The sequence below is a fragment of the Perissodus microlepis genome, chromosome 6, assembly GCF_051167445.1.
Source record: "Perissodus microlepis isolate ML-2025 ecotype Zambia chromosome 6, ASM5116744v1, whole genome shotgun sequence".
NCBI classification, from domain to species: Eukaryota; Metazoa; Chordata; class Actinopteri; order Cichliformes; family Cichlidae; genus Perissodus; species Perissodus microlepis.
Genome location: NC_140466.1, coordinates 21089528 through 21161616, shown reverse-complemented (window position 1 = coordinate 21161616; position 72089 = coordinate 21089528). Strand labels below are relative to the sequence as shown.

At 39.6% G+C, this 72089-nt stretch overlaps 5 protein-coding genes and 1 pseudogene across 5 annotated transcripts; 4 read left to right on the top strand and 2 right to left on the bottom strand.

Annotated features, from left to right (window-relative positions):
- The first annotated feature begins 35178 nt into the window (after positions 1–35178).
- Positions 35179–36240, top strand: LOC146385583 (uncharacterized). Its single transcript, XM_084931408.1, has 2 exons — positions 35179–35195; positions 35431–36240. The coding sequence occupies exon 2, from the start codon at positions 35437–35439 to the stop codon at positions 36142–36144; it is 708 nt and encodes a 235-aa protein (XP_084787534.1). The 5' UTR covers positions 35179–35195; positions 35431–35436; the 3' UTR covers positions 36145–36240.
- A 1550-nt stretch (positions 36241–37790) lies between these two features.
- LOC146385580 (G2/M phase-specific E3 ubiquitin-protein ligase-like) lies at positions 37791–51178 on the top strand (annotated as a pseudogene).
- LOC146385582 (uncharacterized) lies at positions 41393–44559 on the top strand. Its single transcript, XM_084929993.1, has 2 exons — positions 41393–41519; positions 41833–44559. The coding sequence occupies exon 2, from the start codon at positions 42213–42215 to the stop codon at positions 43764–43766; it is 1554 nt and encodes a 517-aa protein (XP_084786119.1). The 5' UTR covers positions 41393–41519; positions 41833–42212; the 3' UTR covers positions 43767–44559.
- Positions 45386–47228, bottom strand: LOC146385581 (uncharacterized). The gene is made up of 2 exons (XM_084929891.1): positions 46482–47228; positions 45386–45721 (listed from the first exon to the last, which is right to left on the bottom strand). The coding sequence occupies exons 1-2, from the start codon at positions 47226–47228 to the stop codon at positions 45386–45388; spliced, it is 1083 nt and encodes a 360-aa protein (XP_084786017.1).
- Positions 51179–52834: 1656 nt separating the features above from the next.
- Positions 52835–64681, top strand: LOC146385579 (uncharacterized). The gene is made up of 6 exons (XM_084929942.1): positions 52835–52897; positions 61497–61562; positions 62783–62869; positions 63177–64010; positions 64120–64327; positions 64437–64681. Exons 1-6 carry the CDS (start codon positions 52835–52837, stop codon positions 64679–64681), a joined length of 1503 nt encoding a protein of 500 aa, XP_084786068.1.
- Positions 64682–64837: 156 nt separating this feature from the next.
- Positions 64838–67290, bottom strand: LOC146385578 (uncharacterized). The gene is made up of 4 exons (XM_084929941.1): positions 67230–67290; positions 65567–65660; positions 65333–65420; positions 64838–65215 (listed from the first exon to the last, which is right to left on the bottom strand). The coding sequence occupies exons 1-4, from the start codon at positions 67288–67290 to the stop codon at positions 64838–64840; spliced, it is 621 nt and encodes a 206-aa protein (XP_084786067.1).
- Between the last annotated feature and the right edge of the window lie 4799 nt (positions 67291–72089).

Here is a 72089-nt window from a genome sequence, read left to right as displayed (position 1 = left end):
GACTGAAATTCCCTGACGCCTCACTCTTCACTGGAAGCATTTAAGAAAACTGATGAACAGACGTAACCATAATATTTTTGTTGTTATTATTATTTGTTTTTACTCTAACAAAGTCTTGTCTTTCTTTCTTTTTAGTGTACAGGGAGTGCAGAATTATTAGGCAAATGAGTATTTTGTCCACATCATCCTCTTCATGCATGTTGTCTTACTCCAACCTGTATAGGCTCGAAAGCCTACTACCAATTAAGCATATTAGGTGATGTGCATCTCTGTAATGAGAAGGGGTGTGGTCTAATGACATCAACACCCTATATCAGGTGTGCATAATTATTAGGCAACGTCCTTTCCTTTGGCAAAATGGGTCAAAAGAAGGACTTGACAGGCTCAGAAAAGTCAAAAATAGTGAGATATCTTGCAGAGGGATGCAGCAGTCTCAAAATTGCAAAGCTTCTGAAGCGTGATCATCGAACAATCAAGCGTTTCATTCAAAATAGTCAACAGGGTCGCAAGAAGCGTGTGGAAAAACCAAGGCGCAAAATAACTGCCCATGAACTGACAAAAGTCAAGCGTGCAGCTGCCAAGATGCCACTTGCCACCAGTTTGGCCATATTTCAGAGCTGCAACATCACTGGAGTGCCCAAAAGCACAAGGTGTGCAATACTCAGAGACATGGCCAAGGTAAGAAAGGCTGAAAGACGACCACCACTGAACAAGACACACAAGCTGAAACGTCAAGACTGGGCCAAGAAATATCTCAAGACTGATTTTTCTAAGGTTTTATGGACTGATGAAATGAGAGTGAGTCTTGATGGGCCAGATGGATGGGCCCGTGGCTGGATTGGTAAAGGGCAGAGGGCTCCAGTCCGACTCAGACGCCAGCAAGGTGGAGGTGGAGTGCTGGTTTGGGCTGGTATCATCAAAGATGAGCTTGTGGGGCCTTTTCGGGTTGAGGATGGAGTCAAGCTCAACTCCCAGTCCTACTGCCAGTTTCTGGAAGACACCTTCTTCAAGCAGTGGTACAGGAAGAAGTCTGCATCCTTCAAGAAAAACATGATTTACATGCAGGACAATGCTCCATCACACGCATCCAAGTACTCCACAGCGTGGCTGGCAAGAAAGGGTATAAAAGAAGAAAAACTAATGACATGGCCTCCTTGTTCACCTGATCTGAACCCCATTGAGAACCTGTGGTCCATCATCAAATGTGAGATTTACAAGGAGGGAAAACAGTACACCTCTCTGAACCGTGTCTGGGAGGCTGTGGTTGCTGCTGCATGCAATGTTGATGGTGAACAGATCAAAACACTGACAGAATCCATGGATGGCAGGCTTTTGAGTGTCCTTGCAAAGAAAGGTGGCTATATTGGTCGCTGATTTGTTTTTGTTTTGTTTTTGAATGTCAGAAATGTATATTTGTGAATGTGGAGATGTTATATTGGTTTCACTGGTAAAAATAAATAATTGAAATGGGTATATATTTGTTTTTTGTTAAGTTGCCTAATAATTATGCACAGTAATAGTCACCTGCACACACAGATATCCCCCTAAAATAGCTAAAACTAAAAACAAACTAAAAACTACTTCCAAAAACATTCAGCTTTGATATTAATGAGTTTTTTGGGTTCATTGAGAACATGGTTGTTGTTCAATAATAAAATTATTCCTCAAAAATACAACTTGCCTAATAATTCTGCACTCCCTGTACATACCTAGCTAAATAGTAAGTGAAAACAGAAGCTAATGGCTAAGGAAGTGTGTTAAAAAATTAGGACATGACACTGAAATTAGTCGTGAAAGTAGTAGTAGTGAAAGACAAATTAGATGTGCTGCTACTGCCTCTTAATTTGGTATTTGGTGCTCTATCAACTTAGAAGCACTATGATTCAGGTTCAAGAGAATGATTGGTCAGAATTTCTTGACTGTGACAAAGAAATAAAGATAAAGGATTGTTTATCTTGGAATAAGAAGACACGTCTAATGTTGGAAATAGTCCATGTTCACAGATGGCTGATTGTGATGTTGGAGAAATATTTAGGGTATTTAAAATTGGTGTCTGAAAACATTGAAAGGTTTCCAGTCAGACAAAAGCCTGTCAAATTCATCCTACTTTCATGAGATAACCGGCTTAACCTACATTTATATTCAGACTGCTACTGAACATTCAGACTGCAAGCTGTCTAAAAAGGTTACATACCTTTATACAGTATCTACAGGACTGTACTGTTTATTAAGATAAAATGGGCTTTCTACAGCTGATATAGTTTTTTTTAAGCCACTATTGATCAAAAAAAGGACTCTGCAACCTAATTTATAGCAACCCATTAATGCCATCTTTTCCATCTGCCAATCCCAATAAATTAACTGCACGGTAAGCCAAAAGCCCGTATCTTCATTCTCCATTTATCTGCTTCTAATCCTTGATTGTTTCTTAGTGTCTGAGTAAGCATATGTATCCATGGCCACCAGATTTGTCTCCCATTTACTTCAGTATCTTATCTTGACATGTGGGGGTCTACTGATCCTAGGGCTGAATGTCTGACTGAAGTATGCAATTTACTTTTTATTTGTCATTTGCTTTGTTGTGACATATATCCAGTGGAGAACTAGTTTTTAGTGTAGCTTCTCTGTCAAAATTCCCCCCAAAACAAGTTGTTTTGGTAGTATAAAACTAAATCAAACGTCATTTAGTTGTATGGCATCTAAATTCTTTTAGTTTACAATAGTTTAGATTTAGTCCACTGGATATCATAAAATTATTGTAGATTAATTCTGAAGTCGATTCAGTCGATTAAAATACAAAATGTAAAGTTTCTTTCAAAGTTTCTTTGTGTTTTTACATGAATTGCTCCGCATGGTTTCCAAACCGTCATATTTCCTTGCCTTCAAATGCAAAATGTGTCCATGTGTCTGCTCTTCTCATCCCCCACAAGGGCTGACATTTTGTCGCTTTTTCACTGTTTTAACACTGAGCATCCAACTTAACCCTTCCCACCCAGAGATGCTGAGATAAATCAAAACGTCCAATTAAAAAGCAAGAATAAGTTATGTATGATAAATTGTTGACTGATATGAGTTAATATGTAAATGGCCTGTAATTGTATAGCGCTTTACTTAGTCCCTATGGACCCCAAAGTGCTTTACACTACATTCAGTCATCCACCCATTCACACACACATTCACACACTGGTGATGGCAAGCTACATTGTAGCCACAGCTGCCCTGGGGCTCATTGACAGAGGCGAGGCTGCCGGACACTGGCGCCACCGGGCCCTCTGACCACCACCAGTAGGCAACAGGTGAATATGTAGGTAGGCAGTCTATATGATATGCAACAGCATACAAGTCTCACAAGTCTCATCTCCACTGTCTCCTGACAAAAATTTACAGCTCTTAAGGTGTTTTTAATTTTCACCAGCTGGTATCTTTCTGTCTGCTGCTGCTTGTTTTACATCCAAAAACACTATAAAAGTGTTAAGAGTGAACTGATAAAGACAGCCAGAGAATGAGCTATGTGAGTTGCATTATCACACTGCTTTTACTCTGTCACTTAGATGTATTTTTACAGTTTTAAATCAATTTTAGATACTTTCTTTATTACCTTTGTCCTTGCATTCAGCAAATATTGAAGTGTAACTATCATCCTGTTATTAACAATATATTCTCAAGTCATGAAAATCCTTGAAATAATCTCCAGTTGTTTCATACCGTGGCTTGTTCCCAGAAAAAAGAAAACATAAATAATCTAAATAGTCAGCTCCTCAAACAGACAAACCACAAGCCAGAATAGCGAAGTATTGTTTAAGTACTGACTGTGTGCTCTTTCATAAAGATCTAAAGCCTCTGTTTAAATGTTTTTAGTATCTGACAGCAGTGTTTTGTGTGTCCAGATTCACCAGCGTCAAACTGAAAAACATCAGTAAATCATTTAGCATTAGCTCATATTCTATTTGCTGTGAGACACATTTTGAAATATGTGCACTGATACTGTACGTTACCATGTCCAGACTCGGTAGACTCTCAGCATAAATTTGATCCTGGGATATTGTACTAGTGAAATGTTGATTATGCAAAAAGCATGTTAAGATCCTATTATGTTAGCATGACCTCTACTCTGGCATAGGTCTGTGCAAAGGTTATAGTTATAGGTTATAGCATTTCCACTGCCTTATTGATGACGCCGCTGTGAATAACCTCTACCAGACTGTGCATCACAAAAATTCTAAGTGAGCCACTGGCATACATATTGCACACAACAGCAATCATTCTGAGTGTCTGTCTCTGTGGCTATTGTGTAGTGTCATTTGCTTCATTTCAGAGAAAATGACCAGTTGTAATTTGTTTTGTGCAGGGTTTCATCATATCATTCTGGGTTAATGGCATATGGCAAGTGGTATGAGATGAGATTGATACTTCTGCAGAAAGAGGTCATACTGATTGAAAAAGGTCAACCTTAGTTTTGGCTTGGCTGTTTCATTCTGAGTTTTGTAATATGATAGTAACAGCTAACAGTAACAGTAGTCATTCTGTTATTTAATTCACTTTGTAGCGTCTGTGTGCTCCAGAAACGCACTAGTGTGGAAACTTTCAAATAGCGTTGCCATGTAACAAAATCTATTGTGTGTGAGTGAAATTTTTTAAGTCTTTAAAAGCAAGTGCTTTCTTAAATATTTTTTAAATTACTACGAAAGATTGAGCCACTGAATTCATTTTATGCAAACATTGTGTTAAGATTGTTTGATATAAGCTTTAACAGCTATTAAATTGACACATTTAGTTTGAACATTTACAGCCTGTTGCTACTGTTTTGTCAAACAGTGCTACAGTCACACTAGGAACACCGCAGTTGAGGGCTCTGGCACAAGGAAACTGCAGGAAGCAAATTATTTTGCAGCTTGCTGAATTTGAAATGATTGTCTTGAAGAGGGGGGGATCTGGTGTGGGACCATATTCAGGCGCTGTCTTTAAACTGACTTTGGTGCGTTGGAGATTAATTCAGTCTGTTATCAGTTTGCAGTTAAATCTTTCAAGTTGGCAATTATGTGCAATCAGTTTGTGATAATATGGCAAATAACTCCATAAAGTATGGATTTGTAAAACTAACTTGCAAATCTGATGCTGCTGTCTATATACGTAAAAATTCACATTAACTCTTGTATGGCCTTCGCTCTTAACCAACTCTAATATGTTCTGCTTCAAATTGATCTAGGACATATTTGGGGTTTAAATAACAAGTCTGACATTACTTCATAAACCATTAAAATATATTGTCTTTAGCTTTAGCTTCAAACAGTGGGGGAAACATATATGTTTAATGACTGAAACTGATCTATACCAGAACACAATTAACAATAGAAGTGTGATTCATTTTTTGTCATTAGGTTATGACTGTTTTCAGAAGCTACTGCCCCAAGGTGTATGACGTGAAAAAAACTGAAGGAATTGCCACTGAGGGGGCAGCGGGCTCTAAACCCCACAAGCCATTCGTCCACAGTTACACTAGGCCCAGTGTCACAAAGACAGGGAAGCTGTTCCACCAACTTGTCCCAAACAGTGCAGACTGCCCCTGCCTTCTAACAGGTCTTGATTCCCGATCATCAAATCTGACCCTGGAGACTACATGAAAGCTCTTCAGAGACTTTGTAGCTCTATGAATTTCTCTCATAGATGCCACAGACTTTCTGCCAACATCCCTCTTGACCTGTAAACACCAATAAGGATGAGGATGGCAAAGTAGGTGTGCAGACACATGATGTCCACATCATTCTACTCGTCACTGAAAATACTTCTACCCTCAAGATTGGTCATATCCAGAATAATTTTGTCACGGCCTGGGGGTTCAGCTGGTCGCTGATCAACTGTCTCTCCCTCTTTCTCTCTAGTCCTCTCTCTCTCTCTCTCTCCCTCTCTCTCGCCAGGGCTGAACTCATTATGGGTTCACGCCCTTGGCCCACGCCCTCGGAGGAAGAAACACCTGTGCCTCATCAGTGTGGTATTTAAAACAGGAAGCAACGGCTGTTCTTCGCTGGATCGTTGTGAGAATCGCGTCAGTGAAAGTCGAGCGTCCCAGCAAGTATTTTCCTGTGCAGTGTGTGTTTAGCATCTAACAAGCGTTTCTTTGTGTACAGATTCCCTGGACTGTTTCCCTGGTGTGCGAGTGGATTCATGTTTGGATTGTGTGGAGAGAGACGAGCGTGTTCCCCTGGATTTTCCCCGGAGCCCTGCCCACCTCACCTTTTGTACATAGCACTGCCCCGCACCCTTGTAAATAGCACTGCCCCGTATCTGTGTATATACACTCATTGGACATTGTTCTTTAATAAATTCTCTTGTGTGCATCATCCCCAGAGTCCAGCGCGTGAGTCCACCTTGTACATCGTGACAATAACGATCCAGCCACATCATGGACTCAACGGACTCAGCCCCCACCCAGCAGCCGGTCATCTCCACGGAAGCTATCTTGGACCGCCACGAACAAATGTTACTGCACATTAATCAGCAGCTGACAGCACTAACTCAAGTCATCGCTCAACGGATACCACTGGTAAGCCCGCCCACTACATCTCCATCTGTCGCTCCACAGTTACCGGCTCATGAGCCCTCTGCGCTCGGGTCCTCCGCTCCTCTCCCGCCGGCCCATGCCGAGCCTCCGGAGCGGTCGCTGCCCGTACCGGAGCCATTCTCTGGTGAGTTCCGCAAGACTGTGGGTTTTTTAACACAAGTGACATTGCAGTTCAAACAGCTACGGAGGACTTATGAGACCGATGCAGCTAAGATCGCTTTTTTCGTTCAGTTGCTACGTGGTCAAGCATTAAATTGGGCGCAGGCTGTATTAAGAACGGATCCTGAAATAACCTATGCTGATTTTCTTGCTAAGTTTAAGAATGTCTTTGAGAGAGGCACCGGGGCCGAAGCGGCGGCTCACCAACTGCTTAATTTGAAGCAGGGAAGACAGAGCATGGCCGACTACTCAATTGAGTTTTGGACTCTGGCAGAGGAGACCGGGTGGGGGCAGTCGGCACTAATAAGTACTCTGTTGAATAACCTGTGTGACGAGCTAAAAAGGGAGCTAGTTATGAGGGAATTACCTGTTACTGTTTCTGATGTTATGACCCTGTGTGTGAAGGTGGATGAAAACATGCGAGCGCGGCGCTGCGCTAGAGACTACAACTCCCAGAAGCCTCTAGGACGAGAGGAGATGGCCTCCGGCGGAGGTACGGCAAGTGGAATGGGAGGATGGGACAGGAACTGTGAAGACGAGGGTGAGCAACCCATGCAGATAGGGCGCTCCAGACTAACGCCGGAAGAGCGACAACGGCGTTGGAGAGCTGGTGAGTGCTTCTACTGCGGCCGTAATGCCCATATGGCCGTTTCCTGTCCTTACCAGCCAAAAGACCGCGCCCGCCAGTAGAGGGGAGAGTACGGGTGGGCGAGGTTTCCTGTTCACAATCCCCTCCTCGCTTGATGCTTGCGGCTAAGCTAATGGTTCGTTCGGTTTCTCATCCACTCCACGCACTAATCGATTCAGGCGCCGAGCAGAATTTCATTGACGAGTCCCTTGCTCGAGAATTAAAACTAAACACTGAACCGCTGCCTCACTCACTCCAAGTTACCGCCCTCAGTGGGCAGCGTCTCCCGGATATCACCCATATTACGGAGCCAATATCATTAACCCTCTCTGGTAATCATTCTGAGACGTTGCAGTTGTTTGTGTTTAAGGCTCCTCTTACACCACTGGTCTTAGGGTTCCCCTGGTTACTTCTACACAACCCAGTCCTGGATTGGAGGAAGGAAAGCATTCTGGGGTGGGGAGAGGAATGTCATACGTCTTGTCTAAAAGCCGCAACTCTACCCGCGAACCCTCTGAGTAACCCCCCACCATCTGAGCCGCCCGATCTCTTGTCTGTACCCTCAGTCTATCACGATCTTAAGCAGGTTTTTTGTAAAGATAGAGCACATTCTCTTCCCCCTCACCGGCCGTACGACTGCGGAATTGATCTCCTCCCAGGCGCCCCACTTCCTACCAGCTGCTTATACAGTCTCTCTCAGCCTGAACGGAACAGCATGGAGAAGTACATTAACGTGTCACTCGCCGCAGGTCTGATCCGCCCGTCATCATCCCCTGTTGCGGCGGGGTTCTTTTTTGTTGCTAAGAAGGACAAGAGCCTACGGCCGTGTATTGATTATCGAGGTCTCAACAATATCACCATCAAGAATAAATACCCACTACCACTACTAACATCAGCCTATGACCTGCTCCACGGGGCCACAGTTTTTACAAAGCTGGATCTGCGTAACGCGTACCATCTGGTTAGGATACGAGAGGGGGACGAATGGAAGACGGCTTTTAACACACACTTAGGCCATTTCGAATACCTCGTCATGCCGTTTGGTCTAACCAATGCCCCAGCCGTGTTCCAGGCCTTTGTCGACGACGTGCTTCGAGACTTCCTTAACCACTTTGTGTTCGTCTACCTTGACGACATCCTCACCTTTTCACGCTCCGTCTCTGAACATGAACGCCACGTCCGGCTGGTTTTGCAACGTCTTCTCGAGAACCGTCTCTTCGTGAAGGGCGAGAAGTGTGAATTTCATGTGACCACTGTTTCATTTTTGGGCTACATCAGGGTAACCTCAGGCCCGACCCAGCTAAGGTCCAAGCGGTCATTGATTGGCCCGTCCGACAAATCGTAAGCAACTCCAAAGTTTCCTGGGCTTTGCTAATTTCTACAGACGCTTCATCCGTGACTACAGTAAGCTTGCTCTCCCACTAACTCGTCTCACATCTCCTAAGGTTCCCTTCTGCTGGGAGGAGTCAGCACGAAAGGCTTTCAGTCTCCTGAAGGATCGGTTCACCTCCGCACCCATCCTGGTTCAACCTGACCTCGGCCTGCAGTTTGTCGTGGAGGTGGATGCCTTGGACACAGGGGTGGGGGCCATTCTATCCCAGGAACAGAAGGGCAAGCTCCATCCCTGTGCCTTCTACTCTTGCCGTCTCTCGTCTGCTGAACAAAATTATGACGTTGGGGACAGGGAACTGTTAGCTATTAAGCTCGCCCTAGAAGAATGGCGTCACTGGCTGGAGGGCGCTGCCCAGCTGTTTGTAGTTTGGACAGACCATAAAAATTCAGAATATATCCGGTCAGCAAAGCGGCTTAATGCCCGCCAGGCTAGGTGGGCCCTGTTTTTCACAAGGTTTCAGTTTACCATAACCTACAGGCCAGGTTCCCCCAACACCAAACCCGACGCTCTCTCTCGTCAGTTCACTGCCTCCAAGGAGACTGCTCGAGACTCTCCCATCATTCCCCCATCATGTGTCATTGGGGCCCTGACGTGGGAGGATGAATCAGCCATTAGGAATGCCCAACGAACAGAACCAGACCCAGGAACGGGTCCCCCTGGACTACTCTTTGTGCCCTCCTCTGTCCGGTCACAGGTGATACATTGGGCACACACAGCAAAATTCACCTGCCACCCGGGGATCGACCGCACCGTTTCATTCCTTCAGCGCTTTGCTTCAGCCCCTGCCTACGCCTAGCCGCCCCTGATCCCACATAGCTGTCGATTTCGTCACGGGTTTGCCATGTTCGTCAGGTAACTCTGTCATTCTGACTATCATTGACCGTTTTTCTAAAGCAGCTCACTTTGTTGCCCTTTCCAAGCTTCCCACGGCCCTGGAAACCGCCCAGCTCCTGACGAACCACGTCTTCCGTCTCCATGGCATTCCGGCGGACATAGTCTCGGACAGGGGTCCGCAATTCGCATCTCGCGTATGGAAGGAGTTCTGTTCCTCCCTGGGAGCTCAGGTCAGTCTATCTTCTGGCTTTCACCCGCAGACAAACGGCCAAACGGAGCGAGCCAATCAGGAGCTTGAGGCAGCCCTCCGATGCGTGGCGTCCACCCATCAGACCACCTGGAGCGAGCAGCTCCCTTGGATTGAGTACGCCCACAATAGCCTCACCTCCTCGGCCACTGGAGTGTCCCCTTTTGAGGCGTCTCTGGGTTTCCAACCACCTCTGTTTCCGGCTGTTGAGGGTGAGCATTTCGTACCTTCTGTCCAGCAGCACGTCCGGAGGTGTCGGCGCGCTTGGAGGGCCACACGGGCTGCCCTTCTCCGCATGGCTGAGCGGAACAAGCGCCTGGCGGATCGTCATAGGACCCCGGCGCCTGTTTATGCGCCCGGACAAAAGGTTTGGCTGTCGACCCGATTCATTCCGCTTAGAGCAGAGTCTAAGAAACTGTCTCCTACCTTTATCGGTCCCTTTGTGATTGACTCTCTGGTGAACCCGGTGTCAGTCCGCCTTAAGCTGCCCCGGAACATGCGGATCCACAATGTCTTTCACGTCTCTCAGGTGAAGCCCTGTCTTTCCAGCCCTCTGTTATTTAGCAGGAAAAATGATGACTTGATATCTTTAACACAACTCACTGCAATTTGTGTGGATGCTGGTACCATTCAAATTATGTAAACAGTTGACCCTCTCTTACTTGGGTATTCCAATTTAAGGGGCCATCTTGAGATGCATTTCCAGAATCAGAGTAATTCTGGGCATTGGTTTCCTAACTGATTGATTTCTAAATGATCTAATTGTCTAAATGTCTAATTCTGAGACATTTTCCTCTTTAAAATATGAGCTCTAAAGCCCTCTGACAGCCAAATCGTTTCATCATATTCAGAGAGGAAGACTGTAATGTGATGTAGAAGTATTAATTCTTGTGTCCTGCCCCTTTGATGTTCAGGTGCAACCTTTTTAATTTTTTACTTTAAGCTGAAACTGTAAATGGATCCCATCACTTTAATCATGCACCATGTATGTGCATCCTCCCCTGTGCATAGCATGACTAAATCATTGTTTATTCAGCATGTCAGGTTGGTGGGGGAGACTAACTCACCCTATAAAACCTTGGAACCTCTAGAAAGTGTCATGCTATCTGTGTGTAATAATGAATTCCCACCCTCACTTGCCCTAATACAAGAATGACAGAAACTAAATATTCAGGGCTGTTTACTGTTCCCAGACTATTAATTAAAGATAATATTGATTTTGCCATTTCAGCACACTTGACTAGCGTCTCTTAGCACCAGTAACAGACTCTTATCTATAATGCAGTGTAGTGTGAGAAAGAGAATGATGCAACATGGACCTGCTTTTTGGCATCTTAACAAGGCTTAACAGAGTGTAGTCCTTTTTCCTGATCTGGTAGATCAGGTTAAATGATGACACAAAACAGCTCTGCTGCAATACATCATGCCGTGGTGAGGCTGTAATAAGCCAAATAAATGTCCAACATAGTGTGTCATGCTGCTTTGAACAGCTCAGTTTTTCTTTTCATTTTACAATATAGGAAATTGAAATGTGCTCAGTAGTTCTAGAGGTACCAGGTAAAAAAAAAAAAAAAAGAATCAGTGAATATGTTAAATATATCTTCTGGCTGTCATATCTACTTTATATATTTTTCAAATATCTTTTCCTATGAAAATTATTTTGTGAAATATCTCAAAACTGTTGTTTTGCTGTTTCAAGCTACACTATTTATTGTATTGAATATGCTGTTCAGTAACCTAACTGAGACAGGTCATAGTTGACAAGCATTTATGTCTTCTGAATCTCTTAAATTTATGTGTAATTTGTCCTTATTTTCATTCTTATATATTACTTTCTCCTAGAGCATCATTAAAATCAAGATTTGACTGAATATACCCATTTGTTGAATATTCAATATGAATGATTCCAGCTTTTGACAGTGACACATCAGGATCAGGTGATAATTTGACTCTTTGCTTTCAGGTTTTGGGTGTTATAATCTTTGACCTCACTGACACTGAGACTGTGCAAGCAACAAATGTTTCAGGGTTTTGTTTTCTTTTTTTCACTTTTCTTGCCCCATTACTCTCACAGTGTGAAGGGCTGACATGGCAGCAGTTACAGAGGATGTATTTAATAACCAGCTAGGGCTTAGGTGTTCTGCAGCATCTGGGATAAATCAGATTTCACTGAAATATGAATTTGTCTGAGATGAGCTTGTGTGAGTCTGAAAGTAAGGTGATGTGTACCTCCACTAGACAGATAATCTCAGTAATATCCTGGAGTCTGTGATGTACTGTTGTTTTCTAATCTTGCAGTGTGAGTGAAATTTGTAATTCATCAGTAGATAATCTATCACATTCATCTTAGTACGGGATGCCAGTTTTTTATTATTGTGTATATTGTTGAATTCAAATAATCAGAGCAAGGTTTGTGTGAACCACAAGTACTACTTTGATCAAAATACCAGTTTGGCTGATTGAGGTAATTGTGGAGGTGCATAACATTGAGCTGAATAAAGGAGTTGTACTTTGACAGGCAGCTAAAACCATACATGCAATCAACTCGGTCTTTGTAAACAGAGGGCATTCTGGGACTTACATGTAATGCAACACACCTTCTCAAACTTTAATAATTATAAGTTAAGATGAGACACTCTTCTAAGATTTTGTCAGGGTTATAATGGTTGTGTTGTGTCCAGTATAACTTTACTGCATACATCACTTTCCTAGAATTATTTCTTTTCACTGTTTCTATTGTTTTTACTTTGTAAAGAAAAAATATGTATAATTTTTATATCTACAAATAAGTCCATAATTTTTTGGACAGAAAAACACAAATTGTGGTTTGTAGCTCTACCTTGATACACCACTATGTTGGAATTTGATTAAATCAATAAATAATTAAACTTTTAAAATTTTGCATTAGCACTTAGGGAGTTGCAGCCATTTTTATACACAGTCCCTCATTTTTAGAGCTATAAATTAAGTGGACAGATTAACATATTTTTAGATTTAGGCATGAGATTGTTTTTAATATTTTGATGAAAACCCTTTGAAGTCCCAAACACATGGGCATCACCAAATACTGTTTCCTCTCTTTCAAGGTTTTGCTAAGCCATTACTGCAGCTGCATGTTTGTGGGTCATTCTGCAGTCTGGTGACTGGCTCGGCCATTGAAGAATATCCCATTTCTTTGCCTTAAGAAACTCTTGGGTTGCTTTTGCGCTATGCTTTTGGTCATTATCCATTTGCACTGGGAAGCAATCCAATCCATGTTGCACTATTTGGCTGTATCTGAGCAGAGAGTATAACCCTGAATTCATCCTGTGCTTCTATCGGCAGTCACATCATCAATGAACATTAGTAACTCGGTTCCACTGGCAGCCAAACATGCCCATCCATAACATTGACTCCATCATTTTTGACAGATAATGTGGTATGCTCTGGATCATGAGCTGTTTCTCTCTTTCACCATATTTTTTTCTTCCCGTCTTTCTGCTACAAGTCTTGGGTTCATCTGTTGTTGTTTTTTTTTTTTTTTTTTTACCCCTCAGCAATAACAGGTCACAGATACCTAAGATTGTTAATGCGATAACTCGAGAACTAGATGATGTAGGATTTTCAAAATGATGTCATAGGTGCATCTACTAAAAGTCTCGGAAAAAATCTGAATCTCATTGACCTCGACCACAAGAAAATGTGATAGTTGTTACCGGCCAAGTTTAATCTGCCCCTCTTGTTCATGCGTGTAACCCGTGTTTTACACCTTGTTGTAAACTCACTTTATTTCCATTTGTGAAGACATCTCTTGATTATAGGGCTTGATAATTATATGTCTACTTTCTTGAGAGTGTTCTAATTTTTGGTGTTGCTGACCAGTGCATTCATTCTTTTTAAGAATATACCAAACTACTGATTTGGCCACACCTAAATTTTTCGCTCTCTCATTGGTTTGATTTTTCAGTCTAATGATGGCTTTTCTCCTTTGCACTGATGTCTCTTTGGTCCTCATATTTAAAAGCTACAAAGCTATAAAATATAAATTCAATGCTTTGAATCAACTTAAGATATTATATCTGCTTCATTTTTCATGAAATCACAAGGGAACAGACCTTAACTAGCCAAACTGCTTGTCAGTCAACTGTCCAATTAAATTGATCCTCTGAAAATGGGGAACTCTGAGTAAAAAGGGCTGTAATTCCTAAAATGTTCATGCAATACTTGTTAAACCCTTTGAATTAAAAGCTGGTAGTCTGCTCTTCAATCACATCATATCCACAGTGCACAGAGCTAAAACTACAAAAGAATGTCTATTTTTTTTTCCCGATGAATTGACCTGATTGTATAAGTGTGATAGTTTTTGTTACTTCTGTTTATATTATTTTAAAAATGTATTAATTAAGAAAAAAAAACATATGAGTTTCAAAAGACATCTCAAATGATTTGAAGTCAGCTAGGCCAACTATTGTGTAGCTAACATAATTACATAATTATCTTTGCACAGTACTGCCATTTATGATAGCAAGATTGTATAAAGTAATGTAAATTACAATGACACATAAGTAGAACCCAATTAAGGTGCCCAGTGTAACTGTGCAGAAGCAACAAGTGCTTTTGACAAAGACCACGTTCCTGCCTTTGTTTACTTGTTTTAATGGGACCGGCTAATGTTACATGATCATCACAACGTTTTGATTAAAACCCAAACTAGTGTCACTATGGTGATGGCAGAATATTGCTCTTATCATTGCAGAGGATTTGCCACCTCTGTGTTGGCACAGAGAACAAAGGCATTGTGTTATGATTGTATTAATATTTCATCAAAGCTCTTCACGCAATCTGTTATAAGCACTGCAATCATGTGTCAGGCTTACCAGCAAGTATTTTAATCACTGTATGAGGAATGGCGTCTTAGTTTTATTGATTTGTATCATATTTTTTTCTCAGTTAAATCATGACAAGGTGAAATCCTCATGGTATACAGCCACCTCTGTAGGAAAAGATGCTCAATACACAAAAACCAGGAAGGGATTTAATGCACTATTAAGTAAAATTCAAAGGGGATCTATTCTGTTCATTTCCAACTCTATGTTGTTGTTTTTTTTTCTTGAAAACGTTTACATCTTATGCTGGACCGCAGTTCTTCAGTATTCTGAAAAAAAGTGTTATATCCTTGTCCCTTTAAGTCCCCAAACTCCAATTACTTCTGACTAGCTTCATTTCACCTTGCTTCCTGAAAAGTCTTTTGTCAGAAAATAGTGAAGATAACATACGAAATAAGATGTTATTTTTACTGTTACAGAGAAACTATGGGCTTTGTCTGAACCACTTATACAAATGTAATGCACATTACAAGTGTTATTATAGTTTTATTATAACTGCCTTCACCTGAATTCACCTAAAGTGCATTTGCTGTTTTGAAACCATGGCACGGCCATTGCCTTAGAAATGGTTGCTTGACCAGATCTGCAACAACTCACGGTGAGGTGCCGACTTCTGTGACTGAAGGGGATCAAGTTGGGAATTACAGGCAATTTGTTTGTAAAACTAAAGTCAGTAACTATCATAAATTGTCAAAAAGCCTAAATCTTTTGTAATATCTATTGTATATTCTACCAACACAGAAATTCACATTAATAATGACTTACATTTAGTCTAGTATATATCCAGAATAAAACCAGTGGAACTCAGCTAAGTATAGTTCTCTGTTAGACAGACATATCAAAGGTGAGTTGTGCTCATTGGTCTCATTGGTGCTATTGGCACTGTGTTAATACAAACCTGTCCCAAAAAACACATAATTTATTCTTCTTTTTTTTTTTGCTCAATCTATGAAAATTGCTAAATATAACAACGTATGAGAGACACAAAATACTATTTTTGCACAAACAATGTGCTTCCCAAAGCGCTACTAGATAAAAGCCTGGCATATCTCAACATGGTGTGCAGTGTGTCCTTAAAGAAAACTGTGGAAACTCAATAAATGGAGAGAAAAAAAAGGGAAAATGGCCTAATAAATATGGACAGTAGGTAAATGGCATCTAAAAGGCATGTCCCTAAGAAATAATAGTAATAATAATAAATAAAATTAATAAAGACCTAATACAGGACCTGAGATTTGGTATTTGGCTCTTTAGTTGAGTCTTCTACTGATCACTGAAGCTTTATCACTGGACTGGATTAGGAACAGTTTCAGTTTTCAGCATGGCAGTGATTGTAGACTGATAAGAAATAAAGGCAACATTTCAGACAAGCACAGTGGCAAAGGGCAGGACTTTCAGGTGAGGGACGGTATTATTTCTTTGTAGGAGGTGACCAACTTGGAGTAATCGGGTTAGTTTTCTTTACAGAAATAAAAACAAACAAACAGCCTTTTTTTGAAGGTTCATTTTGAGCTAAAAAGAACAAATCATAACACATAAAATTAACCACTCCGACTTGTTCTTTAGAACTGCCAAACAAGTGAACTGTCTCCTTCACAACTGCTAACCAATCTTTTGGGAGTACTCCTAATCACAGCAACAAAAACAAAAGTCAGATGGAGAAGGTAGGTAGTTTTTTGGTTTTTCTTTTAGCTGCAGCTCTACATAAAATAATAATGGAAGTAAATTCATTCATCACTCATGACCAGACCCAACAGCAAAAAAATTATATTGAACCCCAGCTATAAGATAAGATAAGATAACTCTTTATTGTCATTGCACAGTCATACATAGTACAGTAGTACAATGAAATTGGAAAAACTGTCCTACGTCGGCACTACATATAACACAACACGACACGATATGACACATCACAACGCAACAAACAACACAACACAGTATAGTTTTTAACTTAGTATAAAAAAGAAGAATAAGTGTATGTGTTATGCACACTGTTATTATTGCACATTAATTATTATTGCACCTTGTTATAAATATAAATATTATTGTTATTGTTTTAAACATTGTTACCTCCCCCCTAAAAAAGTCCAGGGAGGTATCCAGTCAGGTCAGCTATTTACATTGATCAGGGCTATTGCCCTGTTGTAAAAGCTGTCCTTGAGTCTATTTGTTCGGGACCTCAGCAGCCTGAACCTCCTGCCAGACGGCAGCAGCTTAAACACCCGGTGTCCTGGGTGTGTGCAGTCCCGTAGGATGCTGCGTGCCCTCTTGAGACAGCGAGTGCTGTACAGGTCCTTCAGGGAGGGAAGAGGATGTCCAATGATTTTTTGGGCCATGTTGATGACCCTCTGGAGTGCCTTTCTGTGTGCTGTGGTGCAGCTGGAGAACCACACACCGATGCAATATGTCAGCACACTTTCAATGGAGCAGCGGTAGAAGACGGTCAGCAGCTCCTTCTTCAGGTCCATTTTTCTGAGGATTCTCAGAAAGTGGAGACGCTGTTGGGCCTTCTTTAAGACCGCAGAGGTGTTAGAGCTCCATTGGAGGTCTGTGTCTATGTGCACACCCAGAAACTTGAAACTGGAGACCCTATAGTCATCTTTAAAAATGTGATCAGGGTCCCCGTTTTGTGGATGAGCTATTGTAGTATACATATGTAGATTATATACAGGACTTAAAACTCATTAGAGCACTACTCGATTTAAGAAGTAAGGTTTATGCCACAGATGTCTTCAATTAACGGTATTATTAATGATCAAAATTGTTTTTGATGTTTCTGTAAAAATAAAATCCACCAGTGTGTGCACAAGCTCTTTATTCAAAAAGATATTTAAATGCTAAAATATAATTATTGTTGTAGCCAAGAATTTTCACATTTACTGTTTCACAAAAGAGCAGAAATAAATACTAAGGTGCATTATTAGGGTTTTGTTTTTTTATTAAGATGCCAAATTACAATTATTTACTTCCTGAATTCCTGAACAGAATAATTAGTTTTAGTGGTTGAGTGTAATGCTTGATTTATTGCTGACTTCTGAGAACTATTGTTCCACCTAGAATCTGGGTAAAACCATGTGAATTTAATTTGTTTTTTACCTGATAAATAACAATATAATTTTTGTTTAAAACAAGTTTTTGACAATTTATAAATTATATGTGTTTTTGACAGGTGGTCTAATATTATAATAATAATAATATAACATTTGTTATATTAAAATATTGTTTATAATGGATGATCATTTGTTTTCTACGTCTGGGAATCTGATCTGAAACTCCAAAACACTGTGTTTGTGTAAATATAGGCAGACAAGAAAAAGAGGAACAAACACAGCACTTTTGGAGTACCATATCTTCACAGCAAATATCTATTGCATGGTGCAGCCTACTAAAGGCTTGCAATGCTGTGTATGTGCATGGAAGTGGTGAAGCAGTATGAGCTCTCTACACAAAACACATCAAAGTGAAGCAGAGGCAATGGTAAGTTCTCTGCATCATGCCTGATAAGAGGAAGTTTCTATTAAGTTGCTTTGCCTCACAGGGATTAAAGAAAAATCTCTCTTCCTCTTCCTAAAGTGGTTTCTGGACGCTTACCTTTTCATCATTCTTCTGCTTTTGTGCTGGTGCAGCGCATTTAACATCTTTTATTGGTGTGGTAACCTCTTGTCATCTGTAATTCTGTCTTTTAACTCAACTTCTTTATTTACTTTTGGCAACAATTTGTGGCATGAAGCAGCTGGCTGAATGTCACATGTCACATATATGTATGGGTTTGAGATGTTAATTAATATTTAACAGACCTACTCAGGATCCTAAAGATCAACTAAACAAACACTACTTGAGAGAATTTAAAGGATAAATGTGTTTAAGCCATTATACCATTAAGCATATTTGTATCTTATGTGAAAGTCCTTTGTATCTTGCTGAGGAGCTCTGCTTGACTAAATCACCCATTACCCTGTTCCCCACATGCAGTCAACACACTGATGTTGTAATTATTCATTAGAATTGTAGGCACTCATAAGGTGATCTTGGTATATTTCAGATTTTACCTATGCAGATTTTCTCACAGTGCCACTGATTATGGCCCCATTTGTAAAATGACCAACCCTTTGATCTCCAGCATCTATCTGACATGATCCCATCACTTTGACAGTGCAGGCCATCTGCCATCTGCACACCTATTGTTAAGTTGCATTGTCAGGGAAAAGAGAAGGTCATAGTGAAGCTGGAACATAAAATACCCTGGATCTTTAATTTTACATTTAGTTGTCCGCCACAATCATACTGCTCAATCCACATAACAAATAAATAAACAATAACCTATATATATTAATTCTTCTGTCAGGTTTACATTTCCCAAACCAGCAGGATCTGGATCTGAAATGTCAGTATTGGCAGATTTGCCATCTGATACCTTGGAACACCTTAAAACAGTTGTTGCTTTCCTTTTTCAACTGTTAAAAAAAGAACCTCCTCGTGGTGTAAAAATGCAGTAAGTACTGCCATCAGCTAGTGCTTAATTTCCAAGTGAGCAGCTGCCTTGCAGTCCATCAGTTTAATATATGCACTTCTGCTGTTTCTGCTAACTCTAAAATGTCTCAGTCAAGCCAAATGTTCTGTTTTTTGGCTGTAAGAGCAAGTGTTTTCAACTGTAGACCCAGTGGATTATGTTTTATTTGCAGGAAACACTACTCTTGTTGGTTCTTTTGTTAATTTTGTAAATCTGTCCCTGCTCTAAGCACTCTGAAAATTAAACTGAACAGAACAGTTTAAAATTTTACTATTTGAGATGATGCTCTAACACCAAGGGGTGTCAAAAATATGTCCTGTGGACTAAAACTGGCACGCCAACAGATCAAATCCAGCTTAATGGGCTGTGCAACATTTGAAAAGTTTTTTTTATGTGTATTTTTTGTGTGACTAGTGAATCACTCACTGAAGTGAGACGGTTAAGGTATGCAGCCATGCGAAAGTATTTTTTGTGGAGTCAGCAGACTGAATGAAGGTAAAGAAACTAGAGATGGACCGATCCGATATTACGTATCGGTATCGGTCCGATACTGACGTAAATTACTGGATCGGATATCGGAGAAAAATAAAAAAATTTATTCCGATCCATTAAATATCAAAAAAGCACCTAGCAAAACTTGCGACATGGCGTAACTCGGCCCATAACTGTAGCACATGCAGCAGTACGGGTCACGTGATAGAGCGGTTGTGTGTATTTGTAGCCTTGCTAGCAATCCGGCATTTCATCTCCAAGGAAGTTATCCCAGAGAGAAGTAAAGCAAGTGTGCAAGTTCATCTCTGAATGTTTGTAAAGCATTCCCGCGTTAAGCTTAACAACCGATATATGGAGCGGCTGCCTCTTCTCTCTCCTTCTCCTGCTGCTACTTCAATCGTGAAACTGATCAATGATCAGCTGATCTGCTTTTTTGTCACCAGTCCGTCTCTCTTGTTTGTTTATTGCTCACTTCGCACCAGAAAGAGGAAACCAGCGGCTGAACAACAGCAGCACGTTTAAGCTTGATAAGCTGTTGTTAGAATTTATTTAATATTACTTTCTACAACAGGATCTTTTTCTACGCAGATGACGGCCGGTAACTGTGCAGGGGTGGATCTAGCAAAGTTTAGCCAGGGGGGCCGATAGGGCATGAACAGGGAAAAGGGGGCACAAAGACATACTTTTCTTTCTTATTCTCATTTAAAATGTCTAGCTTTTAATAAATAATTATCCGAATCTTACACCCAAAGTTTTAATCTGATGTAAAATGTATAGAAGTCCATTACTGTATATAGTAACTATTAAGTCTAATATACCCTAGTAAGCTATAGTACTTTTTCCATTGGGAAGGTACCATCTGTGCAGTCTGCAATTCTGTTGAAGAAAGATGTTGAATCTATTTAATTATTCTTGAAAAATAACTGATTTCTGTGTATTTTTTTTTTTCACACTGCATCAAATTATAGTTGATTATGTCAATTAAGCATCATGAGGTGGAGGGTGGGGGGGTTGTTCCCTATTTTATTTTTATTTATTTTTTGCTGGGAGTTTTAGAACCCTATTAGTTAGGTTGCTTAATATTTCTGCTAAGTACTCTTTAAAATACCAGAATAGGGAGGATGGAGTAGGTTTAAGTTTATTAGATTGATCAGTATTGTTGAACTATGAAATATTTTGGGTGCAGTGCATTTTTTGTATACAGGTATAACAGAATAGCTTTAGTGTTTGTTTGTTTTTTAACTTGAGTATGAACTTATACAAAAAGCAGCAAGATATTAAAAAAATAGTTTTATTGATTAAAAAACACACTATATCGGATTCATATCGGTATCGGCAGATATCCAAATTTATGATATCGGTATCGGTATCGGACATAAAAAAGTGGTATCGTGCCATCTCTAAAAGAAACCAAGAAATACTGTTGATGGTGCATTGATTTTCTTAAGAATTCAAAATCATAATTTATTTGTATTTCTTTACATCTATATTTGCTGGGGGGATTTCCTCTCCAAAGGTTATTGTGCAGTGATTTTACTGGTCTGGTCCCTGTGTGCTTAAACTGCCGTTTTGACAGCCATGTTGTAAATGTTTCTAAGGTCGTGCAAAGGTTTTAGGCAGGTGTGAAAAAATACTGTAAACAAAGAATGCTTTCAGAAATATAAATAATGATTGTTTATTTTTATCAATTTACAAAATGCAAAGTGAGCAAACAAATCTACAAATCTAAATCAAATGAATATTCGGTGTTACTAACTAGCATCAATTCTTATAGGTAGACTTGCACAAAGTTGGCGATTTTGTAGGATTATAGTCAGGTGTATGATCAATCAATTATACCAAACAGGTGCTAATGATCATTACACGTAGGTTGAAACACAATCATGAACTGAAATACAAACATCTGTGTAGGAGGCTTAAAACTGGGTGAGGAACAGCCAAACTCTGTTACCATTTTCCCGATGATGTCGTGAAAGACAGTTTTATGTCATGGCAAGATTGAGCACAGCAACAAGACACAAGGTAGTTATACTGCATCAGCAAGGTCTCTCCCAGACAAAGATTTCAAAACAGACTGGGGTTTCAAGGTGTGCTGTTCAAGGTCTTTTGAAGAAGCACAAAGAAATGGGCAATTCTGAGGATCGGAGTCACAGTGGTCGGCCAGGGAAACTTAGTGCAGCTGATGAAAGACACATCAAGCTTATTACCCTTCGAAATCGGAAGATGTCCAGTAGCCTCATCAGCCCAGAACTGGCAGAAACCAGTGGGACCCAGGTACACCCAACTACTGTCTGGAGAAGTCTGACCAGAGGTGGTCTTCATTGGAAGAGTTGCAGCCAAAAAGCCATACCGCCGACGTGGAAGCAAGGCCAAGCGACTCAAGTATGCATGAAAACATAGAACTGCGGTGCAGAAAAATGGCAGCAGGTGCTCTGGACTAAGGAGTTCAAATACGAAATATGTGGCTGTAGCAGAAGGCAGTTTGTTCATCGAAGCGCTGGAGAGCGGTACAATAACGAGTGTCTGCAGGCAACAGTGAAGAATGGTGGAGGTTCCTTGAATGTTTGGGGCTGCATTTCTGCAAATCCTAACCAGAGTTGGAGATCTGGTTAGGATTAATGGTGTTCTCAATGCTGAGAAATACAGGCAGATGCTTATCCATCATGCAATACCATCAGGTAGGCGTATGATTGGCCCCAAATGTATTCTGCAGCAGGACAACGACCCCAAACACACAGCCAAAGTCATTAAGAGCTATCTTCAGTGTAAAGAAGAACAAGAAGTACTGGAAGTGATGGTATGGGCCAACAGAGCCCTGATCTCAACATTATCGAGGTTGTCTGAGATTACATGAAGAGACAGAAGTATGTGAGGAAGCCTACATCCACAGAAGATCTGTGGTTAGTTCTCCAGTGTGTTCAGAACAGCCTACCTGCCAAGTTCCTTCAAAAACTAAGTGCAAGTGTACCTAGAAGGATTGATGCTGTTTTGAAGGCAAAGGATGGTCACAGCAAATATTGATTTTATTTAGATTTCTCTTTCGTTCATACACTGCATTTTGTTGACTGATGACAATAAATGATTAACATTTCTATTTCTGAAAGCATTCTTTGTTTACAGCATTTTTTCACACTTGCCTAAAACTTTTGCACATTCATTAATCATATATTTAACTCCACTTAGGCCTGCACCGTGTATGACATCCTTGAGAGAATAAGAGATTAACTGCAACCTAGGCAGTCAACAGATTGCCCTTGCGGTGTTGTGTGTTGAGCGGCGTTAGCATCAACTTTAGCGAAGCCAAATACACTTCTGTACTTGTCACTAACACAGTCTCTCTGTGACGGGGTGCAACATATAAGAGAGACGCCTACCCCTGCCAATCACAAACAGGCTTAAAGAGGTCTCTCTATGAAAATAGTTTTAGTGAACATAATTCATAAATTCTAAATACGTTATTACTAAGAGCAGAGCCAGTAATGTAGATTATCAATATTACGCCCTTTGATAGTTTAGCTCCGGTGCTTGCTTAATACTGGGTCAATCCCTGTAGAATGTACCACTGCCTTAGTAGGGATAGTTTTGTGGATATGTAAAACGAGTGTGTTGTAATAAAAATATGCAGTCACTTTTAAAATACTGACTTCTGAAATTTTAAAGTATGCAGATAACACTTTCACACTGAAAGTGTTAAATATTTTTGAATGTAGAGGTCTGGACTGATTTTGTTTATTCTTTAGAGCAAGCATGAACATTGCATGCATCTTTTTTTTTTTTTTACAAGACATTGGCTTAGTAGATAAGCAGGCCTCATGTCTTGCAATTGTTCTCTTTCCAGGTGGTTTTCATATTTCCCCACATGGCAATGTTAAACAAACAAATGAAACCAAAAGCAGATGAGCTCAGGGATTTATATCTAGTCCCGCACACTTCAGGTTTGACACTGGTTTTACGCCTCTCTGTGTGTGTATTTTGGGTTTCGTTCCTCTTCGTCAAACACGTCAGCTGTCTAAACAGCGAGAGTATTTACAAGCAGTAAGTTCACCAACTTGGTCAGGGTTAGGGTGACTGTATTCTCTGGGCAGAGGTTAATGAACAGTCTGTAGGTATTACTTGGCATGAAATGATATGCAAGAAAAAAAACAGCACTTTGAAAACACAAAAATGACTAAGGAAACCTGGCTGGCTGTGCAGCGGTTGTAATATCAGTTCAACAGACTCTGTAGTATTACTCTATATTTTGTTGCATTTCTCTGTAAAACTCTGAAGAAAATGAAGAAAGTTTAAATCCCTAACTCTTTTAATAATGCAGTCTCCTTTTGACAGCCCATGATGAATGCTGCCAATCATTGCCTCTGCAGATTTCCTTTTTCTTTTTGTGAATTTGAAAAGAAAATTCCATCCACTTGCAGCTTTATTTCTGAGGCTGTAGGTAGGTCCCCAATCAATGCTGTTTTTATTTTTCAAACAAATAACCAAAAAGTAAGTATCTAAAAGTAAATGTGGGATGGTCAAAAACATAAAATAAACAAAAAGAGAAAAAACATTATGGAAAAGAAAATAAATGTTATTGTAAATATGCTTTTAAGCACATGGACGCTGAAAAAAAAAACGCTCATATTTGGAGCAGCACTGACATCTTATGTATAAGACATAAAAAATGAAAAAAATGAAATGTTTTTGAAACATTACGTACGTCATTAGTTACTTGTTAATTTTAGAATTAAAATTTGGCTGCCGCACAGTGATAAAAGATCAAAATGGAAAAAATCTGGCAAAATCTTTGACAAAGGCTTCATGGGAGAATGATGAATGAATAGATATGAATAAAAAATTTAAAACTTTCATCAACTCGGATGCTTTCCTTCTCTGTTTTAGAAGATTAAAACATCCTGCATGAACTTCTATCAATCTTCCCTGTATTTTTACATTTCCAGCACAGTGAGCCACTCCTCTTTTTTTTTTTTAATAGATGCAGCTATTTTTTGAAACTTATGCAAATATACATGTATATACAGTGTATAAAACAAAACAAAACAAACACAAGTTTGTACAGTTCTAATGAGGTTGTATGACCACCTTTATTTTTCGACATAGCCTGAGCTTTTTTAGGCAAGCTTTCTCATAATTTCTTTGAGCACTCATCACAAGTACTCCAGTCTTCTTGAAGGACATATCAGAGCTCTTCTTTGGATGTTGGCTGCCTTTTGTTCCATTAATTATGTTGCTGTTCTGTCTTGAATATGTTTATATGCTATTGAGACAAATAAGTAGCCATGGAAATTGTATTTCGATTGTTATACATCAGAAAATTGTGAAGCCTTTTCTTTGACATTTGGATAGACAGGAAGCAGGAAGTGCAGAGAACAGTGGGAAAAGCATGGCTACACCTTTGAAATCATTTGTGTTGAATCCAAAATAATCCTTCAGAGGAGTCCTTCAGAAAGCCATGGTTGTAAGTTCTGTCAGTTCTTTGTATATTAGGCAATTAATAATACAGTGTTTTGTGACATTATTTTGTACCTTTTATGAAGTGTAGTAGTTATAGGTCGTGGCCTCTGAGCTAATGATACAAGTGTACGCTCACCCACTACCTGATTATTTTTCGTTGTATTAATAGCAGATTGTAAATCTACAGGATACTTATTTTGTAGTCTCCAATGATAGTGCCTAACTATACTTACCTGCTGATTATATGACAATCCATTAAGAGTTTTTTTATGTGTTTTTCTAGTTTCACTCCAGTTCATTGATGTCAGTTCAATGTGATTGCTGCGTACAAAGCCAGGGAGCAAGCACACTCACCTTCCTGGCTCTTGAAAAGGAGTTTGGTTGGCTGTTTATCTATGTTCATGCTCAGGGAGTTCAACACATAGAGAGAACAGTACAGACGCCTTCAATAATGTTGAGATCTGAGGTCTGGGAAGGCCAGTCCACAACTGATAGTGTTCCACTGTGTCTTTTTCTATGCATGTATGCTTTTACTGGACTGGCAGTGTGTTTGGGATCATTGTCATTCTGAAATATCAAGCTACTGCAAATCAGGTACATTCTAGATGGCATGATGGATCAAAATCTGATAGTACCTTTCTCCATTCATGATTCCATCAATTCTGACTTGATCTCTTACAACACTGGCTGAAATGCAGTCCCAAACTATGGCAGAGTCTCCAGCATTTTTTAGAGAAGAATGTAACCACTTCCCTTTTGTACCTCTCTCGTGACCTCCTTCATGCATATTTTTGTTTAATCTAGTTCTTGTGTAATTTGGCATACCTCAGCCTTATCGCCCTCTCTCCCTTAAGAACATACCTGCCAACCCTCCCGAATTCCTCCCGATTTTCCACGTGGACAACAAAATTGAAAAACCATATCCCAGAATTCATAGTGTGGCCCAGGCAATTCCAGTTTCCAACAATGGCGGCAGCTACTTAGTTTTAATATTACTTATTTAATATTACTTTAATTATTACTCTTTCTGGGTCGCAAAATAAACTTTTAACAAATTTTTTTAGGCGAGAATGTAGCTGTATAAACTTCAAATATCTGAGCCGGCGAGAACAGCAAACTCCCAGCACATCGTTTTCAAACCCCCGCAGTCTTTCACTACTCAGGTTAAACATGATATATAAGTCACTTAGATAACTTAAAAATGTTATTGTTTGGCTTTTTTCAGTGTTTTATTTGTTGGTGAGTAAATCGGTTTGGCTGAGATTAAAGTTATTAGATTAGATTAAACAAAACTTTATTAATCCCTCAGGAGGGTTCCTCTGGGGTTTTCACACAGCTGAATAAACGTCAAACAGAAAACTGATTAAATGGAAGTGTGAGATGGTCGAGAATTTACACCAGCGTCCGGTTATATTTTAGATAGCAAGGAGCAGATGGCAGAGTTTCACTCCACCGAGAGAGCTTGTGATGTTATTCTGAAGGCTAGACTGTCCAATTTCACAGTCACTCACTTCCAGCCTACCCGGCTTTCGGAGGACCCGGCCCACTTAGACCACAAAGGCTGGGTCCTCAGGAGGATGCAGCCTCTGAATTTGGACAACCCCACTGTTTCCAGCCGTACAATAATAACATTGACATTTAATTTATTTTATCCGATAAATTCTGTGGTACTCTCAAAGGTTTTTCCACCCACACGTTTCACCAAAGGTTATCATATGGGGATTTTGGCTCATTTGAATGTCTTTGCAAAGTTGAGAGATATCTCAGAAATGTTTGTTAATTAAATTACTCTTAAGGTCCATGTCAAACTTTCTTAGTTTCACTCAGCAGCTTTATTTTAACATTTACACTAATGAAAAAACAAAACAAGCTGTAAAGGAATTCTGCCCTAGATTTGTATATTTCTGTCACTGTGTAAGATATGAGTGTTATCTTAACAATTTCTGTGTATTTTTTTTCTAATTTGTAATTTTGTCTTGTAAATGGAGACACATAATTTCTATATTTTGATGGACATCATCCTCACTTTCTGCAGGTGGTGGTTGGGTGTGGAGTGGGGATCGTCTTTTTATTATCGTCACCAAAAATATCAGCATGTCTTTTTGAGATGCTAACTGACCTTCAAAAACAGTTACCTCTTGACTTCCAAAAGCACAAGCCACAGCTGCACAGAAGCAATTTAACTAGATTATCTACATTCACTGTTATCAATACTCAGACTCTGGAGGATGTTGTGAAGTACCCTGTTCATCCACTTGTTTTTTTCAACACCAAACTGCCAACCAATGTTTTACCAAACTCTTTTCAATAGCCTGGAACTGACTATGCACAGTTTTGTCTGCAGTTTTCTCCTCTTATTTAGTTTTCAAAAAAAATCTTTTAAAGAACCATTTACATCATTCAATGTGAAATATCTACAGTATTGACCATCTTCATATCTTATCTTAACTGGAGAAACTGAGAACACAAATTCAGACATCACAGCACTAACAGGGCAACAATAAAGCCATTTGTTGGCATTTGTCCAAATCCTGAGTAGTAAACTTGGTGTCACTTCTTTTCAGCCTTTTATAATATACTAGACAGCAGAGTGAAGAGAAGGCAGAAAAATTAAGTACGGATGGAATGACACGCAAAACGCAGCCAAGAACAGACTTGAATTCAAGACCCTCCTGCAAGGACTCTAGCCCATGGTGGATGGCACACCAGCTCAACTATGTGAGCTATAGTGGCATCCCTTAGTGCAGCCGTTGATACTATGGGCCATAAAATACTTTATGAGATGGTGGAAAGTGGGTGGTACACATGTCTGTCCTCTAACCTCAATCTTCAGGGGGTAAGTTGTGTTTTTTTGGTGGCCATGCATCTGAGTAGTTTAGCCTGGCAGGTGGAGTCCCCCAGGTTTTGACTCTAGAGTGTAGGCCTAGTTTATTTGATTTATACATGCATCCTCTAGGCATTACTTTTCTCAATTATGCTGAAGAGATTCACATTTTATTCAGCACTTATCCAACTATAGTTCCATATACTAACTCAGCCAATGCTTGGAGCAAATAAAAAGCTGCAAGCAATTAAATTTCTTTCAAATTAAAATGTCTTACAATAATGAGCAAAACTCATATACAAATACCAACGAGAAGAGAGAATGAACATCGCTGTAACCTAAGTGACTGAAATCAGTTTCATCAGATTTTGTAGCCAATGTTACTCATGTTTTAAAATCTTTACACTGGCTTCCAGTTACTTGCTGAAACAAACTTTTAAGTGCTTCTGATGGCTTTGAAATTAGTCAGTGATCTTCAACAAATCTTCCAAATTCCAGGGAGTAGTCAGCTGGTAGTGCCTTGAATTATATCAAGTGGGATTGCCACTAAGCTGCACAGGCATCGAGCCAGATTACCAGTTCCCTTCTCTTCTAATTTAAAACACTTCGTCTGTATCACTAGGAAAAAAGTCTGGAAGGGCAAAGTTAATTATTCTTACTGCAGACATGCTTCTCCAATCAAAATAGAAATAATGTTTAAAACATCGGGATAATTTGACACAATCATTTCTCTCAATGTAACAGTAATTTTTGAGATGTGATCAGTAGCGTATTTTAGTGTTTTAACTGATATAACAAGTTGTCAGCAAATTTGCATTTGAGCCAGACTGAAATGTTTGACATGTGTTCTTGAGTACTGATTCCTGTACATAAGAAAGACATCAAGAGTCACCAGGTAGCTTCTATTTGATATATACAGTGTAAAGAAATCTCCAGAAAGTGGTTTGTGCTAATATTTATTTTAAAGTGCTTTATATTATTGTAAAAGTAGTTTCTGGAGAATTAGCAACATGTAAAGAAATATCAGCCACTGCCTATTACCCAGTTGTAAGAATCAGGTTTCAAGTTCCTACATTAGCTTTGACCTTTTAATCTTCAGAGACCATTAAATTCTTACTTTATAAAGGCCCTCATTATGTTATGTTTCTTTTATGTATTTTATTCTTCACCATATCACGACAACTTTCCAACAGAACTGTACAGATATACGTTCAGGATTCCTTTATCTAATATGATAACAGTGAACACTTAACTATGACATAATGAGTGCTTGGTTCTAGGGCTGCACGATTTTGCATAAAATGAGAATCACGATTTTTTTGCTTAGAATTGAGATCACGATTCTCTCACGATTTTCTTTTCCAGTATAAATATTTATTGCGCTTATTAACTGCACATCAACTCCGTAACAGTTGAGACTGAACATAAAAACAATAAATAAACATAAAAACAACAAATGTCTCACATTTTGTCGTCGCCGCAAAATGTTGTACTGCTTGAAATTCCGTCTCCACCGTTGCTCGACACTGCGTGTATAGAGCAGGTAGTGCAACAATAGAAAAATAGTTGCGGGACGGCACTGTGGAGCGTTTGTCTAGGGTGTTGCTCATTTCCCTAAATCCCTCGTTTTGTACAGTGTTGATGGGAGCCATATCTTTGGTCAGGTGATAAGTAATAGCCTCCGTAATTTCTTTGTGCCTGCGGGAGTTCGACGGGTATGGGGAAGCGCTGTATAAGGTTCCTGTTATTGATGTTTGGGTGGTTGACCGGGACGGATTTTCTCCAGTCACTTTCTCGTCATCCCTGACGTGCTCTCCGTTGTTTTTTCCCTGCCAATTGACTGTGTGCACGTTAGCATATGCTACTTGCAGTGCGGAAACTCCTGTGGGGAGCTTTGTTTCCGGTGTCCTATTCGCGCCTGGTTTATGGTCCAAAACAAGTTAAGCAAATGAATGAGTCAAGCGGCGATTTACATTTCTATATGTCTTGGGCATTTACCCAATATGTCTGTAAATGATGTTCATCGACTTGTTGATATTTTTTCCCCGCACCTCAGGGCAAAAGAGAAAAGGGATTCAAATGTTATATTTCTCAGCTGTCCCTCGTTTATCGCGGGTGTTATGTTCTAAAAATAACCAGCGATAGGTGAAATCAAGTAGCCAATTTTATTTTTTGACGGTGCAAAACGTTTCGTGGACATCGTGGACATACAGTACTGCACTTCAGAGTCACACTGCTAGCGATCGATGCAGCGATTCTGTACTGTACAGGAGAGACGTCACGGAGGAGATCGTCTGCAGCGATCAGGACGCAGGACACAATGTGACGTAAAAAAAAAATAAGCATGCAAACTTGCACTAAAAAAATCTGTGAAACAGCGAGGTGAAAGGTGAACCGCGTTATTAGCGAGGGACCGCTGTAATTTTTAAGGTAAGTCACAACATACTCTTCGTAAATACTAATGTATAGAAACCCTTACCAGCAATCATTCATTTTTTGTGTGGCTTTTTTCACGGTTTGTTAACATGCTGTGTAGGTGTGTACTTGACTAGCTGATCTCGACATAATGGAGGAAACATCTGGTTTGACTATTCTTCACCTGTAGTTTGAATGCTGAACATTTGCCTGTTTAAATCATAAGACCAGTCACTATACAGAGATGTGCTTCTGAATGTGGACGATGTGTCTTCTGCTGCAGTGATGCAGTTCTGCTTGTGTTGAGTGATGTAAACAACTCATCGATCTAAACTCTTTAAACGTCAAAATTGATCATTAGATTTTTTATGACACAACAGTGGTGAATGTTCCCACCTTCTGCTCTTTGTAACTTAACGCGATCTTTCCGTTTTCGAGTTTTGGACATGATTTTGGAGTATATCTTTGCAGTAGCGATTGACTGCAAAGTAAAGCTACCGGAAATGTACAACCCCACATCCGGTCTCAAACCAGGAAGTTAGCATTTTCTCGTGCACAGGGTCAATTTTAGCAGCCAGCTTCTGTATCACGTGGTATAAGGCTCCGCCCTTGTCATTTGTTGAACAGGAAGAGTGAGCGCTTGCTTTCATGCAGATTACGTCCCGGATCAAAATGCGGTATAATCGTCGTCGTCTTTTTTTTTTTTTCTTTTTTTTTTTGTTAAATCGTTGTCATTTGGAAATGAGATCGCACATAAGTATGAATTGAGATCGCGATTTTCTAACGATTAATCGTGCAGCCCTACTTGGTTCCATGACTCTTCCATGTCCCTATGAGTTTATTTTCTTCTCAATACTCTTACGTAGTACTCAATACATAGTGCAGGTTTTACACATATACATATATACATATATTTATATATCTATATATAGATAGATAGATATCTATCTATCTATGTATGTCTGTATCTATTTTTGTGTCTTTACATTTTATTGAACACCTCTCTCCTGCACTCCTGTTCACAGTCTCGTTGTTACCATAGCAACCAATGAATCCTGTGCCCTTCAAAACAATTAGCATTCAACACTGTCGCTCCTGCCAACAGTAACCACATCCACCCATCACAGGAGCTCATGGGTCTTGAAATAAAATGCAGTGTAAAGAAAATATACCAAGGTCCCCTGTGTTTGTGACATCTACGGGCCCATAGGCCATTGTTGGCTGTTCTGTATCCCGACAATATATCTGCCAGCCATAGGCAAGGACCCATAAAAAGCCCTTGCCTTCTGCCCAACATAATCTACCATAATGAATGCATTTCTGCACTTTTGGTCTGATCCTGGGTGAATCACTGCCCTGAGTTCTTTCACTATGCCTCTGAATACAGAAAGTACAATGTCCAGAATGATGGTTTCTAATTGCTTTCATACAACTCTTTCTTTGGTGATATGACAAGCAAAGCCTATTCACCTCTATTAACAGATTCTTCTCTTAATTGAGATGCATGGGATGGATTGAAGCCGGGGACCTGAAGGTTTAATTGTCAATCCAGTCCTTTTTTTTGGCCCCAAAAGTAAACACTCTCAGACTGTATCAGCAGAGGTTTATCAGTGTTCTAGGCATTGGTATTTAGCCTAATAGTCAAACATTAATTTGAGAGATACTGTAACTCAATTAATTAAACCATTTTGCCAAACAACTGAATTAAACTTTTAATCCCTTCATTGACTTTGCTCAAAGACAGGAACCCACTCCTTCTTTCTGAATCATACTGTACACAAAAGCAGTGTCAGGTTGTCACTCATAGCAGAACAGTATTTTAAGTGCACAAAATTAGTCTAAAACCTAATGTGCATTAGAGATCTAGCCTTCTTGTTCTTTCTTATTCTTCTGCCTTTTGAGCTCTCCACAGAGGATCGTCTGCTTCCATCTCACCCTTTCTATAATATCCTCTTCTGTCACGTCAACCCTCTGCATGTCAATTATAGATCTAACTATACACAGAAAAAGTGTAACTTTAAGCAGAGCACAACTCTGTTTCACAGTTTTTGTAAATCTTTTATCGATAATAAATCTTTGTAAGATATTACAGTCACAGAGAACATACATCAGACAGGTAATGAGAAACCTGAACCCTTGAATTCTACATGGCCTTTGTCTCCTTACAGCAATGTTTTACTTTGTGCAGCTAAGTGGGGCTCTACATGTCCTCTGATTTCTTGTGACTTTGCTGACTTCTTTCTACAGACACCACAGCACAAAGGCACCAACTGAGGCACCAAGCAGTCTAGGAAATAGTGAGAACAACTTCTCATCTGTATTGCCCACAAATTTCTGGTAAATACAATCCCAACCATAGAGAGAAGAGCCACTTCTAATCTGTAAAAAGTTAATCTGAGTAATCTAGTTCAACCAGTGATGTAGCACTTTCCTAATTGAAGTGATTCTCTGTTTTAATTCACAAATGCATTGTTAGGAATAAAATGGTTAAATAAATTTGTTTTTGTGATTTTTATATATACATTGCAATTGTGCTCAATAAAGAGTTGGCACTCCGTGTAATGAGGATTCAAAAGCATCAATTCAGCGCTGTGACTTGAACTTTCCTTTATAAAGTTTGTAATCTGTCAAGATACGCAACTAGGAAAGGTATTGCATCATATAAGATTAAAATAGTTTAAGTGAGTCTCAAACAGAGACTGGTACAAGGTTAGAAGAGCTACATGTGGGAGAAAATCTCTCAATTTGAAAAATAAGCATAGCATATTTAGATAATTCCTTTGCTGATTTTCCAATATGCCTCTTTAGAACTAAAAAATCAATCAGTGTGAACCCTCTCAATAACCCTATCATTTATCTGGATACATGCAGTGCGATGAAAAGAATTTGCCCCTTCCTGATTTCTTAGTTGTTGTTGGTGGGTTTTTTTTTTTTTTAGGAAAAAAAGCTATCTAAACCTATGTGGCCTTATGTAAAAAAGAAATTGCCCCCTACAATAAATGCTACACCCGGGCCTTATCCATAAATATAAAATTTGGAACAGTGGTGATCCTTACCAGGAGTGGCCAGCCTACTAAAATTATTCCACATTAAGTTCAGATAAGGTCAGTGTTCATGAGTCAACAATAAAAATGATAAAAAATTATATCTATGGGAGAGTTTCAAGGCAAAAGCCACAGCTGACCAAAAAGTACACAAAAGCTCGACTAACATTTGCCAAAAATCATCCTGATGATCCCCAAGACTTTTGGGAAAATATTCTGTGGACTGACGAGACAGAAGTTGAATTTTTTGGAAAGTTTGTGTCCTATTAAGAACATCAGCCACAGCCAAACAAGATGGAGGTAGTGTGATGGTCTGGGGCTGCATTAAGGTTTTGAACTGCCGTAGTCAAAGTCTGGACTTACAGTTTTTCTCGATTGGTTTGGCTCATTTCTTGAAACCGAGATGACATTCCCAAAATAACATGGACAAATCTCCAAACCACCTTGCAATTGTTCACAACAGAATGTCATTTTTCATTGGTTTTATCAAATTGCAAATGCTTTAGTACATGTCTCAAGTGACTCTGTGCTTCTTTTCAAATGATTATGTACAAGTAGCTACAGTTAGCACAATGAGCCCACATTTAGCACATTTTCCAAATAAATAGATCTTGGCGATCTAAACTGATTAGTTGATTTTTCAGTGAAATGGTTACTCACTCCAAAACATTACAGCATGGTTTCATTGTGTAAGTCATCATATGCACAATTGTCTGTTCAACTGTCAAAATTAGTCAAAGATACAATACCATGAAAGAATATCTTGGAACATTTGAAAAAGTTATGACAGTACTTGACAATCAATCAGGTGAAATTAGAACTAACGAAGGAGCAGTTTCCCACATCTCAGATGACCAATCAAACAGGTTGTTTAGATACCTGACAGGTGTTGTCTATGATTATGACTGCTGCCAAAAGTATATAGACAGAGCTTGGCCCGGGGCCGGTTTCATTTGCAGTGTGAACATGGAAGCACCTCGCCAAGTACAACAGCAACTTCCTGCTCGAGGAAGAGGAGGAAGAAGAAGAGGAAGAGGAGGAGTGAGAATGCGTGGAGGAATAGGGGGAAGAGGCCGAGGAGCACGGAGGCACCATGATGTCCCAGATGAAATCCGGGCCACCCTTATTGACCACGTTATAAACCATCGCCTCACAATGGCAGAGGCAGGTCGCCGAGTGCAGCCTAATGTGCCTCGGTCTACAGTCTCCTCCATCATCCAAACCTTTCGCAGGGAAAACAGGTACAGAACTATGCTATTGAACTATTCAGTGTTGGTGTGTGTGTAGGCCTAGAGTACTGTAATATCTTCATGTGATGTTATATGATACTATAAAAATGACAAAGAAAAAAAATGGAGAAAATACTGTGAATAGTATTCCAGTCACTGTGCAGTGCATCACACTTTTAGTACCATAAAACAGCAGTACAATTACATTGGTAACTCATTTTGTAACAAATTTACAGTGTTGACCTTTGACTTGTATGTCTAGGATTGGACGACAGCCTCAAGTGGGTGGCAGAAGAAAACTTCTAAATGAACAACAAGAACGAGAAATATGCAACATGGTCATTGCAAATAATGCCATCACACTGAGACAGATTCGTAATGCAATCCTGCTAGATAATGTAATGTTCCAAAATATAAACTCTATCAGCATCTCCACAATAGACCGGGTATTGAAGAAACATCAGATGACCATGAAACAGATTTACAGGGTACCATTTGAGAGAAACTCTGACAGAGTGAAATGGCTGCGGTACCAGTATGTGCATGTAAGTCAACTACTGGTTGTCTATCATTGTAACACTATTACAGTAAGACATGGTTACCACTGTTTTTTTGTTTTGCGTTATCCTTTTTACCTTCAGAATCCAGCTTTGTGTGACTAGAGCATTTTGCCTAGAAATTGTCTTCAGTTTTCCACTCCCTGTTTTTACAGTACTTTAGATCCTCCCTGCAGTATCTGTCTCTACTTGACTGATTAGATATATTTCTATTCTATTGTAGAGAATAATGGCATTAGAAGGCAACGAAACCCCTCACATCCTAGTGTTCGTTGATGAAGCTGGCTTCAACCTGGCCAAAGGTCGAAGGCGTGGCCGTAACATCATTGGCCACCGAGCCACTGTGGATGTCCCAGGCCAGCGAGGAGCAAATATAACAATGTGTGCCGCTATATCAGAAAGAGGTGTGGCCACACACATTCCCAGTTTAGGGCCCTACAATACACAAAAGCTCCTCAATTTTTTGGACCACCTTTATACTGATCTGATCCCAGAAAATGAGAGAGGTGAAGAAGGACCTCAGCTACCACATTATGTCATTGTGTGGGATAATGTGAACTTCCACCGCGGCCCACGCATCAGAACCTGGTTCACCACCCATCCCCGGATGCTAATGGAGTTTCTTCCACCTTACTCTCCTTTCCTAAATCCAATTGAGGAGTTTTTTTCAGCTTGGAGGTGGAGGGTGTATGAGCATCAGGCTCAAGACCAGAGGGCCCTGCTGCATGCAATGGATGCTGCATGTGAGGACATCACAGGGGATCAATGTAGGGGATGGTTGAGACATTCACGCCGTTTCTTCCCTCGCTGCATCGCAAGAGAAAATATCCGTTGCGATGTGGATGAGAATTTATGGCCTGACAGAGAGCAGCGCGTCGATGGCCAGGGGGATGAGGATGGTGGCCAGGAAAGAGAGGGTGACAATGGCGACCACTGAAAATATTACTGTACTATAGTTCTGAAACTTTATTTACAGTATGGTAGGCTAGAGTTTTTTTTGTTTTTTTTTGTTTTTTGTTTGTGTTTATAACTGTTCACATTTACAGAATCCTGTAATCCAGGTTATTTTGACAAAAGCACTAAATGAATGCACATGTGCCAAGGCAATTGAGAAGGATCTGTGCTATTTTGACTGTACTGACCTTTTATATGGGAAAGGAATCTGCTTTTGAAGCATGGACGAAGAGTTTGGGGAAAGATATTTGATTTTGCTAGTGAGCTATAATGTTGGGCAGGACTGTAAGACTGTTTGGCCAAATGACCTTATGGTTTTGAGAATGTCATCTCGGTTTCAAGAAATGAGCCAAACCAATCGAGAAAAACTGTAATTCTAATTTAACTTAAACAGGTCATTCATGCTCAAGAACCCTAAACTGTGGCTGAATTAAATGAATTCTGCGTAGACTAAATTGCAAAGGTGGGACAACCAGTCATACCCATATGGAAAATATATATATATATATATATATATATATATATATATATATATATATATATATATATATATATATTACAATCAAAGTCTGAATAAATAGAATGAAACTTGAATATATAGAATGATCTTCTGAATATATAGAATGAAACTTGAATATATAAAATGATCTTCTGAATATATAGAATGAAACTTGAATATATAGAATGAAACTTGAATATATAGAATGAAACTTGAATATGTAAAATGATCTTTTGAATATATAGAATGAAACTTGAATATATAGAATGAAACTTGAATATACAAAATGATCTTTTGAATATATAGAATGAAACTTGATTATATAGAATGAAACTTGAATATATAAAATGATCTTCTGAATATATAGAATGAAACTTGAATATATAGAATGAAACTTGAATATATAAAATGATCTTCTGAATATATAGAATGAAACTTGACGTCACGGAGGCGCTTGCGCCATCTAGTGTTTTCCTTGTTTGTACCTCCGAGGAATGGCACTATGAGCCAGTCCGCACGGAATCTTGTGGCTCAAATTCTAAGTAATGAGGAGCTAATTAACACCCTGGCAAATGCATGCTCTGGCCAATCTAATATTTGTACTAGTGTACCGCATCGTACTACTGATGAAGAAATTTATTCACTTTTTCATCGTGGAAGACCAAATGCAGTGAACCTCTCCGGTCAGATAACCCCTGGTTATCCAGCTAACGTTATGGAGAACGTGCCTTCCACATCACAGGAGTGCCCCACAACAGGTCCCATGTACAATCTTAGACCTTTCACTCGAAAGGGCCCAAGGCAGAAGAGGTAAGAACAGAACTAAATGCACTGAAATTACTAGTGGAAGGTTAATAATAGCCCGTAGGTTTCAATTGCTCGACGAAGCTAAGTAAACAAAAATATCACAAAAAAACAAACCAAAAAAACTGTGCGATAGACTGACAGCGTGTGGACGTGGAGACTACTTTTTTAAAGCAACAAAAAGTACTCCGTGAATTTAAGAAATTTTTTATGTGATTGTTAAGTTTCTCCACCCATCCATCCCACTATCTTCCATCATCTATCCATCCATTCATCCATCCATTCTCTTTCACTTATCCAATTCAGGATTCCAAGAGCCTTGGCTTTTTGAAAATGGACATATAAAATCTGCACTGGAGTTTAGCTGTGACTGGGACTCAGACAAAGTAGTGCAGGCGATAAGGACTGCCTTCCAGCCAGTTGTTGAAGGATGCAGGTAAGCATTTGATCCTTTTTTATAAAAAATAATTTTTTTTGTTACTTAGATTATTATACTATTAAAGGTCAACTTTGGGTATTTCCAAAAAGGATCTGGGAGCACCGATCAGATGACTGGATTGATATCTTTTAGAGTTAACAAAAATTAAGCCTTTTAATGTACTGTATTGTATTGTAGTCTGTTAGCCTTAACAAAAATTTCATATACACTATGTTTTCTTCCTCCCCTAGGCTACAGATTTTGCTGGCATGCCACACCAAACTAGTTGAGCCATCACTCTCTTCCAAACAGACTTTGAATGGAGACCTTGTGAAAAAACTGTTTCATCAGAAGTCAATTTATGTCAGACCTGACAAGGTCATCTTATGTGAGGACAATGAATCAGTAAGTAATCCTGATCATTTCAGCAAATGTATGTATGTTCATAAAATGAGAGTGAAAAAGGCAAAGATGGATTTTAAACTCCCTTAAACATTGTCACTTGTATTATGTTTTAATACATAATACATAAACATATTACTAATATTTATTATGACATTTTGTTGTCAGTATAATGAAATGTATTATCTGTTTTCATTTACAGACATATTCTGATGGAGAGAGTAGCCATAACCACACAGAAACGTTGAATTCTGACAAATGCGGTAAATATTCCTATCTAAAAGTCGCTCCAAATAAACTGGAAATTAAGTTGGTTCAGTGTCTGTTACTTAGTCATCTTAGGCATTGTGTCTTTAGTTAAGAGTTGTTAAAATCATATTTAAATTTAGTTTAATATTTTGAGCAGGAAGAAATGTACCCCTAAATACATGAAAAGCAAAAGCTATATATGTGATTAGATGTTATTCAAAAGTTAAACTCCTGTTCTTTGTGTTCTCACAGTTGAAATTTCTAAAAAAGTTCCCTCAGCCATTCCCATTGTTAACACACAGTCCATGTCTGTTGATGATGAGGTCATCTGGTGCGTTGCTACCCAAGATGTTTTTACTGTTGAATCTTCCATCTCTGCTGACACCCTCACAATGTCCACCAATCCTGCTGTCGTTGCTACTGATGAGGATGAGCCTTACTCCAGTGGAACATCTGCCTCTGTCAGTTACAACACACCTGCCTTATCAGTGGGTTCTTCTGCCAGTATTACTGGTGACACACGTGTCTTCTCTAGTAACACCTCCAGTGTGTCCAATGGACCTACCCAGCCAAGTTAATCCTGGACATCCTACAGGTATGTGTTTTGTACATGTTTGTATCTTTTAATCTTTTGAGCTATATTGTGCAAAAGTCATGAGCCACCCCTGCTTTCTTTGTATTTTGCCAGAAAAATAGGAAAGAAGTGCAGTGATTTACTGAAGTCTACAAAATTCTGTCTACAAACAGACATGGAAGCGCAGTATATTAGAGTAGAACAAAACTTGTAGAATTTTAATGAGCTTAAAATTCAAAATGTGATATGAGCTACTTTAGTCTTCAACATAGCTTGAACTCTCTTAACCAAGCTTTCTTGATGGCGATGTCTTCTTTTTATTGAATTTCTTTAAGCATGGTTCAGGAATAGTTTTCCAGGCTTTTTGCTCTGTTCTCTGTCAAGATGATCCCACACAACTTTAATGATGCTGAGGCCAATCTATGTATTGTGATAATGTAATTATGTCAACATCATTTATATGTAATTTAACTAAATAATTTACAAAACATTCTGGCTTTGCAGTACATATCTTGGCCTGTTTGAGGAAGAATACCTGTCAGATGACCCCGACCTCCAAGAAGCCATTTCAAGGTCTTTAGACTCAAGTGCAAGTGAAAGGTCAGTACAACACAAACTTTTACTTGTCATGTTGAAAGGTCAACATATTAACCATTATTTTATGTTTGTTGCGGAAAAGGAGTCACCTACTGTCTAGTTTTGGATCAGTTTGAATAAGCAAACTACAAACTGCAACCTGCGATTTTTGTTGTCATTTGAAGATTACCAAGGCTATCAGATTAATTATATTTTACTTGATATATGTTTTGGTTTATTTTTACTTTTTTGAATGGAGGTTGGTTGTCAGTGTTGGATCTTGTTGTTTTTCTTGTTCTGCTTGTATTTATATAGTGTATTTATACTATTTATAAATAGCAGTGTATTTATGACAAGATAAAAATTTAAACTTAATTTAACTTAAACTTAATCTTTTTTCCATTATCACAAACATTCTTGATTTGTATCTCTTTTTTGTTAAATATCAATTACAGTCTTAAGGATGGTACATCATTATTCTGTTGGTGGGTTATTGCCATTGAGACTAGTAGATTTCTTTACTGTTTGTGTGTGTGTGTATGTTTCAGTGACGTCCAGAGCTTAGAGAGAATCTTGGAGCAGATTGTTACTAGAGTAAATAATGACAGCACTGTACGCTTCAACATCATAAGGCGAAATGTGTGGGATGGAGCATCCAGAGCCATGGGCAGATCTACGGAGCCCCTCTGATGACATGGTACAAAAAATGAATAAATCGTGGCCTCGAAATGGTATTTCGAGGCCACGAAATAGGTATAACGTGCCCACGAAATACTTATTTGTGGCCACGAAACACTCGATGATATATATATATATATATATATGTATATGAATGTGCCCTGGGATATATATATATATATATATATATCCCAGGGCACATTCACTAGAACCTGCGTCAGCCATAGTACGGAGTCCTTGTTGTCGGTGATGTCCTTAAGGTGAGTGTATTATATTTTATATTTATTTCATATTGTTATCCCGCAATTCGGCAGTTATTTCTTCAGACCTATCTTTGTTACTATGTTCTAAATGGTATCTGCTGACGTTTCAAACGTTGTATCCTCATGTTGTTACTACACGTTGTTTTGTTGTGCTAATATGTAGCCGTAAACTCATTTTTAACTGTAGGACATGCGGCGGCCCCGCAGCACACTTTCAAAGTAGAGCAAGGCTGAAGGCTACTAATAAACGAGGTATGTTCAACATAAAACCTTAGTTCTCTGTGTCACGAAGGTGTCTCTCTTTTACCCTGGCCACATCACCATACTAGCTGGTGCAACTAATCTGGTCTGGACAATAATAACAGTTTTAGATGGAAAGCATCTTAAAATTGCCTCTTTTTTTCGCTGAACATCTCCTTTGAAAGTAGCATCATGTGAGTCACACTTGTTAAGGTAATACATGCTAAATGAGCCGGAGCTTTCAATGCATCACCGGATGAAGCCTTGCAGTTACAGTAGCTCACTGCGGGTATCACGTTGCCAAGGGAACTAATAGAGCATACAGTGATCGGAATGATTTTGTATTGATGCAGGTTGTCATTGCTCATACTGAACTACTTAAACTCCAAGTAGACAATCGCTCCATTCCTCATTACCATAGATAATATCTAAGTAATAAAACAATCATTATCAAATTCTGATTTGCCATAGATAAAGTGATTTTATAGGTAGGCTATCATGTAAAAATCTGCTACATAAAATTTATAACTGAGTGTAAAAATACTAATTTCATTTTCATGTGGTTTAGAGGTCAGCTATGGATACTCGGCTGCGAGAATTTTTAACAGAGCGTAAAGTTGAAGAAGATGTGATCAAGAAACTTGAAGATGAGAATGTAAGCCACTGCAGCTGTTGCTGTGTGCGTGCGTGTGTGTCTGTGTGTTTGTTTTTGAACGGAGAGCCGCAATCCACAATTTACTATGCACATTCTAAAAAAAATTATTGAATTTCATATTTTGTTTAATCAATGACATTAATTAATGACATGATATGTTTAAAGAGTATGTTGGACAAATGTGTACCACATTACCAAAAGTATCTGTTATCAAAAGTAGATAGCAAAAAACAACTCTAAAATATGCAGTTGCATGTATTCATTGTTTTTTTAATATTGACAATTTTATTAATTTGTTATTTGTATTTTTCAGATTGATGAAACTGTCATTCCCTTAATGACAGACAGTGACCTGGCAAAGTACATCCCCAAAGTTGGCGATAGAGTCTCCACTGTGGCCTTCTGCAGACAAGCAACACTGTCACGGACGTCACCATCCAGGAAAGAATCTATACTCTCAAGGCTACGACAAAGACTGACAGGAGCTGAGGGAATGCCTCCTAAAAAGAAATTGTCTCAGTGGGCAGAAAATACAAATGCAAAACGAACAGTGAGACGAATTGAGGTTGGCTGGATGGATTTTGATGAGGAGAAGGGTGGGTTCAAACAGGTGAAGTCTGTAAGTGGTGGTGGAACAAGGCATTTATCTGTAGATAAAAATGAAACAGTGTCAAATATCAAACTTTTTCCCCAATGGCATCTCAAAAAAAAACCAAAAGTCTTTCACACTATTCAACTCATATTGAGAGCTCACAGATGCATGTGGATGCTTCCAGTACAGTTGATGAGTTGTATAAGCAAAGTAAGGTCAAAATTCTGCGACTTTATCTGTGTACCAGAAGGAAAACACAACGGCAGCCCCAAGACGTAGAGGCCGATCATGCAATAACCCAGCCCTCTGTGGTAGATCTCACTGACAATGAACCTAATCAGGCCGCTGATGATCTGTTGGTGGAAAACATAAATTCAGAACCATCAAACCACTTTCTAATTAATGATGGAGCTTCCATAAGTGGATATTTGGAACTGAATGACACATTACCATGGGATGGTCTGCCAAATGTAGGTGAAAGTGAAGATTCTGATGCAGTTGTTATTATTAGTGGGGATAACAGGGTGGATATTAGTGTGGTTGAACTAAACCCTGAAACACTTTTTACAGAAAAAGAGTCTGATCCATCTCATCACACATTGTCTCTCTCACCGGGGCTGACAGGAGAGGCCAATATTCCTGACCAAGCACCCCCTGAACCACGATCTTGTCCCGTAATACTAACTGTTAGAAGAGGTCATTGTCTTACTGATTTGATCAGTGCCTTTAAGAACTCAAACATTATTTCATCTGAGGTCAATATCAAAATGTTATTACCAAATGGAGAGCTTGAACAGGGGGAAGGAAGTGGTGTTTTGCGGGACTGCCTGACAGAATTTTGGATGGATTTCTATGACAGCTGCACATTGGGAGTTGAGGTGAAAGTCCCATTCATCCGGCATGACTTTCAGTGTGAAGAATGGCAGGCTATAGCTAGAGTGTTTGTTGTAGGGTGGAAACAAGCTGGTTACTTCCCAGTGAAGCTTGCAATACCCTTTCTGGAGGAGATATTGTACGGCTCGACAACCAGTAGTTTAAAAGATTCCTTTCTTTTGTACGTCTCACAAGAAGAGCGATCTGTTCTCCTGAAGGCTTTGGATGACTTCAATTCAGTGGATACAGATGAATTGCTGGAAGTACTTGATGCACATGAGTGCAAGCAGGTTCCTACCAAGGACACACTGCTCCCTGTTTTGGCACAGATAGGACACAAAGTACTTATTCAGGCCCCAATGTTTGTAATCAAGTGCTGGCGTCCCGTTGTGGGTTCTGTAGCTGGTTTACTCCCACCAGAAGGACTGCATCATTTCATTGCAGAAAAAAAACCAACTGTAAAAACAGTGAAGGAGCTTCTAATCTTTCCAGAGGAGATGACAGCTGCCCAGTCAACAGTTTCTCGTTACCTGAAAAGGTACATTGGAGAAATTGATTTCAATTATCTTCAGCTTTTCCTGCGGTTCTGTACAGGATCCAATCTGTTGGATAAAGCCATACTAATTGAGTTCATAGAAACTACAGATTTCCTCCGCAGACCACAATCCCACACATGTGGATCTGTACTAAAGCTGCCCCTTGGTTATCACAGCTATCCAGACTTTCGCAGTGAATTTAACAGCATTCTCGCAAGCTCTATGTGGGTGATGGATGTGGTGTAGGTCAGTGTTACCCAACCTTGGTCCTCAAGGCACTCTGCCCTACACGTTTTAGGTTTTCCACCCTAACAGTTCATAGAAACACGGGTGTAGTTAATAGTAACATGAAGGAATGAATGTGAATGTTCAATAGACTGGGTGGTTAAGTTCTCTTAACAGTGTAGCCCGTTGTGCCTTTTTCATGTGCAGCCTTTTTTTTATCTGGTCAGTAAGTGCTTTCTTAGTTTCTCCCCCCAATTAAAATAGTAAGCTAAAGGGAATGTTCAGGTTTTTTGAAGTGGAGTTACCTGTAGTAGACAGCACTTAGCACTCTGACTTTGCAGAAGCAGCAGTGAGTGTTGGGGACAAAATAAGGCAACAAATTGCTTGGGGAATGAGACCACAAAACAACACCAGTTGAAAATACATATACATATTTAAATAACATTTTCAGTGCTTCACCTGGTAGGAATCCGTACACTAAACATAGAAGTGCATCTGTTCCTGCTGCACACATTGTTACTGTGTTTTTGGCTAGTGCCAAAATAAATTACTAATTTTAACATTCTAATACTTTTTTACTACAGGAAGAGTAACAAATATTTCCAATATAGCATACAGTAACAGTTCTACAAACTGGAAGATTGCTGAGTGCTGTCTACTGTATATACAAACATAAGTACAACACCATTACAAATACCATATTCCAACTGATTAAGCATGTTCTATATTAAAGTATTTCAGATGTTTGCAGAAATCTTAATAGAAACAAGAATGTGAACCTTTATGTTCCTAATGGGTTTAGAAGAAAAGTTGTCAATTACAGAGATTGGTTACATTGTAAAGAGGTTTGTATAACATTTTAGAAATAACTGTTATTTTATCCTGTTATTATATGCAAAATACAACCTGTTTTTGAGTATGGTGTATTTTGAAAGACACCAGTAAACCATTCTCATTTGTACAAAACATTGTCCTCTCTGTTACATTCTATACATCTTTAAACATGAACATGTCTAATGACACCGCTGAAAGTTATTTAACTACTCATTCTATAATGTCATACACGTGCTGTGATTATTAAGAAAAGAAGCCGTTCTTTATCAAACATGGGATTGCTTTAATCTATTCCACAATAACAAAATTATAGGCTCAAGAAACATTTGGAGCATTGGTGACACAACTATGATTCTACACTTTAGCCTACTGGGTCTTCTTGTCTAATTGATCACAACATTAGATATATTGCCAGTCTATGTGGTTGTTATCCAAGGTGCTCTTGTTTTTGTTAGAAATGAACACATTTTTGCTACCAAAAACTATTATGAACAACTTTTGATGCTTTAACAGTGTGATAAGTTTAACTCAATCCCAAAAGGATTAATTTTTTTCTAACCTGTATCATATTTTAGTTTAATACTCCACGCTTTGTAGCTACCAAGAGCAAGCAACACTTCATGATGAGTTAATTTACTGACATGGATAAAATGAAAATTATGTTATACAGTCTTTTCTGATAATTTTGATACAAAGACAAGATAACTACACACTGGAGAAAAATAATTACTTAATAATAAGTACATTAAGCTGTAGGAATACGTACTGAAGTACAAAATGTACTACATTTGTATGTTTGTGTCCATTTAAGTAGCCTCAAATAACTGTGAACGAACTGTATCCCTGAGATGAAAATATAAATCAAGGGCCTGGGACATGGTAGATGGGAATTCCAAGCTTGATTCCTCCATTATTATTGTGCACAAATCAAACACTTGCACATCACATGGGACTGAACTAACAAAAGTGCAGCTATTTTTACACAAGGTCAAATCTTCTGTCAGTGGAACGAGACAGTCTTCTGCACCCCAAAGGCGAGGGGCCATGTACATGACATCAGGTATCCCACAGGGCACGTTGTTATTCTTTGAGGGCCTTATACGGTGAGCATTCCAAACACTCCGGATGTCATTCAATACCTCCTGATGAAGAAACAAGAATTAGGTCAGAGCTGTAATACAAGGCATTTTTAAAATGGTCGAAAATAAGTGTGGTGCATCCTTAAATGAATTGAAAAGCAGCAATGTTCGGATGCAGTTTAATGAAAACCAAAGGAAGAGGGAGTGATGGCAAAAAAAAGAAAAGAAAGAACCACACCAGGCAAACCACTGAGTTGTGGGATCTGGGCTTTATACTAATACTAATACTAATCTTGGTGCGGATGCGCCAAGCTTTTCAACTTTATGCGCATAATACAGGTGACAAAATCAATATTTTTCAATCCCATGAGGGGATCCAATATCATCTCAGACCTGAATGTACCAATGATAGAGCGCTGAAGAGTTACTGATGCGTGAAGCCTCTGACTGCTTTTGACAGACTGGCAGTGACAGATCGGTAGCTGCAGCATAACTGCTGATGCAGAATGAGCGCAGACAAGTATAATGTCCTCCGATCAGAAAAAAACAACATTTAAGTCACTCTGACTTCTGATCAGTTCAATTGGCAAAGTGTTCCCTGATTTAAAAACTTTGGCTGGGTTGATGCTTCAGCCTCCATTACGCACATACAGAGCGCAGTTGACCTACTTCAACAACGTTAGGAATACATTGCATTTACCGTTCGGTAAAGGTAACGTCGTTTTAACGATGTAAACGATTATTTTGTTACCCTTACTGCTAAAACAGCGTAATTTAATGTAATTAATTACCACCACTGGTTATCATAATATGGGCCATTTACCTGAATGATTGGCATGAAGCAGAACTGTGACAGAGCTTTGTCAATGAAATCCCCAAAGAAGAATCCTTCGTCCTTCAGTTCTCCTAGAAGCGTGATCCATGACTCGACTCCTTCTTTTCTCATCACTTCCCACCAGCTCTCAATTCTCTGGTTTGCGGTACTTGCTCCTGTGGCGTAGCTTCTGTCGCCTGCTCTATCATCCCCGTCATTTCTCTGTAAATAACGCTGGAGGTCTCTGACCAACACGTTCTCAGTGCCCATGTCAGTTCGTACGAGCCTGGGGAAACCCCCACGACTCTCCACTGCTTCCACAAAGTAACCTCCGATAACCTTTGGGTCACTGTTAGTGTGTGCGGCCCGCAGCCAAATGATGTTGCGTGAGAAACCATCGATGCATCCATTAATACATCTCCCATATGGTTTTAGTTTGTCATAAGAGTCTATGTGCCACACAAAGTTAGGCCCCTGAGCAAAATATTGCCTCCTTCTGAGACGTCTGGTCTGGCGAACCTGGGAACCTACTGGGTCCAGTAAAGAGATGAGGATCCTGATGTCTTCTTTCCTGATCGCAATGCCGTGTTGTTTGCACTTTGTAAACATCCACCGATAACCGTGATCCTTCCCAGGCCCTTGCAGTTGGTTCACAATAAAATCTATCCCGGCATCCAGGTCGTACTTACGTCTGTAAAGCGACTTGGCTCTCAATATCCGGTTTAAATGTCTCTCCGTAATGATGGTTCCTTGCATTGCCAGGCTTTTCAAAATGCATTTGTAGCTCATTCCCAGCCTAAAATAAAACTCAATCAGACTGTCTCTGTCCATGGTGTATAGGTTTAGCCTACTTTTATGCTTGTGTCTCTACGCAGCTGTCCAGGAATTCTATCAATTTGATGTGCGCACGTTATCTATTTCGTGGCCACAAATGCGTAATTCGTTGCCACGTTATACCCAATTCGTGCCCACAAATTAGCATTTCGTGGGCACGTTATACCTATTTCGTGCCCTCGAAGTAGTATTTTGTGGCCACAATTTATTTATTTTTTGGGCCATGTCATCAGAGGGGCTCCGTACAGATCCAATTTTTCACCAGAGAAAAAAATAGATGTGAAGTTTACTGATGACTATGGCATATCTGAGGGTGCTGTTGACAATGGAGGACCTACTCGGGAGTTCTTCCGACTTTGCCTCTGTGAAGTCGAGGACAAACTTGGCATCTTTGAAGGTCCACCCAATGCTAAAGTTCTTACGTGCAATTCTAAAGGTACCTATGATTTAATTAATTGTTGCCATTTGATTTATTTTACATCAATACATTATACATCAATTGGTTTGTGATTACATGTACGAGTTTAGTATCTCACACAGTTAACTAAACACATTTTTTTGGCAATGACAGAATTTTTGTACCACCACAGATGATTTAAAAAAATTAAACCTAGATTGACTGAAGGGCAGATTCTCTGCTTTAGTTGAAAGGTTTGAAACAGTACTGCATATTTAGAAATTCTGGCCATTTTTATACATGCTCTCTCATTTCTCAAAAGTAATTATTCAAATGACTGATATGGTGTAATTCAACAATCAAGAGATGCACTTATGAATGGAAACACAGATGTTTTAGAACAAGGTGCAATAGTAAATAACTGGAAAGACTTTGCCAGAAAACATCTAAAAGAAATATGCTATACTACGATGAAGATATGGACAGATGACACCAAGATTAACCAAAATGATGGAAGGAGAAAAGTATAGTAAAGAAAAGAATAGCTCAAGTCACACATAGTGGAAGCAGTGTTATGACACGGGCATGAGTAGCTGCCATAGAACCAAGCCACTACTGTTGTCAATGATATCACTGGTGATTTGTGAAGTGTAAAGGGCAATCTGTTCAGATTCAGCCAAATGCAAATGCTAAATTGATTGGACAGTGTAAATTCATAATAACCCAAAGCATAACAAGCCAGCTCAGTTACCTGATCTGACTGTAAGGCTGTAAAGAATTGTAAAGAATTTTAATCCTTGTATTAAAAATAATACATAAAATGGTGTTAGCTTTCAATCACTTGTCTAAAGCAACCATCTTTAAAGATGGTGGATAATGTATAAAATTGACTGTAATTCCTAATCAGCTGGTGCCATTTTTTTAAATAAAATACCTCAAAGGAATTGCACTTCAGTATCATCTTGATTGTTTGGTTTTAAAATCCAAGGTGGTGGTGCACAGCAAAATTAAGATGATTTTGTCATTATCCAAACTCTTATGGGTGTAACTGTATGGGCAATATTTTTTTCAGAAATAACATTTGGTAACTTGTACTATAAAAAATGCCACAGTAACAAAAATAATTATGCAAGCTTTTGAGATGATGTTTTATTTTATTTTTTAACAGCAATGAAAGATAATGGATACTACTATGCTGGCCAGATCATGGCAATGTCAATTGCCCACGGGGGACAGAGTCCATGTTTCTTGTCTGAACTCTTGTATGAGTGTCTTCAAAAAGGGTCCAGACAATGTAAAAGTCAGCACTGATCATATTACTGATGAGGAAACAAGGTCACAAGTGCAGTCGGTTAGCATATTTTCCTTTGGTTCTTTCAATTTCATTGTAGGTCTTTTTTTGCTTGTCCAACATTTTTACTAACACTTTCCTAATTTTTCTTGCCCGAGTCCTGCACCTTTCTAGTAAAAGATCACACATTTTAATGGCTACAAGAAGGAAGAACTAAAAATGTGTGTGGCAGGTTATGGTTCTGTTGGTTACTGCCCAAGAAACTCCAAGTTTCAGTTTTCAGAATTTAATGATTGGACTTGTTTTCCAGCTTAATAACTTATACCTCAGCCTCCTGATCGGTTATGGGGTTTCATAGGGTTAATGTACTAATCAAACACTGAAGCTATTAGTTTTGTATGTTCTACTAAAAATAGTAGAGTCAAATAATTCATTTTTTAATTTCCTCATATTGTTTTTAGATCAGACGGGCCGAGAATGATCTACAGCTGCAAGATGCAGTTGCACAGGCAGCCAGCTTGATCAGTCTTGCTGGTCACAATGTTTGCATAACACTTCAAAACAAACAAGAAACTGCTTTGGATCTGGCTCACTGGTATGTCCTTCGACGGACCCGTGCACCTTTTGAAAGGTATGTCTAAACACATACTGTAATGGTAAAAAATTAAGCCTGTCAAACTAAAGTCATTGTGTTGTGAAACAATGGTATTACCCTATTTGGGTGGTACAGGCCTGTAGCGCTCCATTCTAGTACAGTTCATAACAAAACAGATATCGTTCATTCATGAAATTAAAATTCACATAAAACGTTGTATCTGTGCCAATGTAGGCATGTGTTTAAATATGTAAATAAAAATAGATTCAAATTGAGTAGCATTTGGGTTGACTGTAGACTGACAGAAAAGGTATGCCAATGGAACAAGAGACCAGATGTATTTGAAAGCAATTTGTCACTTTTACTCCAATTCATGACAGGTCCCTGTGTATCATATTTCAGCTCAGTTGTTCCATGTATAGGCATTCTTTATCTGTATCTAAGACAGTCTGGCCCTGTAAGGGGAAAAAATGTTCTTCACCTCTGATACAGCAGTCCACAGGAAAGTAAAATGTAATTAGTTCAGAAATGTCTCTTAATAAAACCTCAAAACCTCTTGTTATGACACAGGTTCCAAATCCCATCAAATACAAATATAATAATAGTAATATAAAATACAATTTGATTTTGTTTTAGTTTGGCTAGGTTCAGAGATGGCTTGAGGTCTCTAGGTGTCCTAGATGCTCTACAGACATACCCTCTTCAGATGAAGTGCCTTTTCGTGAAAGCTGGAATGGCTCTGAGAGCAACTGATATGGAGAATCTATTCCAGATCATTCACTCTGAACGAGGGAGTAATGCATTTCAAGACGAGTTCCGGACCCTGGCTTTCTGGCAAGACTATCTTCAGGAGGCAGAATGTGAGTTTACTATTTGGCACATTGTTTGACCATAAATCAAAATTCTCACTTTTGTGCAGCAGCATCATGAAATTACAGACATAGATGCCATAACAAAAAAGTTAGATAGATAGTACTGATGCAAGTGCTGGATTTACAAAGAACATTGTATCCAAATGTGATTTCAGTTTGACTTCAGTGTATTAACAGGATAAATAAATAACAAGATAAATAGGAGGATAACTAAATAAATAAATTATTACCAATCCTGTATACTGAGTACAAATTAATAGTATAATAATTTAATATGTTGTGGTCTCCACTAACTTCTTTTTCTGACATTGTGGTTTGACTGTATAGCCTAAATAAGCTTCATGTGTGTCTTTCAAATTACAGCTTAATTTTAAAAAATATACACGTTTCACTTTTGATTTAATCTTTTGGTAATTTAATGTATCTGTACATCAATATTCTTAGTCAGAATCTCATTATCATTTTGTATTTTTCTATCTTATAGTTGAAAATGATGTCTCTTTGGAAGATATTCTTGTTTTCTGCACTGGATGTGAAAGCATACCAGCCCTGGGTTTTTCTCCAAAGCCAAGCCTTGAGTTCGTCACTAACTGCAGATTTCCAGTGGCCAATACTTGTGAAAATATCCTTCGTATAGCAGTTCATGCAGTGTACACTACTTTCAAATCAGACATGGATTTTGCAATACGGAATTTGCCAGGATTTGGAAGAGCATGATGTGTTTTCTTAAGGATTGTTGACATGATGAGGATTTGGTTTTTTTTTCTATTTTGCATATGCATTTTTTATTTTCTTGTTTTTTGTTAACCCCGCATCAGAGTACACCCTGGACAGCAGTAGGACTGTATAGCCTAAATAAGCTTCATGTGTGTCTTTCAAATTACAGCTTAAATACCAGTTTATGCAGTGTACACTACTTTCAAATCAGACATGGATTTGATAAGCCGAAGAGAATGGATGGAATAATTGTGTTTCAGTTTATACATGTGAGGCATTTTTTTGTTTTTTGATTGTAGTTAATTTGTTTTCCTGCTTATATGGCATGTTTTGCCTCTGCTATGACCCATAGTAACATTACATTATTTAGCACCCCTGGAGTGGGCAAAATAATATGCCACAATCTCATTGTTATATAGAATTAAGTTTTCTCAAATGCTTCCTGTGTTCAACTATTCCACATAATGTGAATTTTCAAATGAGATGAGTTAAGCTTTATTTCAGTGTCCCATTTGAACATTTATGCTTTACACAGAACTTTGTATTAATATCATTTAACTTTTAGCTTAACTCACAGGTTTAAAAAATGTTTTTGTTAGGTTTTGGTAAATTTTTGAAAAGTATTACAGTAACCCTACATACTAAAAGGTAGAAAGACAGTATCTCCAACACTGGCAGCAAAGTTGTCTATAAATGTGACAGACATTGGTTTGGTCAAACCTGGTTATGTTACAGTTGGAATATGAACATTATATCACACTATATGGCATTACAATATTATCAAATTATTATATGTTATCAAAGTCTTATAAACAATAATAATAATAATAATGATAATAAACATAACCTGGTTTGCAGGGAGTGTTTTAAGGATTTTGTTTGCATATTTTACTATACTACTACTATTTTACTATACTACTACTTCTAACCCTTAGAACTGAAGAAGCTTCTCGGATGAGAGGTGAAACGTCTTCAAGTAAACTTAAAGAAGTCCAGACGCTTTTCTTTGCAAGCTCCTTTGACTACGATGACCTGGATGACTGAGAACCTTCACAGACATATACTACTTGATAACACAGGCTCATTGTAGATTGTTTGGGGTTTTTTTTCCCTCTGTCATTTGTGTTTTTAAAAGACCAGCCCTATTACTGCAGAATATTATTTCCTTCCTCTGGGTACTGGAAATACACAAATAAAGTGTTCTGTGTTCCTACTTTTTATGTAATTTGTATCTTTTTTAAAAAAACAAGAAAAAGAGTTTAAAGAGTTTAAAATGTATAACATATTTTATTTAATGAATGAATCATAATTCCTGTTTATTAATAGATAAATTAGTACATCATACAATCATATGTAACATATACTGTAACATTTTGTACTGTGACAATTATGGTTTGTCATGAAAGAAAAGTGTAGTCTAAACACTTTATTTGTCTACTTTTATGATTTAAATGGCACAAGTGAATATGAAGATAAAACCAGTCTTTTTACCTTACCTTACTTTTACCTAAATAATAGTCTTGGACCCTTTTCAGTATCATGATATTTCACAATTTTTAGTGTCTGGCACTCAAATACATTTTTTAATTAACACAAACAAATTTACTAATAACTTGACTGAAGCATGCGGCATGCTGTCAAAAAAACTTCTATCCCATGATTTCCATCGTCAATCAAGGGGTCGATCTGCCTCAAGTCAGCCGTCAACTGCTGGTGATGGTAAGAACGATGTCTGAAGTGCACTTGACTGAGCGGTCTGTGATGCTGAGGAAGTTGCAACATTCCAACAGTCCACAGCTGCAGCGGGGAGTTATTTTCCATTGTCCTTAAGCTGTGATGGTTCCACTGATTTACAAATTCATCCACAGATCTGTTAATTCTTGGAAGATATACATGGTGAAGAGCCCTAATATGAAATGGGTCAGTGCTATCCCAACATTTTCCATAAAGAGGAAAAGGTCTTTGAAGTATGCTGACACAACTCTGTTTAGTTCACCCCACAATCTTTCAATTCTTTGATTATGCACACTTCGTCCAACCATAAAGCTTCCTCTGTTTGGCCCTCGATGTTCAATCATAAACCGTGCAATATCAATATTCTCACTGCCAGCATCACCCCTGACACGTTGTGGGAGGCCAAAGAGATCAAGGGCACTCTGGAAAAGTTGCACAGCAGTTGATGCTCTGTTATCTGTGCAGCATCTCATGTAGGTAATGCAGCAACTATAGCCGTCAACTCCTCCATGAAACACAAACCCCCAAGGATTTAACTTATGGTTTGTGTCAATATGCCTGGAATAAGAAGAAATATATTATTATTATGACACTAGATGTACATTAAAATAAACGTCTATGACTTTGACATTGTACTTCTGTCATGTAACCTATTTCTGGAGATAAACAATATTTTAAACCCAGACATTATACAACATTGTTTATTAAAACACAAACAAAATATTATATTACTACAATGCAGGAAGTAATAATTAACATTAATCAAATTTAAAAAGTGAAAAAAGGCATACCACACTTGATTTGGGACAGTGACATTGTAGACCCTCCGCTGAATTGCTCTCCGTCCTCTCAAAGCTCTTCCCACTGGATCAACTATTCTTAAACGTTCTCGCACTCGCCACCGCTGAACTCTGATTCCTCTTCCTCTCAAACTACCACTAATGTAGGATTCTCCTGAGCCAGGGGTATGTGTAAGAATCTCAGTAATGAGATGATCAAGATCCACATTTGAAATATTATTATTATAAGTTCCATAGTCCACTAAACCTAGTTGTATCCTGTGGTTGTACAGTGTTCGAACATTTACTGACAACATTTGAGATATGGCCATCCAACTAAACCCCAAGTCTCGCATGTCAGTCAGCTGAGTAGCTGGTATGTTGTACCTAAAAGAGTTAGAAACAAAATAAGAAATATGTTAACTTCTTTCTTATTTCTTGCATTCATTATCTTGTTTGCCATCTCTTGACTCTTTCAAGTGCCATACACATTATGAATAAATTTGTTTCCATTTTTATCACTTACCTTGGCCTTCCTCTTTGAGATGTAGAATGATATAATGAGCCCATAACATGTGCTTCAGCTTCTGCTCGAAGTGTTAGCTCAGTTGACATCTCCATCAGTGATTGATAAATTCCCTCAAGAAGTGTGCATAATCTTCTCCCAGAAACGTTTTGTTGAACATTATTCATGAGCACTAGAAATGTTGCAATAATGAAAATGTGTTCTTCAAGGTGACGTAGTATAAATTCCAAATTATTTCTACCATTTGCAGTTTGAACAGCTGTCGCAAAACAGTTGTCAAGCTCTAAAAAGTACTGAAATAGTTCAGCTGATGCCATTTTGTAAAGGCAGAGAATTCAGAAACACATCATCTCTAAAAATGAGGTTCATACATTCTATATATTCAAGCTTCATTCTATATATTCAAGTTTCATTCTATATATTCAGAAGATCATTCTATATATTCAAGTTTCATTCTATATATTCAGAAGATCATTCTATATATTCAAGTTTCATTCTATATATTCAAGTTTCATTCTATATATTCAAGCTTCATTCTATATATTCAAGCTTCATTCTATATATTCAAGTTTCATTCTATATATTCAAGCTTCATTCTATATATTCAAGCTTCATTCTATATATTCAGACTTTGATTGCAATATATATATAATATTTTCCTAAACGGCATTCCATAATATGTATATATACATATATATTTAAATATATATATATATCTTATAAAGTTTGTATCTGTCTTGTGTGAAACTTGTATGAAAAGCATACAAGAATGAAAACAGATATAAGATCCCTTGAAAAATTATATAAATGAAACTTGTACATTTTGGATACTTCCTAAAACAATATATGAAAGTAATGAGAAAGTGGCCACTATGAGTAAATCATGTAAGCCTTATATGATTCACTATATGAAGTAAGCCACATCTTATGCAAGTCTTTTGTAAGTTTTTTCTATTTCTTTCCATGTGGGTATATTTAGGGGGCAATTACTTTCTCACACAGGACACACACAGGGCCATGAAGGTTTGGATAACTTTTTTTCCCTTGATAAAGAAAATGATCATATAAAAATTTTATTTTGATATTTACTCTGGTTATCTTTGAGCATTATAATTTGTTTGATGATCTGAAAAAAAATTAAGTGTGAGCTATATGGAAAAAGAATTAGAACAAAAATAGACATTTTTTTTTATACAATACAATTAAATTTGTTTTGCTACAGTCAAAAAGTAACTACTTGAATGAACATAAAAAATCATGGAAAGGATTTCCACATGGTTAAATTGCTTTATTTTAGCATTATGCAATTCTGTTATTCAAACGTAATTTATGATGAATCAACTTATTTACTGCAGCTGAGTAAGTTCATTTAAAGAGTTATTGGTTAACATAAAACTTTAATGGATTCATAACAACTTTTACATAGTTGTCATGTCATCATCTTATCTTTATCACGGTTTCAGGGGGGCTGGAGTCTATCCCTATCCCAGATGTCATAGGGCGAGAGGCGGGGTAATTTAGAATTACCAATTAACCTAACACCACTAACTGCATGTCTTTGGAGGAAACCAGAGTACCCAGAGGGAACATGCAACTCCACACAGCAAGGCTCAGAGCTAATGGTGGGTTTGAACTCAAGACCTTCTTGTGAGGCAACAGTGCTAACCACTGGACCACCAAACTGTCTAGTGACACTTTAAAAAAGGAGGAAAGTTCTGATTACAAGGCTTTATATAGATTTGAAACCACAATACATAGCAATAAAATGCACATAATGTGTGTGTATGGTTTTCTGCCCTTTTATAACTCCAGTGATTTTCCTGTGGTTTGAAATCTCCCGTGATCTTGTGAATTCTGGCTATATTGTATCATGTCATCTCAACAAGAATAATTTAACTTGTTCAATTTCATGCAGAGCCTACATGATCTAAGTACGTTCACCACAGAGCCATAGAGAGAAATGTTCAAATTATAAGTTAGACTCTTCTAAATGTAACAACCACCCAATTTCATTGTTTTTAGTGTAATATAAACCAGGTGTCTACCTTTTTAAATTTCTCATGTACAATATTTTTTTAGTATTAGCAATGTTGGTGTTTTTTCTCTCTCTCCTTGATCTCAGATCAAGGTATGGGCAGATCTTAGGCCTGCATCTATGGACTGGCCTTGTATCTACTAGAGATGGACCGATCCAATATTACGTATCGGTATCAGTCCGATACTGACCTAAATTACTGGATCGGATATCGGAGAGAAATAAAAAATGTAATCCGATCCATTAAATATCAAAAAAGCACCTCACAAAACTTGCGACACGGCGTAACTCGGCTCATAACCGTAGCACGTCGGAGCAGTGTGGTCACGTGATAGAGCGGCTGTGTGTATTTGTAGCCTGCTAGCAAACATTTCATCTCCGAGGAAGTTATGTCAGAGAGAAGTAAAGCAAGTGTGTAAGTTCATCTCTGAATGTTTGTAAAGCATTCCTGCGTTAAGCTTAACAACCAATATATAGAGCAACTGCCTCTTCTCTCTCTCCTGCTGCTACTTCAGTCCTGAAACTGATCAATGATCAGCTGATCGGCTTTTCTCTCTTGTTTGTTTATCGCCCACTTTGCACCAGAAAGAGGAAACCAGCGGCTGAACAACAGCAGCACTATTAAGCTTGATAAGCTGTTGTTAGAATTTATTTAATATTACTTTCTAGACCAGGATCTTTTTCTACGCAGCTGACGGCTGGTAACTGTGCAGGGGCGGATCTAGCAAAGTTTAGCCAGGGGGGCCGATAGGGCATTAACAGGGAAAAGGGGGCACAAAGACATACTTTTCTTTCTTATTCTCATTTAAAATATCTAGCTTTTAATTATTTAATAATTATCTGAATCTTACACCCAAAGTTTTAATCTGATGAAAAATGTATAGAAGTCCATTACTGTATATAGTAACTGTTAAGTCTAATATACCCTAGTAAGCTGTAGTACTTTTTCCTTTGGGAAAGTACCATCTGTGAATTCTGCAATTCTGTTGAAGAAAGATGTTGAGTCTATTTAATTATTCTTGAAAAATAATTTATTTCTGTGAATTTTTTTCACCCTGCATCAAATTAAAGTTGATTACATTGATTAAGCATCATGAGGAAGAGGCTGGTTCCCTATTTTCTTTTGCTGGGAGTTTGCAACCCTATTAGTTAGGTTGCTTAATATTTCTGCTAAGTACTCTTTAAAATACCAGAATAGGGAGGATGGAGTAGGTTTAACTTTATTAGATTGATCAGTGTTGCTGATGTATGAAATATTTTGGGTGCAGTGTTTTTTTGTTTTTTTTTCATACAGGTATAACAGAATAGCTTTAGTGTTTGTTTGTTTTTTAACTTGAGTATGAACTTATACAAAAAGCAGCAAGATATTAAAAAAACAGTTTTATTGATTAAAAAACACACTATATCGGATTCATATCGGTATCGGCAGATATCCAAATTTATGATATCGGTATCGGTATCGGACATAAAAAAGTGGTATCGTGCCATCTCTAGTATCTACCCATGGTCATTAACTCACCTGCCTGGCCACTCTCCACCAAGCTGTCCCAGCTGCTTCTAGATTCCAGCTTGATCGCCTTCAGTTCCTTTCCCAGTTTCTTGCCCTCTGCTCTTAAGTAAGTGCACTCTAACAAATTACTCCAAGGCTCTGCTTCCCTGTTACCTTGGCCAGTCAACATTAACTGTGCTTTTCTTTCTCTGCAGAACCTCACGGAATACCACGTTTGCTCCTGCAAAATAAATCACTTTCCAATAATCACTTCTAAATAAAACTTTAAAACAGTTGTCAGTTGTCTGAGTCTGCTTTCTGTGTCCAGACATATACAAACCGAGACAATTTTGGAGATAATCTTTTTAATATTGATCCTTGTGGGACTCCACGTGTGATAGTTTTATAATTTATATTTAGTACCATTAAATATACAAATGGTACATATTTATTCACATTTACATATATGTTTTGATATCATTCATACATAGAGCTTCTTAAATCAAACTGTTGTGCCCCTGACGCCATAGTGTTGCAGATTGTCTTGCAGGACTTTGATAAATCAAGGAAAGCTCCTATGACACACTTGTGTTAATCACTTTAACTAATTTTAAGAATGTAATTTACTTGAGCCACAAAGCAGAGACAGACTAATGGAATATACAAAGTGTTTCGCATATCCGTGTTAAAAAGAAACTGTAAGTATTAAAAAGAAAACACTTAAACACAGAAAACAGTCCCTGTTGTAAGTGCTTTGAGTTTGAGTGCTCAGTTGTATTAGAAAAGCCCTATATAAGAACAAGTCCATTTGCCATTTACCAAGGTGAATGAAGATGGTGGCACCAGGTGGGGCAACACCTTAGGCCAGACCTTCCCGAAGTGTGGGGCCCGCCACCTAGGGGGGCGCAAAGCCATGGCAAGGGGGGCGCGGGATGAAAAGGGGGAAAAAAAAACAAAACGCTTGGACACTGCTAGCACGGCCGCCTACAGAAACGCAAAGCAGGAGATGAAGCATCGCTGAATATGTTTCCAAACCAACTTCATTCTAAGCCAAAGACTAGAAAATATGGTGAAGCATATCTTCCCTTTGGCTTCACCTGCACAAGTGCCAAGGTAGGTCTCCCCTGCATAACTGGTTTTCCCGTCGTCGGGAGCAGCACTGGGCTCTTCAAATCATGGACAAACAGTATCCCACATTCGTGCTTTTTAGTTCACAAACACTTCTTGTAATGACTAACTACTCCTGACATTTTGGAGGTATACATACTATACTATACTTTATACAGTAAAGTTACAGTGGGATACAAATAATATCAGGCTGATCCTGCCACGATTTGTTCCCTCGGTTCAAATCATGGACAAACAGTATCCCACAGCTGTTTATGTTTTTAAACCTATTTTGCACAGAGAGGCATTTTTTGAAAAATGTATTGATAGCAATGTTGAATATTATTACACAGGAAAAAAAAACAACTACACGTAAAATAATCACATCGTGACGCCTCTGCCTTTGTAAATGGAGGGACAGTAACTGTGTGTGTATGTAAGCGTGTAAAACCTGAAGATAGTTAGAGTAACAGTATTTTGTCTCTATCTGCCATTCTGCAATTCATCTCATGTAAACAATAACGTGGCGCACAGCGTGACGTGAAAAAAGGCACATACCTTTGACGTTGCGTGACGAGCTCTGTATTCCTCTTCCACACGTAAACGCAAAAAAGGAGTTTTTAAAAAATCTCAGTTTTCGGTGTTTTGAAACGTCGTTTACGTGTGGACGAAACAGCTGCGTTTTCAAAAATACCCGTGTAGGTGTGACTGTAGTTTATTTTATCACTACCTGTAATTTATTGCAGATTACTTGTATTTGCTTAATTGTTTACTAAATGTTTGAGGTGTGAAATAAACCGCGATGGAGGGGGGGGGGGGGGGGGGGTGCGAACATTTTTCTTGTAAAACAAAGGGGGGCCCAGCAAAAAAAGTTTGGGAACCACTGCCTTAGGCCCTGCACAGGGCTAAGGCACAGGTTTTACTTTGAAGGTAAATATTTTCTGTTTCTGGTTTGACTCCCATTCTTCACAGTTTTGCGACCAGTCAGTGGTTAATTAGCACGTGTTTGCAGACAAGATGGCATCTAGCATGCAAACTACAGGCGACCATGGCCATCTGCTAGTGACTGAAGTAACTGTTGTAACAGTCTTCGCAGCATCCTCTTTGTGATTGATTTCACCTTCAACTGGTCAGAGAATATACATTTTTCCTTGATGACTGAAGGTTGAATGGGTGGCTGGATAATTTTTAGTCAACGGTTAAGGCTACAGATATATTTATACATATGTGTACAATTCAATCTTGTCCTTCCCCCTTTTTTGATTATTCCCTTGTCACTGAAAAATCACCTTTACATTTCTAATCATGCTTTAAGGCTCTCAGTGGCGCTGCCCATTTCCCAGTTTGTGAAACAGATTTCACAGAACACAGCACATGACCTTTTTAAATTACAAGCGAAAAAATCACAAAGTCTGGAAGCAATCTATGTAAAGGCAAACTTTAAGATCCATATCTAATACAATAATGGCAATACCTGCATACTTTTTCAAACAGAGGTTATCTAGTTGACTATTTTATGGGTTTTTATTTTATGGCTTGCTTTGATTACCTTATGTTACCTTAGCTTATGTTTTTGGTAGCATGTGTGCATCCATGTGTGCATATCAATATTATGTCTGTAAACACGATAGCTCGAAAAGTTTTGAATGAATTCTGATAAAACTTTGTAGGAGTGTAGAGTGGGGTCATGTAAACAATCCATTAAAATTTGTCTTACATCCACCAGGGTCTTCAAGGTCAGCTTAATGATTTATTGGTTCATAACTGACAAAAAGTCGTACAACTTAAAAACTGATTTTTACAAATGTGGTGTGTATTGTACTCATATAGAAAGTACTGTATAAAGATTTAAAATACCATGTCACATTTGACCTCTGACCTCATCTTCATTGTCAGTAGACTGATATGAAGGTCAAAGCCATGATAATGCTATTTAAAACAAAGTTTCTTAATGCTGTTGTTTGTACTGACAACATGTAGGCATATAGAGAATAATTTATGGGGATTCTAAATATAATTACTTTGGATCTCTGACGTCTTCTTCAAGGTCAAATAAGGTCAAACTTTTCCTAAGCTTTAAAACTTTGTTTAAAATTTTGCCAACTTTGTTTGTGTTTGCAGCCTTAAGGAAATAATTTTGGCATGTGGGTATTCTAAATATCACATTATAGTTTGCATCCAAATATCATTTTACATTTGACCTCTGATCCTACTGTTAAATTTCACATTGGGTTTGCTTCCAAGATGAAGTTAAAATGTGTTATATCTTTTAAGAAAGTATCGTCAAGCCAACGAGAGTGAGTCAACTGGTTGGTGAGAATATATGTTATAGTATAATCAGGGATGGGAATTGATAAGAATTTAGCAATTCCGATTCAATTGTGGATATCATTTATTGATTTGATTCCCTATCAATTCCCTTATTGATTCTCATTGACTCCACTTTGAGAGTCACCACCATCTCTGAGCAGCATATCAAAGGCATTATATTCATGCAAATTAATTACATGCTGCATGGTCAAATGGTTGTGCATGTTGGAGATATTTCCCCATGTTGTGATCAGTGTTATTCAAAAAAGTAATTATTGCGCATATTACACAGAACACTTTTCTGAGAAGTAATGCAGTACATTACTTAACCCTTTAAGACCTACCATAGAACCAAGTCCGCCAGAGCTTATATTATACTTTTACATGCTATAGTGCCATTTTTGGGAGCATTTCAAGTTGCTATACATCAATACAACCATTATAGCCCAAATTTTAATAATATGTATGCATTAAGTGCAGAGTAATTACATAAATTGCAAAAAAGTGCAATAAACTCCAAAAAAATTGGAAATCGTTTTTGTTTTTTTAACATATATTTCTAGTTAGAGAATTTTAAGAGGCTTATCCCTCAAAACTGTAAATACAAAAAAGTTGCACAAAATAGTTTCCCACCACAGGAAATTTATTTTGAGTGTCTTCATAGTTTTATTTTTGAAATACACCAATTTTTATATACTGCAGGAAAAGCGAAAATAAATATTATAATGCAAATTTGCAAAAAACAGCATATGCATCAAAATAAACTGCATCCAGCAGTGCAATTTGATTTCTAAGCATCCCAGAAACGACACAGAAAGTCATAAAGTCAAACATAACATTTAAAAACACCAGTACAGGCTTACAAGGCCCTTATGGTAAAAAAAAACTACATTTCCGCAAAAATGAGGTCACTTCCGGTTTCGGGCAGGTAATGGCGGACATGCGATAGTTCGCGCTGACAGCGTAGGAAGTGTTACGAACAGCTGATCGGATCGGCAAAGCGTGTTTCTGGAATATTATGTTTTTGTTGTGCTTTTTATGCAATTTTTGCAAAGCTATATGTGGAAGGAAACCGTGACCTAGGGCAAGCTGATGGCATAAGATGTAAGTACAACTACTCCGGTTTCATATGCAAAAAACATTATTGCGCTAGCTTACGTGGTTGCAAAACGGAGCGTGCCCGCTCCGACCGGCTTTAAAGGGTTAATTACACCCAGGATAAAGACATCTGAGAAATGATCAGGTGTGCCGTGGAAGATTATCTGGTTCCACCTGATTAGTACTCTAAACAACTGGTCTGAGTAACAGGCAGAACAATTGCATTCTCTTCCACTAGAGGGCAGTAGAACTACCTGCTTTAATTAAATGAGTTGCCAACTGCCAGTAAAACAGAAGAAGAAATTACATAGTAGTCATGGGCTGTGTCCCAATCCAGCGACCGCACGCTCCGGAGTACGCGCAGTCCGCGTACTACGTACGGCGCGTACTACGAAGTATGAGAAGTGCGGAAGTGAGAGACTTGTGAAATGGGACGATCTACCCTTCACATTTGTGTCACCAGCTGTGGCTGCCCGTACCACCCCTCCCGATCGGCAACATGGAAACAGACCACGTCCTTGCGTGTGTAATTTCTCTGCTAATGGAAGAGCCCCAACAACCCACACGTCACAGACGAATGATCCTGTTGCGACTACGAGACAACCACGTGCAGGTACAGTGATAAATACATGTTGACATTACTCCCCCCTGAGATATTTGACGTGTGTACCTGTGTACTAGTGTAACACCCTGATATATACCACTGTAGATGTGAGTCCCAAATAGGAGTGTCTGTGCCCGTAGCCTGCAAACTGCAGCAGTATATCCTAGGACATTCCACACAAGTGCAATTAACAAAAAACCCAAATAATGTTCCCACAAGTACAGTGTCCACTGTCTGCTAAAAGAAGAACAGCAACAGTCAGAATAATGACAAGAATAAAACAATGTCTGTCATTTCCTGTATTTGCCTTCACCAGACCAGACCCCTGTACTGCAGGATTAACCTTAGTGTCCCAGTCCTGGAAAGATTCTTCAATAATGAGGACACCAGGCCTGATTTCCGCCTCAGCAGGGAGTCCGTGACAGCGCTGATGAATCTACTTAACCAGGATCGGAGACATGGTTGGGGTGCCCCGATCGAGGCCCTTATGTTCCTTTTCTGGCTGGCAAGTGGAGCAGCCTACAGGGTTGTGTTCAGGGTGTTTGCAATACCCCGTTCCACTGTTCACCGCATCGTGCACAGGGTCACAGAGGAGGTGGTGGCCACTCGCCATCAGGTCATCCACCTCCCTCAGACCCCAGAAGACCTAGATACCATGTCCAGTGGGTTTGCACAGCTGGCAGGACACAGGGCCTTTGTGAAAGCTGCTGGTGCAATTGACTGCTGCCATGTCCACATCAAGCCCCCCAGCGGCCCTGATGGTCAGTGCTACAGGAACAGGAAGTTGTTCCCGTCTATAGTCCTGCAGGCGGTATGTGATCATCAGGGCCGCTTTGTTCATACACATGTGGGCTGGCCGGGGTCAGTGCATGACTCCAGGGTCCTCTGCCACAGCCCACTGTACCGACAGGCCTGTTACCCTCCCCCAGGGAATTTCATCCTTGCAGATGGAGGGTACCCATGTCTCCAACATACACTCCTCCTCATCACCCCCTACAAGAGGCCAGTCTATGGTGTGGGAGCCCAGCGCTTCAACGCACATCATTCTAGGGCACGCTCTGTCATAGAGCGTGCTTTTGAAATGATGAAGACGAGGTTCCATGTCATCTTTCTGCAAGCGCTGGAGGTGCACCACACCTTCGTGCCACATGTACGTCACTCTAATACAATCATCATTGTTGTTTGTCAAATCATAATGGCAACTGTAGTGTATAATCTGGCATGTACACTGTACTTACAAGACAAAACATCTGTTGCAGGTCATAACAGCATGTGCCGTTCTGCATAACATCTGCATCGGTGCTGGTGACATTGTGGCCCCAGATGAGGAACCCGAGGATGATGCCCAAGATGAGTGGGAGACTGGTGTGGAAGCACTCAGTGGTGCACACTGGCGGGACCAGCTATCTGCTGAGATGTCTACCCTGGAGGAGGTACCCCCAGACCACGATTCTTGTTATCAGGCAGGTATCCCATAGTGGTGCATCTTCAAAGTGCTGGAATTTCACGTGACATATCTGTATTAACATGATTGTTGGCACCATGTTGTTTTTGCATCGTTATGATTACATTCTAGTGACATGGCAGCTGTCAGTTTCACCAGCCCTGCAGACCCAGGTGGAAGATGATGCGGTGGATAGTTGGAATGAGCATGCAAGTGCAACATCTGGGGACGCCCATGTGGGATGCTCCACTCGGTACCTGGCTACGCAGACCAGGGGTCTCACCTGTGGCACCTCCTTCATCTCTCTGGTCCTGGTCCAGCGGATCCAGCAGCACTGCCCAAGACTCCCTGCTCAGCCAAATGTCAGGCCTGGTTAACAATGCCTGTGCATACTGGGACATTCAGGTTGCAAATACAGTTGGGATGTTCTGAATGTTTTATTTACATAACTGAAATCATCTTGTTTGTACAAAACAAAGGTTGGGATGCCAGCATAAGTGCAACTATGTACATTAGCTGTCTGTGAACACGACTCAATCCTTTTTCTGCTCGACTAGCTTCTCAAGGACACCTATCAGCCTGTCCATCCTCTCGACTCTCCGTTCCTCCATTTGACGTTGCTGTGCCATGTCCTCTTTTATTAGAGCAAAGAGTTCATCCTTCCCGTCCCTCCTCCTTTTCGCCACTCGTGCCTCCAGCAGCTCCTCATCCTCCTGCTCCTTCTGGTGAGGAAGTGGGTTGCCCACTACTGCACTGGGCCCTGGTGTGTCCTCCTGGATGGAGGAAATTAGGACAGGAGGCCTGGTAGAGGGCCTCTGTCCTAGCACCTCATCCATGGCATCAAACCAGGGCCATGTTGCAGCAGTGGGCTTCCCACTTGCACCCTCGCCTGTCGCTGGATACTTGCACTCCTGAGGGCAGAGTACATCACAAGTGGCAGTTGGCAAAAACAGCAACAGTGCAGGTTTACATAGATGACTTCGCAGTATTCCGTGTGGAGATACATCTGTCACCACCACTGTACATACTTTGTATTTCCTCTTTAGGTTCTCCCATTTGCGTTTGGCCTGCACAGGGGAGATTTTCCCCACCAGGTCCATCTTCTCCATGATTGCTCTGACAGACGAAATATGATAGCACATGTAAATCAGGTTATTCCCTGAATGGCATCCACAGCAGAATGTACTAGATTGGGACCACAGGGCAGACAGTTCACTGTCCCTTGTGCCTCAATGATTGTAAACCTCATGCTGTTGCTGTACCTCCAACCCACTGTGGCTGAGTGTTTTGCACCCGTGAACAGGTGCTCATTGTCACGGCGGAGTCGGATGAGTTCTGCCGTCTGCTCCTTGGTCCCTGAAATGCAGCAGGACATTGGATTACATTCCCCACCATCTTGCACTTCTGTTTTATCGGTTCCCTGTTTGCCATATGTTCAGCATATTCAGCTGTGTGGGACATACAAACTGCAATGTCAGGCAAAACGATTTCTTGTGGGACAGGGGCAGCACTGACTGAGGCAAAACATTAACTTTTTCAGGCCCTAGGTTGGGGTCAGGTGGTTCTCTGTCATATTTGACATGGCAGGTGTGATAACCTTTGCAAATATGTGATGTGCTGCGGACGCAGATATTTGGTGTGTACACAGCTACATTCCTTCCTGGTATATGTTGACATTTCTGTTTGTGGCCCAGGAAGGGTAATATTGGTACAATTGATTATACTTGTAGTGGTGATACTTCTATTTATACTGCCTTCTGTCTGGTAAATGATTCACAGATTTGCAGGACTGTGCATTTACGGTCACGTGGGTCCAACAGGTGTCACAAGATTAGGGATGGGTATCGTTTAGGTTTTATCCGATACCAGTACCAAACCGGTACTTTTGAAACGGTGCCGGTGCTTAAACAGTGCTCAAACCGGTGCTTAAAGAATGGAGAACACACACTTTGTCCAAAAACCTCTCATGTTTAGCTGTTTTTTTGTAAAAAGATAACAATGTCAGCCTTTTCTGCAGCTATAGAGCATATATGGTATCACTCTTGGCTGGAAGCAGTGCTTAATCAATGGAAAAAACACCAATTTTGTCTAAAAACCTCATGTTTAGCTGTTTCCCACTTTTTCTTTGGTCATTTTAGCCTTTTTGGCCAGGGTGAAGGGAGTACCTGCCATCAAACAAGAAGACAGCCGTGTGTAACTACGACGGTGTTTGCTAGTTCACCTTACGTGCATTAATGTAATAACGTGGTTAGCCTACTCAACGTAATTTACACACGAAGAACTTTAAGCTACTCACCCAAAGAAAAACGGCTGCTGCTGCTGCCATCATCATCCATCATTATTTCTGCTACACTGGCAGGGCTAGGGGCCAGGAATCTCCTCTTCGGGTTCTTGGGGGATGTTGCTAACTCCGGGTCCGTTAACAGGCACCACTCCCGCAGTAGATGTGCACGGTGTGAGGTCTTGCAGCAAGCTATGAAATACTGTGCATTTCTCGGCTTTTAAAAAAACACTATGCGTCACCAGGTGTTTCATCAGATTCGAGGTGTTACCTCCTTTGCACAGTATCACCTTAAAGCACTTGTTGCAGGCTGCTGAGTTTGCATCTTTTGCTGTGAAGTACAGCCAGACTTTTTATTCTGTAGCTCTGCTCTAAAAGAACGTCCGTACCTGGGCCCGCCTACTATCCTCGGAAAGGTAAAATGATTGGCTAGAATCCAAAGTGTATGACGTCTCAGGGAAAAAAGCACCGAAATAAAGCACCGAAATGTGCGCTGCTTTTCGGTCTGGTTACTACCGTTTATGTCAGAATGGCACCAGATACCGGTACTCATGCCTACACAAGATTCACCTTGACATTTACTATTCAACTTCCATTGACTTTTACATCTTGGCATTTGTTTTGCTCCTTCACACATATCTTACATTTTAAGGTGTAGCTGTCCTCCGCCGCCGTTTCAACCTCCTCCGCAGCTGATGTCGTCATTACGCATTGACCTGGCTCCATTGCGCAATGCATTGTGGGATATATGGGACCACGAAGCGTACATTTGGAGTACACTTCGGATTGGGACAGCCGTCGTTGTGTCACTCTGATGTAATAGGTCTCAAAATGCGTACTCCGAAGCGTGCGGTCACTGGATTGGGACACAGCCATGCTGTGAGATGACAGCGCTGATAGCAATAGATAAATATTTGAAAAGAAAAAGTAGTCAATCTGACCTGGGTCCTGGAGAAAATTCCGACCCAGATGAAGGCCCTAGCATGAGAAGTGGTCAGAAGAACCCAAATATGGTATAAGGGGCACAAACTGAGCCAATTCCACTATCCCTGGTGCATGGGGAAATGAAGGCTGCAGCCTGACTGCTCAACAGGTTGTTACCAGTTGAAGTTGAGCAGCGACTGCCTTCACCACAAATGACAGTTCACTTTATCACGGTGCTGGGCTGGGATCAGCATTTACTTAGCTTTAACATAACTCTGGGTTCTTGGCTAGCTCATGCGTGAGCATGCTGTCTGTGCAGGCGCTTGCGAAGAGCCGAAGTTGTGTTAACAGTATAATGCAGTTGTTTCTGTTCTGGAGCAGTCTCTACTTTACCATCGCACTCTCATCGTTTTATTTTATTAAAAGTAATGGCCATATCCATGCTGTAGACTGTGCCACTATGTTCCTCCTCCGACACACGAACTGAAATCAGCTGACCATAGTGAGAGTGCAAGAACCGATAAGCGGGATTGATAGGCAGGCAGACTAATGATTCCAAGGAGTTGGACTACTACTACTACTCTCGATTCCAATCCCTAAGTATAATATATAATAACCTCAAGTTATTCATGTCCAGTTATATACAAACAGTTCCTTTTATCCATTACTTACACCTTATTTGCACAATTAAAGTAAAAATCTGTCATGCTACCCGTATGTGATTTTTCAGATAAACGCCAACTTCTTAAAGTACGTTTAAAAAAACCAAGAAAACAAAATGAATATATAGAAAATAAAGTACTATTCCCTTGAAATTAAATACTGACCAGAGAGTGAGCTGCCTTGGTGGAGGTTTATGCTCTTGGAGTGCTTCTTGTTCCAAAATCGCTCTTAAAAACTCAAAAGAATGGGATTAGTATTGCTAATGTTATATCTGCATTTGTCACTGCAGCACATGAAGACACGAGACAAAAGCTAATTGAATATGTTTTTGGTACTGAAATGAATTGTGCAAAGCAGTGACAAGACCTATTGTTAAAATAAAAGATGAATATCTGTGCACCACACATATACAAGCAATGTCTCCAATAATATATTCATGCAACTTCTGGGACGATTTTTGTTCTTCAGAACTCGCCCAGCAAAGGTTAACCTTTGTGTTTAGCAGCATAAGTTACATTACATTTAAGTGAAAACATGATCAGAGTTTCTCAAATTTATAATATCGGTTAATTCTTGAGTTCCTCCTGTATCCGAGGTTCGACTAGCGGACGAACTCTCCTTTCCAGCACCCTGGCATAGACTTTCCCAGGGAGGCTGAGGAGTGTGATCCCCCTGTAGTTGGAACACACCCGCTCCTGGCCGCCACCCGGCACACAATGCACCCGACCCCTATGGCGCCTCCTGCGGGTGGTGGGCCTGCGGGAGGATGGGCCCATGTCTCCTCTTCGGGCTGTGCCCGGCCGGGCCCCATGGACTAAGGCCCGGCCACCAGACGCTCGCCCTCGGGCACCCTCCCCGGGCCTGGCTCCAGGGCGGGGCCCCGGTAACCCTATCCCGGGCAGGGTAAACTGTTCCCTTGATGTTCTTTTCATAAGGGTCTTCTGAATCGCTCTTTGTCTGGTCCCTCACCCAGGACCAATTTGCCATGGGAGACCCTACCAGGGGGCAAAAGCCCCCAGACAACATAGCCCCTGGGATCCCTGGGACACACAAACCCCTCCACCACGATAAGGTAGCGATTCAAGGAGGAGACTCAAGGAGGAGACTCCTCCGATTCAAGGAGGAGGGCTTTCGCTTTGGTGGCCTCAGAATCTCATCTCTGATTTTTGCAGATGATGTGGTCCTGTTGGCTTCATCGGGTGAGGGCCTCCAGCTCGCACTGGAACGGTTCGCAGCCGAGTGTGAAGCAGCGGGAATGAGGATCAGCACCTCCAAATCTGAGGCCATGGTTCTCAGCCGGAAAAGGGTGGAGTGCCCACTCTGGGTCGGGGATGAGTTCCTGCCCCAAGTGGAGGAGTTCAAGTATCTCGGGGTCTTGTTCGCGAGTGATGGGAGAAGGGAGCCGGAGATCGACAGACAGATTGGGGCTGCAGCTGCAGTAATGCAGACGCTGCACCGGTCCGTCGTGGTGAAGAGGGAGCTGAGTGTAAAAGCGAAGCTCTCAATTTACCGGTCGATCTACGTCTCTACCCTCACCTATGGCCACGAGCTGTGGGTAGTGACCGAAAGAACGAGATCGCAGATACAAGCGGCAGAAATGAGCTTCCTCCGAAGGGTGGCTGGCCTCTCCCTTAGAGATAGGGTGAGAGGTTCGGCCATCCGGGAGGGGCTCAGAGTAGAGCCGCTGCTGCTCCACATCGAAAGGAGCCAGCTGAGGTGGTTCGGGCATCTGACAAGGATGCCTCCTGGGTGAGGTGTTCCAGGCATGTCCCACCGGGAGGAGGCCCCGGGGCAGACCCAGGACACGCTGGAGAGATTATATCTCTCGGCTGGCCTGGGAACGCCTTGGTGTTCCCCCGGATAAGCTGGAGGAGGTGGCTGGGAGGAGGGAGGTCTGGGCCTCTTTGCTTAGGCTGCTGCCCCCGCGACCCGGCCTCGGATAAAGCGGATGAAGATGGATGGATGGTTAATTCTTCAGATATAGGAACAATAATGTTACAATTCCTATAACTTTGCTATATTTAACAATAGTTTTTCAGTAGAAAATTATATTATAAATTTTTTTTCTTTGATTCATGTTTTTTCTTAGGCCATATCATGTTGAAATGAGCTTGAACTGGAAGAACCTAACTGGCAACACCAACAAAGGTCATCTCAGCCTTTTAGCCGGTGGGAGGGAAGCACATCATCAGCAGACATCCATTTGAAAGACTAAATGTAGTGATGGTATATTTTCTCACATGAAATAAGGGCATGCCACAAGCCCTCTGTTTGATTTCAAGATGTGTTCAGCTGCACTGCACACATTGTTTTCAATCGAGTTAGCACTTCAAAATAGATTCAATCAATTAATGTGACATTGTTGCAGACTGGCAGTCAAATGGAAACATTAAATCATCTTTCCAAGTATTCTGGCGGTAATATACACCCCCGCAGAGAGCGACCATTTGCTTGCAGAGAGTGATGCAGATTGATGCCACAAAACATTCTAATTGCCTAATGAACCTTTTTCCAACAGCAGAAATGTTTTGAGCTGTGGAACCCCTGAAGATGTGCCCAAAGTCAAATTTAAAGAAGCCATGGAAAAAATTAGTCATTTGTATCCTAAGTACTAGCTGACACATTTTTCATAGACATTCTTCATAAAAATAAACATGCTGTAATTGATAGCAGAAATGGGCAAAATTATTGCATTGTGCACGACAACTTATTGTACCATGAATGTCAAATGAGCCCAAATTTACAAATTAGGTTTACTACACTGGAAATACTTTTGTGCAGTTCGTGATATGTTAAGCTGTAGACTATATATGTATATATATATATATATATATACATACACCAAACTAATATATATTGGTAAATATTAGTTTTAAAGCCCACATTTTGCCACAGATGGTAGTGTATCAGGGCTGCGCTTGCATTGCTTAAGCAGTCAAAAGTTTCTAGTACTTACCATGTTAACCTTTGCCTGCCGTATTACTGTTACTTACTGAAGAATACATGTTGCCTTTATAAGATGTTACTACAGATCAAAAGTTTTGAATACTCATGTTAAGTTTTTTCTTTTTTTACAGAACCCTTCTGTGTCATGTCATCAGTGTCTTCTATTGAACATTCTTCTAAAGATAACTATTTAAGAAAACATGATTTACCTTGCAGCTTTATTGAAATGCAGCTTGCAGCTATCAAAATACTGTTTTTGTCAATCAGCACATGATGTAAAGTAGCAGATTTAAGAGTTGAGTCCTAACTCTATCTGAAAAAAAAACTGTTCTCTTAATGTCACATATTATAAATTGGGTAGGGCTGTCTTTAATTATTTAATAATTAATTTAATTAAATTATGAATGAAAATGAATTCATTATTTAAATAATTACTTACACACAGGAAACATACACTGCCAAGCCAAGCACTTCTAGCTCCACTAGAAAACAAGCAGTGATTGTCAAACCTCCTCCAGACTTTCTTAGAAAAAGTAGAGTTTGACAGAAGGTTCTCATAGCTGTTGGCATCCATGCTACGCAGGGTGATAGTGTCTCCCAAGCTTCACGTCATACACAGGATACACCAGGAGAGAGGCTTCTAGCAGAATTTAAGGGTGCGGTTATCCCTTAAGTTGTTATCCACAGGTCTCATCAGATTCTGTCTGTCTGATGTCAGCTGAGAGGTTATTTCCCAGGAAAGACATATGACAATGCCCTGCAGCCTACTGACTAGTTTTTTAACAGACTAGACTGGCAGAAGCTTTCTTATAAAACAGAAAGGTGTGTCACTGAGTTTAAGTTTCAAGACAGCTGTAAACAGGCATATCTACGATGTTGTATGTCATCAGAAACACCTTGAAGTCGTGTTTGACCTATGGACACAGCAGAAATTAGTTAAATATGACATTTTCTTTACAGTGAAATATAAT

Bases quoted from the DNA above. Each gene is read 5' to 3' on its own strand.
- LOC146385582 (XM_084929993.1), top strand. From the start codon at position 42,213: ATGGCATCTCAAAAAAAAACCAAAAGTCTTTCACACTATTCAACTCAT.
- LOC146385578 (XM_084929941.1), bottom strand. From the start codon at position 67,290: ATGACGACATCAGCTGCGGAGGAGGTTGAAACGGCGGCGGAGGACAGC. The intron at 65,421-65,566 runs GTACAGCAACAG...TTCGTCTGTCAG, and splicing joins TCAGCCACAGTGGGTTGGAG to AGCAATCATGGAGAAGATGG. The intron at 65,216-65,332 runs GTATGTACAGTG...CTCTGCCCTCAG, and splicing joins ACCTAAAGAGGAAATACAAA to GAGTGCAAGTATCCAGCGAC.
- LOC146385583 (XM_084931408.1), top strand. From the start codon at position 35,437: ATGGCATTAGAAGGCAACGAAACCCCTCACATCCTAGTGTTCGTTGAT.
- LOC146385581 (XM_084929891.1), bottom strand. From the start codon at position 47,228: ATGCAAGGAACCATCATTACGGAGAGACATTTAAACCGGATATTGAGA. The intron at 45,722-46,481 runs GTAAATGGCCCA...TTTCTTCATCAG, and splicing joins GCTTCATGCCAATCATTCAG to GAGGTATTGAATGACATCCG.
- LOC146385579 (XM_084929942.1), top strand. From the start codon at position 52,835: ATGATTTCCATCGTCAATCAAGGGGTCGATCTGCCTCAAGTCAGCCGT. The intron at 61,563-62,782 runs GGAGCATTTCAA...GTCCTTGCGTGT, and splicing joins ATGCTATAGTGCCATTTTTG to GTAATTTCTCTGCTAATGGA. The intron at 64,011-64,119 runs GTACGTCACTCT...CATCTGTTGCAG, and splicing joins ACCACACCTTCGTGCCACAT to GTCATAACAGCATGTGCCGT.